The following is a 71,591-nucleotide window of genomic DNA, read 5'->3' as shown; positions in this document are numbered from 1 at the left end:
TCACAAGTACGGCCAGCCTCGTCCGTCAGGTAGCCTAACGCTGCTGTTACTGGAGCGCTGAACAATTGCACGGCTGACCGCACATTCATTTTTTCAATGTTTGAGGGATACAAGTGCTTGCGCGTAAGGAACCGTATCGGCCGTATTGTCGAGTCCTGTTGCATTCTGTACAATGTCTTCAAATACTTGGAAGATATTTCTTGCGAGCCACCAATATCTTTCGCCAGGAATTGCGATCTTATATTTTTCACAATGTGACTTTGGTCGAAGGCAAGGAATAGAGGTTTCGTGGGATTAGAGGGATGAGGAGCAAGTGCTTTCGCCTCCCCTCTGCACAATATATCCATCGCAACGACATTGATCCGGTGGTTGTCGGTGACAAGACGCAAGACATCAAATCCCACATCTTCTACTCTTCGGATGACGTGGCGAATGCAAGTGGCGAGCTGTTCGCCGGTGCATCCTTTTGTAAAAAAGTAAGCAACTGGTATTTTGAATCTCCCATGCAGGCCGCGAAGCAGGAAGCACAAGAGAGAGTTAGCCAGAGTGCAGTTTTCCGATTCAGGAACAAGGTGCTGTAGGTCAGAACTGTAATCAACTTCCCCAACAAAAGCGTCTCTTTGCCTATGATATTCCAGCTTCTGTTGAATTCTCATTTCGGCCACAACAAGTCCACATGTTTTAGCCCCCGGACTATGTAGCGATTCAAGTTCTGCTTGTAGCCGACAGCGCACCAATTCACTAAATCCGATTTCTCCAGATATAGTGCCAATATATTTCTGCAGGGTATTTTGGCACAGAAGCTTCAGCAGCTCCTCGGACCTTAGATGTTCGTAAGCCTTGGCAGACAAGTTCCTTAAAATGATGCAATGTCTCACTGTTTGCTCTGACCACGCTGGCCGTTTCTTCTTGTAGTTTCTTATCTGGTCCAGAAGAAATGTCGCCTTCATATTTCTCTCTCCCGCATCGGATGCAACTTCCAAAAATGCGTTCAAGTAGCTTTGCTCTTTGAGTTTTTGAAGCTCTTTCTTGTAGGAATCTACAGTCCTCTGAGGTATTTCATTCCTTTTTTTGAGTGGGCGCTCTTTTTCCCGCCATCCTTTCCGTTCGACAAAAACGCTAGAAGAGCACGATGTCTTTGACGTTTGCACACCGTAGGAGCGCGCTGCATAAACTTGGGTCTGTGGCAGTTCTATAAGACTTGCAAAATCAGCATCTGCCTCACCTGTGTCCTTGCCGCTGCCTTGAGCGTGCACAGCGTCCGGAGTCGCTGTGCTGGTTGAGGAACACCAAGCTGCACTTTCATCTCCGTTGGCCAAGGCACACTCATATCCAACTTGCCTTCTGTTGAACGGAATACGTCCACTTTCGCTGCTTAGAGAGGCAATGCTTGATGTAGCCGTTCCGCTGATACTCCCGTTGACCGAGCATAGCTTTGACGAACCATCTGTTGAATGCTCTCGCTTACGCTCGGCACAACACCTGGTTTCAGCTGCCGGTTCTTGCAATTATCTTTGAAGTCCGATGCGTTGAAATGCAGGCTGCACACTACCGAATAATTGGAAGTAGAGTTTGGCTCCCAGTCCTTCCTGGAAATCGCTTTGAGCCACCGTGCACGTGCGTTGAGGTCGGCGGGTATCTCGTGAAACGAGACACCTGGCTCCTTTTTACGCTGACTCTGCGCGCACAATGGCACGCAGCAATACCGCATAATTGCAGTATTAAACGTTAGAGAAGCCTCGAAAAGCTTGGAAGAAGCAAGCGCACACAATAAGCACACCGCAGCACCACGAGCGCGGCACACCGCAGCACCACGAGGGGAACGTAGTGTCAGACGTCAGCGCCTCTAGCGGCCGCTTGAGAGGGTGGTAGGAGAGGGTACGGCAGGGCTCTCGCCCCCATTTGACAGGCATATAGTTAGAGGAGGCGTTGACTGGGGCAGGTTTCCTTTTGTGCGGCTGATGTTGTTCGGGGTGATTTGGATGTGCCAGGATTCCAGGAGGAGCCTTTTGTGGCAATCTGTTTCGGTTCCGAGGATGTGGGTTTTTCCGAAGTTGATTCTGTGGTCTGAGTCCTCGGAATGTTCGGCTACTGGATTGCGCTCTCTTGCGAAGTTGCGCTCACCGCAGTGCGACAACGTGACTAACAGCCTCAACCTCCCCTCCGCCACGCCTTTCGCATCACAGCTGTCGTTCCTTTGACCCCCCCCCCCCCCCCCCTCCGTATTTAAAAGACGCTAGCTGCTGCCCTCAGTCACCCCTGATGAAGGAGCCAGTCGGCTTCGAAACGTTTGGTTAAAATTTAAATTTTTGGTTGGAGATGTGCAGTTTATTATAAGTCTTCAAACCCAACCAGACAGGCAAATCTGTCAAAATGTTTTGTTTTCAAACCCCTGCACTACGGCGGCCATTAAAAGTTTTTGGACTCGAGTTCTAGGAAAAACGTTGAATGCAGCTCCATCTCGCTACACAGTCGAGCGCACAATTCTATTTCCCTCTGAACGGAATGACACGATTGGAAGATAATGATGCGATTGGGCCAAATACTCGACAAGGAACAGCATAAGTTTTTTCTTTTTTGGCCTGTACAGGTGCTATCTGAAGACACTCGTGAGATTCGAGTTGCACGACAGACATTTCCACAGAACGAAATCTTTGCGCCTTTTCTACCACGAATTTTTTGTGAGTGACGTTTTGTGTGGTACGTAGGTACACATGCGTTCACCGAGCAATCCGCAGTTTTCAGGTTACCCGTAGGATAACGTGTTCCAGCTGGAAGCGTGCCGGTGTATCTTCACCAAGCTCACTTCTTGAAAAGAACGAAAATGAAGAACGCTGGTCCACTCGGCGAACAAGATGCTTTTTTTTTTCAAAATTCACGCTTGGTGCTAAAATTTTGTCTCCAATCTGCTATGGAAATTTCCTTGTTTATGCCACTACACCTTCGCCAATCTCCCCGTGTGGGTATGTGCCATGCCTTAAGAGGACGAAGAAGAAGAAGATGCCTCCGAAGCGCTCACGCCTCGGACCAGCTGCGAAGCACACCGCCCCGAAACGTGGGCGCGCAGTTAGAAGACGCCTTCATCCGGGACGGTCTTCGCCAGCACCGGGCCTCCGTCTCGAGACTGCAGCGCACTCTTCCGCTGTCCCGCCGCCAGAACCCCATGCGTCCACATCGCGTGAGCATTCGCCACCGAGTGAGGCCTCAGCAGCTACGGCTTGTCCGACGTTTTCCGAGCCAACTACTTCTTCAGCGCCTGGTAGCTGGGGGACAGAAAAGACTGAGACCATGCGGTGCAGTCAATGTGACAGTGGTGACGGATTGGAGGAGAGCATGGGATGCTTCCTGGCCAACCTGCAGGAACCTTGCAGCGAAGCTGCTGTTCCGAAGAGAGACAGCGGTGTGGTTCCGGAGGCCATCGGCCCGTTCAACTCCATTATGGTGGAAGGTGGTGTGCCCATCCGCCGGATGGTTCCTCCGACCGTGGCAACAGCGGGGCCGCCCGAGGAACCTCGGAGTGAGCTTGACGTGGCCGACGTTCCACCGGCGGTGGTGCCCGTCGAGATCCCGCCCTGTCCGCTCGGTATCTACGCGGAAATGCAGTGGGAAGAACTGCGACGCACCGGGGCTCAGCTGTTCTACGGGGCTAAGCGGATCTAACCTTGTGACGATGCGCAGTACGGTCTGGTGCAAGTGTTTAATTTTAAATGTTTTACTTTTTTTGTCGTTTAGGCGTTTAGGAGTGACAGCTTTTATTCCTGTTGTTCCTATACCCTTCCGAGCACCCTGCGAATAAACCTCACTTTTACCGCAGAATCAGCGTCTCTTTTCACTCGAACCTGCATCGATACGATCTCATGAGGTCAGGTGGCTAGCGGGGTGTGATTACCCTAGAGGCAAATTGCGCGGTCATAGGCATGTCGGTATGCCTTAACCATCTTAAGCGATCCCAAATGTAACTGTACTGATGGCGCGTGCGCGCTTCCAGCACACTAAGACTAAGCACAGTGACACGAATAATTCGGGCCTAGAGCGCTCGCTAAAACTCGGATCGTTAGTTTCAAAGAATTGCCTTTTTGAGGCGTCTCTTCGTTATTTGGCGTCGCGTTGCCGTCATGCTCTATAGCATGGTGGTGCCAAGGTAGGCATTACTCATGGGGCAAGCTCAGTTACACCCTCCGGCTTTAACATTCTTCCACGGGAGGCGTAAAGGCTGTGGAGGACGGCTGAATGCCACCCGCCACCGAATATTCTCATGTACCGGCCAAACTATACCGGGTGTTCTTTTTGGAGGGTTCAAAGTTTTTAACAACGAGTAACTTGCTTGAGATTTATTTTAGCCCGGGTGCCCTATTGTAGGCTATACGGTTGGCACTAGGTGAAAGTCAGAACAATTTTATTACTTCGCTAATCAATTGGTTTAGGGGGTTTAACGTCCCAAAGCGACTCAGGCTATGAGTGACGCTGTAGTGAAGGGTTCCGGAAATTTCGACTAACTGGGGTTCTTTAACGTGCATTGACATCGCACAGTACACGGGCTTCTATAACTGCGCCTCCATCGAAATTCGACTGCCGCGGCCGGGATCGAACCCGCGCCTTTCCGGCCAGCAGCCGAGCGGCATAACCACTGAGCTACCGCGGCGGCCTATACAAGAGGTGATAACTGCTACAAACATATTGAAGAAATATTAAAGCTGTTGAGACCACAGCGGTGGTCTAGTGGTTTGAGCATGCGCTTCGCATGCGGGAGGTGCGGGGTTCGATTCCCAGTTCCGCAGGGTACCCACCGGTGACACAATGGGTTCAAACTTTCCCCTGCCTGGTGCTCGGCTTCTTTAGGGTGAAATGCTTGGGAAATGGGTCTTTGACCCCGACTTGTTACATGAAAAGTATCTTGTGCAATGGCGCTCTCTGGCCAAAGCTGCCCTTGCACCATAAAACTTCATCTTAATCTTCATCATCATCGCATTTAGCGCTCACCGAAATACGGCCGCCAAGGCAGGGAGCTTTGAGGAATGGTGCCTTAGTTAGAACAGCCTTGGGCAGAAGGCAGCCATCATGAAACAAATTCTATCGGGGCCAAGTTTTGCTTTAAAATATTAGACGGATCAGCAATAAAGCTTATTGTAGCATATCGAACGGTATATTCAAAATAACGCCAAATATTCCCTGTGGCGAGAAGTTTCTTTGCAAGATATGAAAATAAAAAAGAGAAACGCCGCAACACTTTACAGAATAATAACAATAACAAAATATTTTCCGCCACAAATAAATGACACTTAGGTTTGGTGTGGCTGCGCAAGTGTAGATGTGCGCTACTTGCGGAGAACGGCGACATCACTCAGTGCGTTTCGACAAATAAATGAAAAAAAAAGACCACACACAAGCTCCGCGTAAGGGTATGATGCGATAGGGTTACTTGTTTAATGCCCATTTATGCAGAAATGGCCATGATACACTTTATATTCATAGATCCCTGGGAGCACCCACGCTATAGTTGAACTCAACTCAACTCAGAGCCGCCGCGGTGGCTGAGTGGTTATGGCGCTCGGCTGCTGACCCGAAAGACGCGGGTTCGATCCCGGCCGCGGCGGTCGAATTTCGATGGAGGCGAAATTCTAGAGGCCCCAGTACGGCGCGATGTCAGTGCATGCTAAAGAACCCCACGCGGTGGAAGTTTCCGGAGCCCTTCACTACGGCGTGCCTCACAGCCTTAGTCGCTTTGGGACGTTAAAAGCCCATAAACCTAACATAATTACACTTTCCCAGTTATTCAGACCACACAATGATCCTCAAGCCGACCTGCCAGCCTTTCTCTTTATAATGTCACACGGTAGTCACGGCAGTCCGGAAGTGAGGAAGGGAACACAAGGCTGTCGGAAATAAAGTCTATACTGAGCTGACTTAATTCCCGCTATGAACTGCAAAACTCGGCAGCGGCGGTAGCAACAAACCTACCTGCTCGGCGGTAGTCAATGAACGCAGTTAATTACCGCCGCCCTCGACCGCGCTCAGATTACAGCTGACGAAGAACTTTCAAGATCCATCAACTGGGCAGCCTAGAAGAGACCAGTGTTGACGGTAAAGCGTTACAAGAAACGGCGTTACCGGTAATGCGTTACTTTTTTCGGTAACTTAGTAACGTACTCGTTACCATTTCGAAACTGTAGCGGGTAACGTACTTACGTTAACATTTTTTGGTAACGTGAGGTGTCACGTTACTAGTTACTTTTTATTCCGGTTGCCCCCCCCCCCCCCTTCCCTCCTTCGTCTTCTTTTTTAGAAAAAAACACCTAAAGTGATGTCAAGCTCCTCTCGACGACCCTTGTTGCGGCTCGCATGTATGGCAGAAAATACCTGCGCTTGACGACGAACCCAACTAAAAATATAAAGCACGAACGTTTCTCCGTAAGCTTGTTCTCCAACCAAAAGGTCTCGTTCCAAGACGACACTCTCGCATTCTTTGTTGAAGCGACGCGAGTCAAATTCGCCGTTCTGGGTAAACTCAGGAATGTCGCCAGTTTACTTCAAGATGGCCCTGAGAGAGCTGTCAAAAGAGTACAATGGTACAGCGCAGAAAAGGGGATTGCAGTCCACCGGCTGTAGCATTGCAGTACAGGAAAAAGAAGGAAATGGGCCTTTGTTCCTGTGCGGGTAGTAGTGACTTGTGAGCTACCTCTACTAAACTTTTTTTAAAATTTTCTGCTGAACAGCACTGTCGCTCCAACTTTCTCCATTCACCCCCTCGCCCCCCTCTTCTCATCTATCCAGAACAAGAAACAGCCAACTCCCGACAGCTCTGTGACAAAGTACGGTCTCCCTCCTTTTCCTACCTAGACTCTGGTGCAGGCGGAGTGCGACCATCTGGAGTTTTCATTCGCGGGAATAATATGAGCGTGTCGACTGGGTTCGAGACCTTTTGGTTGGAAAACAAGTCTGGCAGAGAAGACGAGTTACAAGTTTCCGCAAATGATCAATTGACCATTTTCGGAAAAGTTTCTGCGCATGCGTGGTGAAGGTGCAGCTAGCGCCCTCTGTAGGCGATTTGGTTTGGTTGGAAAACATGAGCTGGCCGTGCATTCCAGCGCTGTAGTGCGGCGACTGATGTGAGCTGTAACTGCCATGTAACTGCAACGCGTTTCTAACTAAACTAACCACGTGTTTTGCAACAGCGATACTTGGACGTAATAAAAGCCGCGACGAGATACAACGCGCAAAAGACGAAGCCGTTAATGGAGCCAGCAATTCGCGCATCGAGCACGTTTCGAAACGACTGTTCCTGCTACATTTCGCGCTTGCTCCCAAGTGCGCACAGCTCGGTCGTTCTAGAAGAGTTTTGCCATCGACGCACGTGCGTGTTCGGTGACAGCCAAATTATTTATACTAGTATCAACATTCACCATGAAGGCTACAATGTAGAGCTGTGCTATCTCAACAGCGAAGCACGCGTCAGAGCGCAGCCTCGCCTATATCCGCGCATTCTAACGCTCCAGCGGCCTGTTAGCACGCAAAGCAATGCTCTATCGTATCAGCACGAGCCGTGGTTGAGATGGTACAACGGGTCGTTTACTATAATCAGTTAAGTGTGGGTAAGAGGTGCTGCATGAAGTTCCATATGTATCAGCAGCGCGAACACAAAATGGAAGAAGAAGGTGAAGATAGTACAGAGCGCTGAACTTCCAACTTTTATTTGAACGAAAACTGAACCCGCACTTATATACACAAACCAAGAAATGTATATAAGTGCGGGTTCAGTTTTCGTTCAAATAAAAGTTGGAGGTTCAGCGCTCTGTATTATCTTCTCCTTCTTCTTCCTTTTTGTGTTCGCGCTGCTGATACATATGGATCGCAACCAACTAGCCCGGCAGATGGTGTTATGCAGGAAGTTAGCAGAAAATCCTGCCCTATCAAGGAAGCGCGAACATAAATGGGCATTGGGAAAGTTCATTTCATTATGCTGTTACACTCGCCCGCACATAGGCGCACATTCATGCACACCTTCATTTGGTCATTCGGCGTTCCGGTGAGGTAGTAGACTGCTAGTTTAGCCACACATGGTCGTTTTCCAGGCTACAACTCGGAAACTCTTCGCCACACCCCGTTTCTAAAAACGGAAATGGGGTGATCTCCTCCTCTATCATCCTCTTTCGTTAGCAAACGCACGTGTCCGGCGAAAAAATGCTAAAACAAGAAAACAAGCGCACGTGAACAGCTGAAATCTACCTTTGCACACGCCTGCTCGAGAACCCCTTTCCAACCAAAAGTGCCAGCGGAGCTTCCCTGTTTGCACGGCAGGCGGCGCTCGCTTTTCCGAAAATGGTCCATTCTGGGGAAAATGGCTCAGAATTTCTTGAGAAGCGCTGACACCAGGTGGAGATGGTAGAGCTGTGACCGCTCAAAGCTTGATGAAAGCCGCGGAGTCTACCATGCTGCCCGCACGTTGACATTTTTCTAAGAGCTGGATTGCTGCAAGTGGATTGCTGTCACCTGTGCCTTGTCCGTGTTCCTCACGGAGGAATAACATTAGCCCATTTCCTCGCATCCGGTTTCTGGCGACGGAGAGCTGCAGACATTAAGGACAATACTTTCAGAAGGCCTCGACGCTTGATTCGACCTGTAGTCGGGTTCCCAAAATCAAGAGGGGCTTGAGGGACAACAAGAAACACGTGCGTTTCGAGATGGAAAAGGCCAGGCACATGCGAGGAGGGAAACAGACCGCCGAGGTGTGGAAGAGTGTAAAAAGTAGAGGCGCCTTCGGGCTACGTCGTCTGCCCATCTCGGCCTTCGTGTAACTTGGAAGGATGGCCGCAATAACTCTGCACCCTTCGCCGTGGCCTGCACTGAGTAAATTTTTTGTTTTAGAGAATAGCAAAGATGAAAACTTCACTTTCAAGTGCCTCATTTGTTTGCCAAAACTGAAGCTGTTGAGCTGCGGAAAGTCCTCGAACTCCAACTTGAAGAAAGCATGTGAAGGTATGCTTGACTTTTGAATCCGTCTTTTTAATTTTACTTTGTTTCCGGTGTTGAGTGTCAGTACTGATGCATTTTTGGCGATATTGACAGATTAGCAACACTCCAGCCCCTCTATTGGTATTCCTACCTTTCTAATGACTGCTTATTATTTTTTTAATAGAAACTGCACAGGCAAAGCCTCCCCGAGTTTGAGATGCTGGCACAAAAAAAAGGAGACTGTGCGAAGAACATTTGAGTCCGGAACAAAATTCGCCCAAGCGGATGACTCAAGGGAAACTGAACTTCATTCACTCAGTGACTCAAGAGCGGCTTGACGGGCTTGTTGAAGAGTTTGTAATCAGTGCAGCGCAGCCCTTTTCGGTTGTAGAGGGACCATCATTTGTGAAGTTACTCAAAGAAACAGCCCCAGAAAGAACAGTTCTTACACGTCCAATGCTCATGACTCGTCTTCATGCGCGCCTCGAAACGATGAAAGGAAATTTACGCTCAAAATTTCAAACTATCCTGCATGTGGCTGCCACCGCAGACTGTTGGACTCACTTTCACAGTTGAATATTTTAGCTATGAATAATTGTTTAGAAACAAGTGCGTAGTATAAAGAGTTGTGCTGGTTGGTTGGTGTTCATCTCATGGTGTAAATAATACTCAGCGCGAAGGTTGAAATATAAACAGAAGAAGGAAGACATGTATCGTCTCCCTTTCTAGCCCTTGGCGCTCAGTATCACTTCCATGATGAAGAAATGTATATTTGGCGCATTAGTTTACCCTCCGCGTTAGCCCAAACAAGGCCCATTTTCTAAATCGTGTATATTTGCGACCTTGTTTAGTGTAATGTTTCATTAAAATGTGGTTTCCAGGTGTTACCTTGGAGTGAAAGCTCTATGGCTGGATCCGGAGACTTTAGACCGAAAGGTTGCCGCGTTAGCTTGTCGCCAAATGAAAGGGAGAGTAAACTATGAAAGCCTGGCCGCTATACTTGAAGAGGTGTTCAGTGAATTCGAGCTTCACGGAAAGGACATCAAGGTGATCACGGACAGTGGATCGAACTTCTTGAAATCTTTTAGGTAAGTTAAAGCATGTTTCCCCCCTCTGTGAATTACTGAGTTCTGGTACACATTGCTAAACATTGGCTTCGCGCTGCACAGGCTCTACGGTCAAGATGAAGGAGACGATGAAGGCGAGCAGAACTGCTAGCCCGTACAGTTATGTCCGCTCATCGACAGCGTGGAGGAAGGCAGACACCGGCTTCCACCGCATCATCGATGTTCTGCGCACCCCATGAACCTAATTGCAAGTGTTGACGCATCGAGGGCGGATTTTGTTGACGCGGATTACGCTAGGATAAAACAGAGTGTGTTCAGCAAGTGCCATGCCGCACCCGGCTGTTACAAGGTGGAATTCAACGTTTAGGGCTGTGGACGCTATCAATTCCTTGCTAGAGAAAGGGCAGGGCTTGGAATTTATTTTCTCCAAGCTTGGAATTCCCTGGCTGCAGAAGCCTGACGAGCCCAAGTTCATAGCGGAATATTGCAAGGTACGTAGCTCCCAGGTATAATTCCCGGGGCTTCTAATTCAACATCCGGTTTTTACACTGCAGGTCATGAAGCCCGTGTGCTGTGCCTTGGACGTCCTGCAAGGTAACAACTACAGCGGTTACCTACTTCCGACGCTCGATGTTGTCATCAAACAGATCGAGCACGAGAACATCTCGGGACTGCACTTCTGCGGGCCTCTAGCTCAGTGTGTGTTGGATGGCATCCGCAAGAGCGCAGTTTTTAACACACGTCGTAGGCTTGTTAAGAAAAAATGGACTGCTTATATATTGCCACACTGCTCACACTCTGCGGGCGCCGCCATGCGGCCAAGCGGCATGACTTGGCTGGTGACGGAGCGGGGAAGACGACGCTTCCCTTACAAAAATGGTCTATAGACAATCTAGACTTCTTATAGCCTCTATTGCCTCCCTATAGACATTTATTTTTTTTCCATTCTTAGTCTATAGACTTTCTATAGACATAAGTCTAATAAAAGTGTATGGCCATAAATTTATAGATTGTCTATAGACTGTCTATAGGGTTTCTATTGTCTATAGACTGCTCTCTAGGGTTTGTCTATAGAGAGTCTACAGACTTTATAGACAGATGTCTACGGACAGTCTATAGACTGTCTAAAGAAATTTTTGTAAGGGTTCCGCTCCAGTGCGTGCTGCTAGTCTGCTTGGTCGTGCGATTAGAAGCCCCTTTTCGAGTCGCACTACATTTGTTGGCGACAATATCTAAAAGTTGAAGCCGGTGAGAAGAGTTGCGCGCTCTTGTTGTGGACATCATGCAAACATGATTCGCATATTCAAATATTGTATATGTTCGCATTTCCCCCTATTGCTCTTCTGTTTGTAACAAACGTATTTCGTGCGGTCGAGGATTATCACTTAATTTAACTTCATCTGCTGAAGGTTGAACACGATATCGCAAGATACAGGGGGTGCCATTTACAAATGTTTACAGCTATTCGACAACTTTCCAGTCACCTTGTTGATAAAAGCAACTTTGCTGAAGCGAGTTTTTGCTGGCGCAGATTAAACACTGTTATGAATCAGAAGGATCTGCTGGTTGCGGCTAGCTTGCTGCCGAGGTTCAAGTTGTCCTGGACTGACGATGAATCGAAGCGAAATGCTGTCCTCGAGACCGTCAAAAGCGAGCTGCCGAGATTTTCTCGGCTTGCGGGCATCCAGACAGCGACCAGCCTCAGCTCCAACACGACAGAGGATGACTTCTTCGGGAACTACTTGACATCGTCGTCAAGTGAAGATGAAGAACTGTCTCGGTACCTTTTAGTGCCGCGTAACTTTGCGCTGAGTGGCCTGAAGGAACACTTTCCACGCGTTCACCAGCTCTTCTTGAAAGTGAATACAGGAGTATCATCCAGCCCCGCCGCGGTGGCTCAGTGGTTAGGGCGCTCGACTACTGATCCGGAGTTCCCGGGTTCGAACCCGACCGCGGCGGTTGCGTTTTTATGGAGGAAAAACGCTAAGGCGCCCGTCTGCTGTGCGATGTCAGTGCACGTTAAAGATCCCCAGGTGGTCGAATTTATTCCGGAGCCTTCCACTACGGCACCTCTTCTTCCTTTCTTCTTTCACTCCCTCCTTTATCTCTTCCCTTACGGCGCGGTTCAGGTGTCCAACGATATATGAGACAGATACTGCGCCATTTCCATTCCACCAAAAACCAATTATTATTATTATCATCCAGTGCGTCCGTCGAGCGCCTATTTAGCGTAGGTGCGGATGTATTCACCAAGAAGCGAGGCAAGCTGTCCGATGACAGCTTTGAAATGCAGCTGTTGCTTAAATTCAACAGCAAGTTGGAGTTATTGGAAAGTTGCCGCTGTTTATCAACATTGTTTTCAAAATGAATTTTGCCTCTTTCTATCTGCAACTGCGGCTACGTTTCTGGTTATTGAGTTCCTGAGCGAGTGAGGCTGACCTGGAACACCTTATCATTAACACTAGCATTTTAGCGATAATTATACAGGTTCAAGCGAAAAAAAATGTTTATGTGCGCAAATATATTTTTTCCGGAACTATGCCATGGAAGCATATCTTTATTGCTACACAATTTGCCCGAATATTTTGTTAGCAGAAGTGTAACAGAATTACTGTAAATTTGTTCAGTTCAGTTACGTTCTCTTTTCTGAACTTAGAATTATGTGAAATAGGAGCTTTATAAAATTGTCTTGAGTTCTTGACGCGAAGACGCCTTGATTAAAATTTATGACCATGGAGTAACGGCAAAGTAACGTGCGATACTTTTTTTCGGTAACGGTAACGCGTTACCTTTGATTTTAGGTAACGTAGGGAGGTAACGCGTTCTTTTTTTTAGTGTAACGAGTAACGTATTTAGTTACTTTTTCCGTAACGCCTACAACACTGGAAGAGACCAAACGCTTTTCAGAACCTGTTGCCAGCGAGATCAGTTTAAAAAGTGCGATTCATGGAGGAAGGAAAACTCAGGAGATGCCCTCGCTATCCGAGCTGCTCGCCAGAAAGTGTGCCGGAAGCCGACGTTTTCGCTAGGACTTCTGGGAGTCTTTGGCCGATGGTGCAGGCAATAGAAACAGTGGTAGCAGCGGTGTCGTCTGCTGCATTGTCTGCTGCGCATGCGCACGCGAGCTGAGGCGGCTGCCAAGTAGGAGGGAGCCGGCTTCAAATAATGTGACGCAACTTTCTGTCCTGAATTCCCCCCATCTGCCAAGGTACGATTGGAAGGACCCTAGAATTGGGGCTGCAACTGAAAACTGCTTTATACTTAAAAAAAAGAAACAAAAGTAATATAACCGTGCACATAAATAAAAACGATTCCATTTTCTTGTTAAAAAAGGACGCGTGAAATTAGTAGTAATAATTTGATATCTTTTTTCTAGCGCCCTCTTTCGCTCTTGTTGACCCGCGAGCCCACTTAGCCTGTCGAACAACGCTCACGCGGAAACCATTTTACGCGCGGGGAGGCAGCGACTGTGGTTTATCTTTGCGGATTTGTTGTCGAGTTGTTTTCTTCCAAGTTTTTGCGTACAACTTGAGTTATCAGTGCGAATCCTTTTTACTTTGTTGGCAGTGGCGAAGCTCGTCGTGACAGAAAGGGGAAGGCGGTAAACGCACACGTTCGCGACTGCGGCTTCCCGGATGATTCCATGATGCATCATCAGCGCTTCGTCGTCGGCTCCCGGAGATGTGGCAAGTGGCGGCGTATTCTGTTAATGCACAACTAGAGTCACTAGATTATTCTTCGACTCTGTGCATAACTGCACGACCGGCATCTCGCTTTGTCGTCAGCTTCCTCCCATGCTGTAAGGCCTTCCGCCCGTTACATTTGCTGAGCGTTTTGATTTCTGCGTCGGATTAACGTACCAGCGTTACCTGAATGTGCTGAAGCACCTGTTACTAGCAGATTAGTATCTCTGAAAGGTAATTTAAGTAGGTATATTAAGCGATGAAGTCACTCGAAATTTGTAGCGTTTAATATGGTCGCTTTAAAAGCACCTACTGCTGACAGAGTTGTAGAGATAAGTCTGGTCGACATGCTTCGATGCGCGCTCTCACTGGCGCTGCAATCCGTGATGCAATTAGACACGCATATGCTCAGGGCATGATGATCCTGAGTATTATTTGTACACATTTAGGCTTTAGATCTTAGGCAAGAAGAAATGTTCATTGGCTCTTAAAGGGACACTGAGAAGTTGAAGTTGGCTTGTATCGATAGAATACCAGCTCCTGATCACAAAAACGCCGCTCTTACTGAAAACAAAGCTCTTGTAAGGTAGAAAATAGCAAGAACCAATATACAGGTATCGCCACCACAGGCCAATCTCGCAAGTACAAGCGTGGTGACGCCATAGGAAAAGAGACGCCACCTTGGAGGAATTTTCCATCCTACTTGGGGTCGCGAATCTCTGAGGCTGACAAAGGTAGGTTGCGCAGATCAATATTGAAGTAAGTTTTGTTTTAAAACCAATAGTGCACTTCTTTCACACAAGGAAGGCAGGCAAAAGACAACCTGAATGTTGGAAGCAAATAAAACGGATGCTTGGCGGCGCCACAGGCGGCCAGGAGAGTTCGATTTGTTATGGCGCTTCGCGTCTATGAGCTTTGCGTTCCCCGTGGTTTTGTTTTTGACGCGCCTCGATTTACAAGCGCCGAACAGCAGAGGAACTACAAGTGCCGCTTCAAGTGCTAGTTAACCTTTGAAGGAGCCTGTTAAGGTTCGATGAAAAGCTATGATGGCACGATAGTTGGTGATCGTACAAGGCAGCACTTGTGTATTCGGACGCTCGCCCGGCGAAACATTCCCGGCTGTACCAGTCGATTTCAAACTACTTAACGGAAATCGTTTATTAGGAACGGGAGACAAGGTACAAGGCAGTTCATAAAAATTGCTGATGGCCTAGCTCTGTTAGGCCAGGATATACCTAGCGAAAGCGCGGAGATTTCTGCATCAGAAGAGTGCATTCACTAGATGCGCCGTCCTGGCGGAGCGGTAGCGTTTCCGCCTCAAACGCCGAAGACCCTGGTTCGATTCCGAACCGAACCTCGGCACCGGACTTCTGTTCTTTTATTCAATGAGTGGGCGGGGGTTTCAGTGTCTCGCATAGATTGCACCACCGAATACGTTGGTTAGCGTTTAAGCGCAGGCTCTGTTAAGGCGCGTTTATGCTGCGGCGAGGCGCGCGCGCTGCACGGCGAAGTCACGTCGGTCAAAGCGAAGACCCTCTATACTCCAACTGCGCTTGACCGCCGACGCGTTCGGCGGCTTCGGCGCACTCTGACCGCGTTGGCGGGTAGATTGGACCATGTATCTATTTCGCGACGAGTGCGCCAGCCGCCGCCGGCCAAGCCAGACTGATTTGGCTCCGCGGCGAGGTGCGCGTTATATTCAATAGCTGCGGCACTTCGGTGGAGCTGTTCTTTTCGAGCTCGGCTATTTTAATCCATTCACAGTACATATCTGAAGGTACATGCAAGTTGGCGAGAGAGCCAGATCCAGTGGACCCGTTTGATCTAGCGGAAGCCGTTGAAGCGTCGTGCGCCGGCTTTGGTTTCAAGCCGCCGACTTTAAACGCGACCGCCCTCGAGCACCCATTTGTTTTTGGTAGCAAAAATAAATAAATAACTTGGCCCTTGCAACCGTGGGAGACCTCGACGCCGCCTGCTGCGCCGTGCAACCGCGCCGTTCAAGGAATCACAATCCGTTAGCCCCAAAGCCCCGGCCAGCCTCCGATGGGCGCAAGGCGCCGACCTTGTCCTGGCCCTTTGCGACTCCCCACACTGGGGTTATAATATTTAGTTTGCAACGGCTGCTCTCTGAGGAAGGGGGAAACTACCCGCCGGCGCCTAACCTAACCGTGCTCCCTCAAAAGCATCGCACGCTCTGTGGGGCTGAGGCCGCTGAAATGCAGGCCAGAGTTTTTGCGAGAACTACGTCGTCGGGTTCGGGAACGGGATCCATCGTAACGCTGGCAAGACGCCGGTGCAAACGTAAACGAAGCGACGGTGGCGACCCCCGATAGATGCCTTCAACGTGCGGCGGCGGTAGCCACGGCCGGTCTCGAGATGGGCGCGCGAGAAGAAAAGCGCGCGCTCCTCTTGAGACCGGCCGTGCGGTAGCTTTCATTTCGGCAGCTGCTAAACCACACCGCTAGCTGCCAGAAATCACGGAGTCTCCGTTTACGTCACGTTTCACGTCACTCCGTTCTGCGTCGTCATAAGAGTTCTCCGTGTCGTCATAAGAGTTCTTGAATTTGAACCGGAGCGGCGGGAAAAAAATTTTCAACTTCGAATCCAAATTTCTTTGAAATAAATGCATCTTTCGCTCCCGGACAAGCGCCAACAAAGCCGTGAAATGCCGAACTATAAGATATTGCTCACAAAAAAAATTGATAGGGTTCTCCTCAGTGTCCCTTTAACTTTTCGCATTTTCGCTTACATGGACTTCAGTAAGCGCCAATTGTAACGAAAGCAAAACAATGGAATCGCTCAAAGCATGGAGAGTTCTTAGTTGTAGGAAACGGAACATTATAGCGCAGTTGAGTTTGACTTCATAGTCACTATAGAAGCTCTTTCAGTGCGTTGGGAGTACTAGACGCATTTTATAATCTCGGGCGTACGTATTCGGATTTCGGAGGTTCGTATGTCCCTGAAGCCAGCTTTTCGGCAGGAGGCCCATCGGCCCACCGGGTTGGAGACTACCTGCAAGGTATGCATGCACTTGGGTGAAGTCCTTTAGTGCAAAGGCATTTGCGGTAAAGGATTTTATGTCAAATGCCTTTAAGTCAAAGGTGCGAAGTTCTTCATGGAAAATGCCTTCCGGGTTAATGGCCTTTAGTTATAAACCCTTTAGGCCAACTGCATTTAGCACGTAATTGCCTTAAGTGCCCATCGCAACTGGCACTACTGCACGATATTACGCGCTGAGACATGCTAAACTGTATGAACCGGTTTGGAATGTCGCGTCCAGGGTTTAATGCATCTGCGTTTGAGCGCTCGCGTTTCAGTTATTCTGTTCGCGTTTCTTTTGACGTTGGTGGTACATAAAGTGCTTCACCGTGAATGTGACCCTTTTATAGTCTGACCACGTTTTGTTTGCAGACACTACGCTGAGATCGTTTTACTTAGCTGAACGATGCTTAGACCAGTCGGATAAGAATTAACCCAGTCCAACACCTTGACTTATGAGTTCACTTATTTATCGTGGTAGTTAAAAGTTCTGTCAGGTTAAATCGGCTGAAAAGTTACGGTGTCCACCACTCGCAGACTTGTCCGAGGACCGTTCCGTGTTCGTCGTCGTTGGCCTTGTCTTTCGACATCTGTAAGAATAAAAATATTCAAATTCCGCGCCATATACTCGTGATTATGACGTCACGTTCTCTTTTTATTTCTTACTGGAAAACAGCACCTCTCCCAAGTGACGCCATGAAACTCGCGCCTCACTCTGTCGTCCCGCTTGTGCCCGCTGGGTCTTTCATTTGATCTAACTTGACTCTTTCGAGATAAGGCATGGAAAGCACCAACGATTGTCTTGTATGTAGAGCCAGCTGTGAGTGGCTACAAACATTCCAGATAAATAGGAGCGCGTCTATCGTACGAAACAAAGTGATGCAGCCACTAGCAGGCGGCCTTGAAGACAACCAAAAAGAATTACAAATTTCGGAGTCAGCTTCATCATCATCATCACTATCAACAGCTTGACTATGCCCATTGCAGTACGAAGGCCTCTTCCATGTCCCTCCTATTGATCCTGTCGTGTTCTAGCTGCGGCACCCTATCCCCGCAAACTTCTTGATCTCATCCACCAACATAACTTACTGCCGCCCACTGCTACGCTTCACTTCCCTTGTAATCCAGTCTGTTACTCTTAAGGACCATCGGTTATCTTGCCTTCGCATTGCATGCCCTGCCCAAGCCCATTCCTTCCCTTCATTTCGACTTAGGACATCCCTGTAAAGCCAAACGTAATATTTGCATAATGTTAACGGTGACTGTGCACGGGAATATCATGAAGACTATGGCGGAAGGTGTCAAGTCGCCCACTAAGAGCCCGGAAGGCCTGCAACTGGTCTAGAGTATGCGGATAGAAACAGGGGAGGAAAGCGCCAGCGACTTCCGTCCTGGCTGAATGAAAAAAATGGCAGTGGCTTAGCTCAGCTATGCCAGGATATACTTAGCGAGTCGTGCGTTCCACTCGCTGGGCTTGTTTTTACGGAAATTCGTATGATGTGATCAGTCACACGACGGGCCTTCTCACCCTCTGCTGTTGGTTCTCGTTGACTGACTCCTTCCATAGGCTCCATCTCGGTGGCTATGCGCCGTCTATTACGCTAGGCAGTCTGGCATCTCCGTTTGGCAAGGTGTTCCCCTCTCTGTTCAGACGTCTCCGCTGCTCTATTCGCCTTCTTACGCTCATTCTCTCTTTGTTGAGTAGCCAAGTGCCAGGCGACAGCCTCAGGATCGGAAGAGTTAATCTCCTCTTGTCTATACCGCCGTTTAGCAGGGGCTGGACTTTCCTTCTCTGCATGCATGTCAAACGTTGTGATACAGCCGCCCATTACAACTCCGCCTTTTGTACGAAATGCTGCGCATGCGACGCGCGGTTCGGGTGATAGAGCGGCGTGCGGTGAAGCGGCGATGAAGCGCGCGGCGCAGCTTTGGAGCCTCTGGTTACCACGGTATCGGCGCATGCGCACAAATGCTCATCCGCGTTACGTCACGCTCGGCTCCGACGGTGGAGCGGGCGCGCAGCTGCGCGGCGACGGCGACGGCGAAGCGCACGCCGCACCTTGCTCCTCTCCGGTTGCCATGGTAACGGCACATGCCCACAACTGACGTCTCCCATGCAAATGCTCGACTGGTAGACCAGTGTAGCTCTCGCTACAAAACCTCCGCTGAAACCGTAACTACGTACACCATACGTTGTCAACGTAACTGAAGGAATAATTGGCGCTAGCGTCAGTAGTAAAGAACAATATCTAATCGCAAGAAAGTACAGAAAGGAGAAACGATTTCTCTCTCTCTCTCTATTCCTATTGAATGTCTGACCCGCGCCGCCGTTGCAACCGCCACACATATTTTGTATGTTTCGCGAACTCTGTCATTCGCGCTTTATCACTGGCGCTGTCGCCTGCTTTGCGGCGCCAGTCACAGACACTGTGGCGTCGTGTTCCTTCATGCGTTATGTTGGTGCTGCGACAACTACGATGGTGCTTCGTTTTGTGCTCATGACATTAGAAACTGCTTTGAGTGCAGCGAGACCCGCACGGATATATGACGTGAACCGCTACCTGCCCTCGCTTTCTTGGGAGCCACCGCTCATTTCGGCGTCGTGGATTATGAACAATGATTCGGTCATTACTATGAACGAAGGAGTCATCGGATTTAGTTTGCGAGAGTAGGCGTACCATGGAAATCGATTATGCAACTGAATGTTAACTGAATTTTATTGGTGTCGCATATATCAGCATGGAGAGTAAAGGATATCGCGTGATAGTTGCTTGCTTTCACGCGTTTACGTAAGTACTAAACAATGTTTTACACTTGTCTATGATTGTAAGGTATATCATGCATGTATTAAATTGCGTGCATTCACTGTGCACAGACTGATCGCATATGTATTGCGTGCATGAGGCATGAAATGATGTGCTGAAAAATCAGTGGCGCCGTTCGAGATGAACTTGACCCCTCTTGCGCGTCGGCACGTATTATCTGTATTGTACGGAATGCTGTAATATAGACATGTTGCGTAATTTGAAAACAATATCTCTTGTGTTCTGAAAGCAACACTACATCAGCCAGCCAACCAGCTCGGGTCGTCGCGTGGTCGCACTTCAGCCGTATAACGCGGCCGACGAACGACCTCGAGCCGCCGTCGCCTAGCAATGCAGCAGCCGCGCTCCAACAGATGGCGCCGCCGTCGACTCCACTGCCGTCGGCGCTTGCTCCACCAGATGTGCTCCGCTGGGGTAGAGGGAATATATATATATATATATATATATATATATATATATATATATATATATATATATATATACGTAATTTTCTTTAAGCAATTTATTAATCTAAGTATTATTCTCCCACTGATAAGCATAACACATTAAAAAAAATAATAATAAAATTACCGTTCCCCTATGCACCTTGGTTTCGGTGACTGTTGGCTCCCTTCATAAAAATTTGTCAAACGGGCCCCTCATTTCCTTTAACTTGTCTGCTAATAACTTAACGAGGGTCTCGGTTCTGGCAGTCTTGATGCCATAGGTAGCATAAGAGGGCTCTCGCACAGTTTCCGCCCTCTCCGTTAGATGACGTTCTACGTCACGCTCGCGGTATTACAGGACGTGCTACGTCCGCCGCTATGGTCGAGGGTGGCGCTGGTGAACACTCTCAAGGCTCGCTCACACGCAGTAAACATAAATACCCATGAGAGCAGCAGATTGGACAGCCGCCGCCGTAGCTCAGTTGGTAAGAGCACCGGACGCGATATTCGGAGGTCGTGGGTTCGGATCCCACCGGCGGCATGGTTGTTTTTTCTGCTGCTTTATACGTAATTTTCTTTAAGCAATTTATTAATCTAAGTATTATTCTCCCACTGATAAGCATAACACATTAAAAAAAATAATAATAAAATTACCGTTCCCCTATGCACCTTGGTTTCGGTGACTGTTGGCTCCCTTCATAAAAATTTGTCAAACGGGCCCCTCATTTCCTTTAACTTGTCTGCTAATAACTTAACGAGGGTCTCGGTTCTGGCAGTCTTGATGCCATAGGTAGCATAAGAGGGCTCTCGCACAGTTTCCGCCCTCTCCGTTAGATGACGTTCTACGTCACGCTCGCGGTATTACAGGACGTGCTACGTCCGCCGCTATGGTCGAGGGTGGCGCTGGTGAACACTCTCAAGGCTCGCTCACACGCAGTAAACATAAATACCCATGAGAGCAGCAGATTGGACAGCCGCCGCCGTAGCTCAGTTGGTAAGAGCACCGGACGCGATATTCGGAGCTCGTGGGTTCGGATCCCACCGGCGGCATGGTTGTTTTTTCTGCTGCTTTATACGTAATTTTCTTTAAGCAATTTATTAATCTAAGTATTATTCTCCCACTGATAAGCATAACACATTAAAAAAAATAATAATAAAATTACCGTTCCCCTTGCACCTTGGTTTCGGTGACTGTTGGCTCCCTTCATAAAAATTTGTCAAACGGGCCCCTCATTTCCTTTAACTTGTCTGCTATATATATATATATATATATATATATATATATATATATATATATATATATATATATATATATATATATATATATATATATATATATATATATATATATATATATGTATGTAAAGCCACCGGAAGTTGGATTGCATGTCACAGACGTTCGGCGTCTGCTGTGTATTTCAATGCAAAAAGTCGCGTCTTTCACCCTTTCGTAATGAATTTTTCGCGTTGTTTTCGTGTAACGCCTACTGTAATATCAAAGGAATACGCAAGCTGAACGTGAAAAATGTGAGCATTGTTCGGGGAACACTGTAATTTCAGAGGAACCGAAGTGAACAGGCATGCATATATCACCAAGGCGCGGCGAAGGGGTACGTGCATTAAACACTATTTTCTGACCTGGTTCATCTCTTCCGAGCGTGATTAGGAGAAGTAGTGGAATGACGATGAGCCTAGGTCATCTTGAAAACAAATTTTCGTGTCGCAAAGAAAAGGCAATGGCGCGGAAATCCTGACACATGAAGAGCCACTCGTTATACAGTGCCGCTGTTTCAATTTCGGGTTGGTGGCGGACGATGTCTCTTCTCATCGATGACAGGCGATGTTTATCGCTTTAGTGTGCCATTCACCTTCCATACGTGCTTTCAACCTAACTCTATAGCACAGCCACATGTGATCTACACAGCACGAGAGAAACTACTGACGAGAAAGACGAATGCAGCAGCGCATGTGACAAGCGCTGTTAGAAGTCAACTGCACCAAGCATCAGGAATAAAAACCCCTTGAGGCATAACTTTCGACAGTACGAAACAGTACAATTGATACGATCCGTCGAAAAAGAAGTACCATATATATTTTGGACGCGCTAATGTGAACCAGCAGAACACCGACGGCACCTCACCAGATTGTGGCCTCGTGCTAGCTCTCTCCGGTTCGGTCTAAACATAATTCGGTAAAATGGTCGCTGCAAAGTCGGCTGCCTAATGAAGGTTTCCACCTATTCCTTCTTAAATATATCCCTCATTTATGGTACAACTTGGGCTGAGAGCGCGACAACGTGCATCAAAATAAAGAGCAGAGGTGGCGACGCTATAGCGCAACGGGACGACACAGTTGAGCAGACGAGGCTCCGTACGTACTGTGTGCAGCGACGTTCTGTCGTCTGCTAGTGTCGTCCCGTAGCGATGCAATGGACCCTTATTTTTGAAACGCCTTTCCGGAGGACTTTGCTGCTCTCCTCATGCAGTTGACGGCGCAACAGGTAGACATTGTCACGAAGAAAGACGAGAACGTCGAAGAGACAAAACGCTAAGCGGGAAACGAAAACTAAAACTGAAAATCCGTGCTGAGGTCCGATTTCGTGCACTGCCAAAGGTTGACTTCCGGGACATGCCACCCAACTTACGGTGGCTTCACTTTCGAGCGCCCGATGCGGCATCCAGCCCCCTAGTGGAGATCAGTGGTCGTTATGGAGGGCGCGAAAAAGACGCAACGACAGAACGAAGCGAGGAAGAGACCGCGCGCTCAAGAGACGCCAGAAGAAAGCGTCGCACGACTCGAGAAGCGTCGTAACGAAGATGCGGCTGAAAGAAGTCGTGCCAGGTCCCGGAGTGATTCTTCAACTGCGCAAGAGACCGGTTTGAGTTCTCGATAGCGTCGGAATGAGACGGTGCGTAGACGATGTGCAGAGGAAACGAAGCTTTCGCAATTCAACTAGGGTGAACCAGAGCTAAACTGGAGCCAATTTTTTGAATGACAATAACGTAAAGGATATATATGTCAATAAAAACCGTCAAAAAAAAAGAACCTGTTGGACAATTTAAGGAAAGGACGCCTGTCTCACATATATCGGTGGTCACCCGAACCGGACCGTTAGGGACGGAAAATGAAATGAACATTGGTTTTAAGGAAATGAAATGACGCGTGTCTCACATTTGTCGCTGAACACCCGGACCGCGCCGAAAGGGAAGAAAAAAAATTGGCTGTGATTTAGCTCTAGTTAACCTTAGTTGAATTGAGAAAGCTTTGTTTCCTCGGCACGTCGTCTACGCAGCGTCTCATTCCGACGCTATCGAGAACTCAAACCGGTCTCTTCCTCAGTTGGAGTCACTCCGGGACGTGGCACGACTTCTAGCCGCATCTCCGTTACAACGCTTCTCGAGTCGTGCGGCGCGTTCTTATAGCGTCTCTTGAGCGCGTTCTCTTCCTCGCTTCGTTCTGTCGTTGTTGCGTCTCTCGCGCTCTCCATAACGACTACAATACACTGCTGTTGCTGCCATTGCTGATAGGAAGAAAGGAAAGGAAAGTGCACGGGCCTGCCTACTGGCTCGAGCCGAGCCACGCTCGCTGCCGCGTGCTGAAAGTAGGAGAGTAAAATGATAGGAGAGCAAAGATAGAAAGAAAATGCTCGCGCTAATATTCCCCGGGTCGATCCCGAAGGCAGTGCAATACCGGGTAGGTAGGTAGGTAAACTCTTTTATTGCGCCCAAAAACAGGGGACCAGTCAAAGGACCGGTTGCGCTGACTTAGAGGAGGTCGGCGGGGATCCTTTGGGATGCCGCGGCCTCCACCGCGCGCTGGATAAGCCAGCGTTGGTCTGCTGGCTTGGAAGTACACAGGAGAGACTCCCACGTCTCTGGGGTGTTTGCGTTGTCTGTGTTGTAATGTGTACAAGTCCACACCATGTGTATGAGTGTGGCCGGAGTTGAGCAGTGTTACACATGGGGGCTATCTGTTCCGGAAACATCCTGCTGTATAAGAGGGGGTGTGGGAAGCTGCCAGTTTGTAGTTTGCGCCATTGGACGGCCTCGCGTCTTGTTAGATCGCGGTGTGCGGGAGGATATGTGCACCTTTGGAGTCGGTAGTGCTGGAGTATGTCCGTGTAAGTGGTGAGTAGAGAAGCGCGTGGGATATTAGTGTCAGCGGAAGCAGGGTGGCTGATCATACTCTCGGCTCGGCAGCTGAGATCTCGAGCGAGAGTGTGTGCCTGGGCGTTTCCGCTGAGCGACTCGTGGGCTGGAGCCCAAAGAAGTAAGCGAGATGTGGAATAGGGTGCTGTAGAACGTAGAATGTGTAACGCCTGGCAAGAGATACGGCCAGCATCGTAATTGCGAATAGCCTGTTGAGAGTCACTGATGACGACTTTGGTATTAGGGTCGGCTAGCGCGAGCGCAATGGCAACCTCCTCAGCTGCGGTGACTGTTTCTGCGTTGCGAATGCTGCAGGCTGTGTACCAGCTGCGGTGAGGGGCGAGAGCTACCGCCACCATCGCTGGCCTCGATGGATGGTAAGAGGCGTCCGTATACGTGACGTCCGGACGTCCGCTGAAGCGTTTCTCGAACTGACGAGCCCGGTCGGCCCGTCTCTCGGCGTGGTGTTCCGGGTGCATCCGTTTGGGAATGGGAGGAATGCGGAGATTTAGGCGATATTCCGATGTAAGTTCAGCGTAACTTGGGGCCGATCTCGGCGGGGAGATCCCAACTTGCTGCAGTACCGCTCGGCCAGCGTGTGTGAGTGAGAGCCGCTCATACTGGGCGGTGAGGGTTGCTTCGATCAGTTCGCTCACGGTATTGGAGATTCCGAGAGCCATGAGCTTATGGGTAGCTGTGGACATGGGAAGACCTAGGGCCGTCTTGTATGCTTTTCGAAGTGACGCGTCTAGCCGTTCGCTTTCGGCACGAGTGAGACGTAAGTAGGGTCCAGAGTAGGTGATGCGGGAGCAGACGAAAGCTTGAACGAGGCGCAGGAGGTTGGACTCTCGCATGCCATGATGCTTGTTGGAGATTCGCTTAAGGAGGCGTCCGATCTGCACAACCGACTGGTCGATGCGTTGGATCGTGATGTTGTTGCTGCCGTTGGCCTGTAGATGCAAGCCCAGGATCCTGATGTTGTCTGTTCGAGGAATCGGGTTTCCTTGCACCTGGAGGTTGACGTCCGGAAGTATCTTTGAAGGGCGTCGTCCCGGGGAAGGAATGATGATATACTCGGACTTTGTCGCCGAGCACGTGAGGCCAACTGTACTTAGATAATCTCCGATCCGTTCGATCGCGGTCTGTAAAGTCTCTTCAATCTGGCCGTCACTGCCGCGCGTGATCCAAAGTGTGAGGTCGTCAGCATAAATGCTGTGATGCAGGTGGGGGATGTCGGCCAGTAGCTTCGGCAGGCCTATCAGTGCGACGTTAAAAAGCATCGGCGAAAGTACGGCGCCTTGCGGCGTGCCACGGTTTCCCGGAGAGATGATGGAAGGATCTCCCGTGCCGGCTTTAAGTTGCACTGTGCGGTCGGTGAGAAAGTTTCGGATGTACGCATACATGCGATGTCCGACACCGAGAGCTTGAAGTTGTTGAAGAATCGCTTCATGGAGGACGTTGTCGAATGCCTTGGCAACATCGAGGCCGACGATGACTTTCGTGTCTAGTGTACGTCTCATGACTACCTGATGATGGAGAAGAAGCATAATGTCCGGGGCTGCTAAATGAGGGCGGAAGCCGAACATAGTGTCTGGTAGAAGATGGTTGTCTTCAAGGTATCGTGAGAGTCTGGTCTGGATAACGTGTTCCATCAGCTTCCCAACGCAGGACGTGAGAGAGATGGGACGGAGGTTGGCCAAGGTTGGTGGTTTGCCTGGCTTGGGGATGAGGACTAGATTGGCGCATTTCCACTCTTGAGGGATGGTACCGCTGGCCCAACATTCTTGAAAATAGTCGGTAAGAGCATGAATGGATGCGTCGTCTAGATTCCTAAGCATTTTATTTGAAATGCGGTCAGGACCGGCCGCCGAAGTCGTCTTGAGGCGATTGAGTTCTGCTCGGACCTCCGCTAAAGTGATCGGAGCGTCTAGACAGAGATTTTCCGCGCCCTGATAGAAAGGGAGGTTGGTTGTTGGTTCAGGGCGGATGTAAGTATTTATAAGCTCTTGTTTAAGCTCGTCAGACGTGCCAGGATACTGGTGGAAGATTCGCTCGAGCTGTTGGCGTGTTTGGAGCTTGCCTCCTGCTGGGTCGAGTAAATGTCGAAGGAGGTTCCACGTCTTACGAGCGTTTGGAGTGTTGTTCATCTGGTCACATATGTTGTGCCAGCTCTGTCGAGTGAGTTCTATTGCATATTTCTCGATATTCGTATGTGCGCGCGCCAGTCTACGTCGGATATTGCGGTCCCATTTCCGAGTGGCAAGTAGAGCTTCGAGCGACTTCTTGCGCTCCCACAGATGGGCGTAGTAGCGGTCGCAGTGTTGGATACTGTCCTCTAACTCGACGGTTTGAGTGGCGTCGGCCACTTGTTTGACAATTTCGGTTGTCCACGCCTTGATATCAGTTATAGCGGGAGGTTTGTCCTGCTGTTTCCTGTGCGTCCGGAAGGAGTCCCAGTTAATCACCTGAGCTGGCCGCGTACATTGCCTGGTGGGCTCGTGTATTACGATTTCGAGTACGAAGTGATCACTCCCAAAGTTTTCGTGAGTGTGACACCAAGTCGCTTTAACTCCGGAGGTCGTAAAGGCCAGATCCGGCGTTGTATCACGATGTAGGCCCGTACCGTGTCTAGTGGGGTAGGACACGTCCGTGATAAGAGTCAGCTGGTTCATATGCCAGTCATTCCAAAGGCGTCGACCTTTAGCGGAGTCATAGGGGTAGCCCCAAGCGCGGTGATGCGCATTAAAGTCACCTAGAATGAGGAAAGGTTGCCCCTGCGCCAGCTGCTGGGCTTTGAGGAAAAGCGGACCGAAAATATCCTTATGAGCTCGGGGAGGGCTGTAGACATTAATTATAAACAGACTAGTGCAACGTTTACGCGAGGGTCGGGGTAATATTTCTAAGAAGACGTATTCGGGGAAAGTTGGATCTAAATTGTGTTGGAGGACAGTGAGGATACATTTGACGAAAGTAGCTATTCGAGGTTTTACTCGTTCCGATAGGTATGTACTGTAACCGGCAAGTTTCGTGTTCTTGTCGCATTCCTGGAGAGCTATTAGTTCGGGGCGATCACTCGCGGCGAGGAACTGCTGGAGGACCGGACGCTTACGCGCGAACCCACGACAGTTCCACTGCCAGATGGTGGTGTTACCCGAGCTGCTCGCCATGATTAGGCGGGGATAGTTGTGGGGTTTGAACGGGTGTCGGCGCAGGGGCCGCGGGTACCACGGCAGCAAGGAGTTTGCCCTGTGCTTCTATAGCTTTGTTCAGCATGTCAAATTGTTGCGTGACTTGTGAGCCGATTGTGTGGAGTGAGCGTTCGATGTGTGCTTCTAAAGCCTTGATGCGAGTTTGACTGAGGTTGCAGCTTTCCTCAACTTTGGCAAAACGCGCCTGCCAACCCTCCGCGGGTGAGTCGGTGTCGGACGTTGCTTTGCGTTTTTGTGCGGATCGGTTGGGAGGAGCGATATCCATAGGTACTGATTCATATGATCCCTGCGGATGCGGGTGAGACGAAGGAAGTGTGGCCATTGGCTTTTCGAGAGCCTCTACTCTGAGTATAAGTTGTTGGATGACTGCTGTCAGTTCCATAATCGCTTTGTGTGTGTCTAGAGTAGTGTACAACAGCATAATCTTACCGGTACTCACCTACGGGGCAGAAACGTGGAGGCTAACGAAAAGAGTTCAGCTTAAGTTAAGGACAACGCAGCGAGCCATGGAAAGAAAAATGATAGGTGTAACGTTAAGAGATCGGAAGCGGGCAGAGTGGGTGAGGGAACAAACACGGGTTAATGACATCCTAGTCGAAATCAAGAGAAAGAAATGGGCTTGGGCAGGGCATGTAATGCGAAGGCAGGATAACCGCTGGTCTTTAAGGGTAACGGAGTGGGTTCCAAGAGAAAGTAAGCGTAGCAGGGGGCGGCAGAAGGTTAGGTGGGCGGATGAGATTAAGAAGTTTGCAGGCAAAGGGTGGATGCAGCTGGCAAAGGATAGGGTTAATTGGAGAGACATGGGAGAGGCCTTTGCCCTGCAGTGGGTGTAGTAAGGCTGATGATGAGAGTAGTGGGAGTCCCTTCCTGCGTACTCACCGGTTCTTGACGTTCTCGTAGATCGGGTAGAGATGGTAGTAGCCCAGGTGGCTGCTGCAAAGGATTAGGAGAGTCCCCTGTCTGCTGGACGACTGCAGGTGACCCGGGATTGGTCCGGGAGGTCCCCTGAGAACCCATCCGTGGAGCGGGAGACTTGAGCGGTGGAAAAGAGCTCGAGCGGTCTCGGAGCTGCCGCTGCTGGCTATCGGAGCGTTGCCGGTCCCATCGGCTGGTGCGCTGGAGTGTGATCCGCTTGGCGGTCTCTTGGGTCTTGAGTTTCTCTGCCTCAGCATTTCGAATTTTCTCCCACTTCCTGCGCTTGACTTCGTAAGGAATCCTGAAGATTTCCCTGCAGCGACTATCGCCCGTGAAATGTTCTTTGCCGCACAGGCGGAAGATTGGTTTGCACGTGTGGTCGGCGGTAGGATTGGATAGTCCGCAACCTCTACACTACTTAGTAGTTGTGCTTGCACAAACATCGGCTCGATGACCGAGCTCGCCACAGCGATAGCACACCTCGTACTTCCTCTTGAATAAGTTGCACCTGTGGCGACTATTGCAAAAGTAGACCCAGGTAGGCACTTGGCGCTGAGCGAATGTGATGAGTACTGCGGTGGTGTTCCCGAGCCGCCGAAAGTCCAGAATGGGTGGGTTACGGTTGTCTTGTAACTCTGCTTGGATTGTATTTCGATCCAGTCGGAGGTCGACGCCGCGAATTACACCACGGCTCGAGCTATCATCTGGAGCGCAGTAGACGGATATCTCATACGCCTTGTTGTCAACGGTGATCTCTTTGAGTTGCATCATCCGTTCAGCTCTTTCGACGACTGGGGTGCAGTACGCGAAAGTATTCTGGATCAGGTTAGCTTGTATTAGGTCTTCGTGACGAGCAGCGTCCCTGGTGAAGCGAGCAGCAGTGCAAATTGCTTCCAGTAGTCGGTAGGTTGTAATCTTGGAGAGTAGCAGTCCGCCCCGTGGGCGCACAATTAGCTTGAGAGCGTTGCTGGGTAAGCGAGGCTGGTTCGATGCTACAGATTTTTTGGCTAGTAAGCGTCCTCGTTGCCGAGGCGTGAGTTCAGCTTCCGTCTTCGCACGTAGCCGATTGTCGATTTGGGACGCTTGGTTCGGTCCCGCTTTGTCTCCAGGGAAATCTGGCACGGCAGGCCCTGATGTTGTTCGCGCTTCCCGGAGCTTGTTAACTTTAGTCAACCAATCACTGGCTGCTAATTCTTCTCGAGAAATTGGGATGCCTTCTACGGTGACCCTCATGGCGAACTACGGCGCGCGGGCACGGTCCACGGCGCAGCCCAGCTGGCGAACGTTGCTGCGACGCAGGTGGCGAACGCCACTGCGACGCAGAGCTCCGTATTCTTCGGCGCGGCGCAGTAGGCCTAGCGAGGCATCTGGCTTGGTCACGGGGAAAAGTTGACCTAAAACGGTCAAAACTTGTTGTACGTACTTCTGGTTGGTGTCCCTGGATTCCGCTCGTCTTCAGGAAACCGGTGATATCAACGGAAGTATTGTAGGGTCTCACTGTCTAGGGTAAAAACACGAAATCAGCGGAGCTCACGTGGAGTTCGTCCGTTGTCACTCGCGCTCGCAGCGCCCCCCCCCCCCCCCCCCCCCTGCAATACCGGGCCGACTCGTGCCAGAGTGCTTCAAGCCCAGCACCCCGCCACATTCTGAAAATAAGTTTAAAAATTGGAGGACGCTTCAGCTGCGCCTTTAAGAGTGGAACGTGACAGCGCTTGAATATTCACGCACGTGGCTGTACAAATAGTGAAACCAGAGACAAGTGAGATGTAGTTGAGCTGTGTGCTGTATGCCTGATTTCAAAGGAGATACGCAGTGTGCATTACATTTTTAGCCTTCCGTTTTTTTGTTTACAACAACACGAATACGCAACTGTAGTCTTTATCGGGAAACACACGCGAAAAGGAACGCGCTTTGCATTGTTTGCAGGCGTCGTTATCATACATTGTGCGGTTTGCACTTCACTCGAGGGCTTCGAAAACGTCAACCGCTTTCGAAGCAGCTGCAAACGCAATGTTTGCCGGAACACGTAGCTGTCGGCAATGCGCTTCGGAAATATTCTTTCCCTTACGGCCTGGTCTGGGTGTCCACCGAGATATGTAAGGCAGGCGTCCTTTCCTTTCCTTAAAACAAATTTTCATTTCACTTTCATTCACTTAGGGTGCGGTTTGGGTGTACACCAAGATATGTTTCGTTTCCTTACATTGTCCAACGGGCAAGGCGTCGCGCCGAACGGATGATAGCGTTCCGTGGACCCCTTGGCAGCGCTGCAACACGCCTTCGCGCACCACTCTTAAAGACGAAGCTTAAGCTTCCTCGAATTTTTGATTTTTTACGTTCTTATTATTTTTAGCCACTAATGCCGCCGCCATTATCAAACATTATGCGGTTTGCACTTCAGACGAGGCCTTCGAATCGTGAACCCCTTTCGGAGCAGCTGCAAACCTAATGTTTACTGGAACGGTTCGGACGGTGTTTTCATTGTTCATACGCGAATTATCATTCACCATGCGGTGTTGATGCTTGTTTTGTGGTCTTTCTTTAGCCTGGCCTGTTTTGCTGAGGACGACAAGAAAATTTTCTTGGGCGGTAGAGGCATGCAGTTTCGCTGTAAAAACGAAATTGGCCGCACCTACTGCCGCGTGCAGGAAGAATATAAAGGACAGAGGAAAAATCGGCGAACAGACGCGCGTCGCAATCACCGCGTGCGCCGCTCAGAATCGCATGGCTGTGTGAATCTGAGATACCCCCTAACGTATATGCGTGTAGTTGTACGTAAGACGCTCAGCTAATGAGATCGCAGGACCCGGGTTCAATCCTGGCCGCGGCGGCAGTGGTTCCATGGAGGCGAAACGCAACAGGGGCCTGTGGGCTGTAAATTGTAAGGGTTGCGGAGATGCCGCGTGGTCGAAATTATTCCAGAGCCTTCCACTACTATTACCGTTTCTCTCTTTGTTCTTTCTTTCCTTTCGCCTCTTCCACCACACCGCAGTTGAGGTGTCCACCGAGGTGTGAGACAGTTACTCTTTCCTAAAAATCATCTTTCCGGGTTGGCAGCGTTTCGATGGACACTGAACGCTAGAGCCCCCGTGTGCTATGCGATGTCGGTGCACGTACGTTAAATATCCCCAGGCGGTCGAAATTATTCTGGAGTCTTCCACTACGGCACCTTTTTCTTCCTTTTATCTTTCACTCCCTCCTTTAAGCCTTCCCTTACCACTCGGTTCAGGTGTCAGCCTGTATGTGAGACAGATAGATACTGCGCCATTTCCTTTCCTCAAGTTCTCATTTTGTTGAAACTAAACGCTTTACTGCGGTTTAAAATAACGCGTTTGTCGCCTTGCATGTGTGTCAGGAACACTGACCCAGAGGAAAGGGCAGTGCTTGCATTGGAGGCGTTACCGTGTCCGAGTGTTGGGACGCTATACCCTGCTCGTTTGTACACTTTATGGACGCGTGGTGTGGAACGCGCTTCTTTCCCAAGCTGCACCGCCCTTTTGCAGTGCATGCTGGGATAGCCTGACGAAATGATATAAATAGGGGAGGTGGTGCGGCGTTCTGTCAGTCTGCCACACTGCTGCCCAGCAGAAGCACGCGTCGTCTTTCTCGTAAATAGTTTTGGGATATCGCTAACCACGGACGCCGTGCTGCTAGGTGCTAGTAAACAGGATGTCTGTCGAAAATAAGCCTTCCGAGAGGGACCTGGAAAAGGCTGCGTCATCCCAACAGGCTAGAACGGATACATCGCCTGAGGCACCGTTGAAGCACCCCCTCGAACATCGGTGGAGCCTCTGGTACTACAGGAACGACGGGAACCGCAGTTGGGAAGAAAACCTTGTGGAGATCTCTTCGTTCGACACGGTGGAAGATTTCTGGGCCCTGTACAACCACCTCGAGCTTCCCAGCAAAATAGCTCAGGGATGTGACTACTCCATCTTCAAGTACGGCATCAAGCCCATGTGGGAAGATAGCCGTAACAGGCAAGGTGGTCGTTGGCTCATCTACCTGAGCAAGGACCAGGCGTCGAGTGAAGTCGACACCTACTGGCTTGAACTTCTCCTGTGCTTGATCGGCGAGGGCTTTGACGAACTCGGCGCCGACGTGTGTGGAGCTGTCGTTCAGAACCGAACCACGATTGACAAGGTTTCTCTGTGGACGGCGGACTATCGCAGTGTGGACAGAAACATCCAGATCGGAAGGACCTTGAAGAAGAGGTTAAACATGCATCCAAGGAGCCTTGTTGAGTACCAGGCCCATGTTGACACGCAGGCCAAGGTCCACCCCTCAACGAGGGCCAGATACGTAGTTTGAGAGCATCTCGGCAGAAGCAAAACAAGACAGCAAAGGACTGCAACCATTGGACATAGTTCGCCTTAAAAAAAATCTCGCAGGAAGAGCTTTTGTGACACGTCGGTTCGCTGAGAACGTGATCGCCCTGTCCAAGAACATGTCCAAGAACTGTTTGGTTCAAAAAGTTTCAAAAATAAACTCATTTTTTTCTATTTGCTTCATTAGTTGTCTCATTGCCTAGCTATCTACAACACCCTAACTTGCATCAACTGCCACTCTATTTAAAAGTAGTTGCAAAGTAAAGATGAGATATTTATCGTAATTCTAGGGAATACCCTTCGGAAAGAATGCGCTAGGCTGCATTCAATAACCGTAAGGCGCTCCAAATTTTTAGCAACCTGAAGACGAGTTCTGCGTCTCTGGTAGCGTTCTATCGCTCGGTGCGCGTAGCGTCCGTAGACCGGTTCTTTCCAAAATGTGCGGCAGGCCTATCTAGTACGCAGCGTCTTCCAGTCGGCTATTGTGTGGGTCGAGGCTCTATTTGAGTGCACGGGGGGCAATGCTCTGTAGCACTGCAATAGAAGCAGCGGGCGTGAGCCTCGCCAGCTTCTAGATACTGGTTGCCGGCGTATCCGCGCTTGAGAACAGCACGCTCTTGAGAACCAGCGTCTCGTGGTCTTAAACAGGATGCCTCGATGCGCGCTCTACACCAGCGCCAGAGAACGTTGTCTCCGAGCATAGCGCGACTTAGACTTCCGGGACTGGCGTATTCCAGTTCTGCTGTACGAGCGGGCATTTAGTTTAGCAGATATCAGATGTTCTCGCTTGTTATACGTTTGGGACCATGCGGAAGCGCTCGAGACAAGAGGGACCAAGGTACCACTGATGCGTCGACTGACCAGATAGTTGAAAATGGTTTGGTTTGATGGGTTTTAGTATCTCAAAGCGACTCAGTCTGTGAGCGGCGCCGTAGTGAAGGGCTACGGATAATTCTGACCACCTGCAGTCATTATCGCGCCCTACCATCGCGCAGTACACGGTGCGTCTAGCGTTTCGCCTGCATCGAAATTCGACCTTCGCGGCCGGGATCTAACCCTCGTCTTTCGGGTCAGCGGCCGAGCGCCATAACTACTGAGCCACCGCGGTGGCGTGATAGCGGAAAATGAAAAATTTGGACGCTTAGGCTTGACCATTAAGACCAGGACGCAACAGCATGTTGCAGCATTGTCAAGGGATCCATGGAACACCATCGTCCTTCGGTGTGAGCCCTCGTCCGGACAATTAAGGGAAAGGAATCATCTTGGTGGACACCCGCACCGCTACGTAAGTAAAGGAAAATGAAAATAAAATTTTTTAAGGAAAGGAAAGGACGTCTTTCTCACATATCTCGGTGGACACCCGAACCGGGCCATAAGTGAAGGAAATTGAAATCAAAATCGGTTTTAAGTAAATCACGGCTGTCTTACAATTCACACTGGACATCCGCTCCGCGCCGTAAGGGAAGGAAAATACAGGGCAGGGTATACAAGTCACAGCTTTCCTTCTCAAAAGCTGCTGTTTCTCTGAATAGGGGACTGGAGTCTGTCTCATTTAAATCCGTAGCTCTTGCAATGCGCGACTAAGTCCTCGCAAAGCAGCGAACCCGAAAGGGTTCGCGCAAGTGCCAGGGAGGAGTGCACAGAACGCATAGATATACCTCGAAAAAGTTTTATTTTGAGCGAAACGACGCTTGGCAGCTTGCTCGTGGAAACCAAGGTCTGCCTGCACAGCCACAGCACCTGCACCCACGCCACCCCCAACAAGGGGCAGCCACCCATCTCACGCTGCTGCTACGTGTGTTGTAGGTTTGCAAGCAATGTGTTCTACGGCCAAATCCACCAGTCATTGACACCAAGCGCAAGCCTGGCGATTGAACCAAACTAATGATTAGTGAAGCTGAAAGCTCGTGTGGCGCTAGACTGACTACCGCTACTCCCTGTGTAGGGAAGTGTACGGAGAGGAGCAATCAAATTATTCGTGTTGGGAATCTTGCAGCCATGCGCTCGCTCACGCACGCACACACAAAGCACGCGCGCACACAAGCATCCATTCACATTTGCTCGCCCCGTGTCAAAATCGTGTAAGAACACTAAAAGCCCCACCAATTCACCATTTATTTCATGTTGTACAGGGCAAATACAGAGCAATACAAGAAAATTTCGTACACACAGTTAAGATTAAAACCCTAGCAGTTAACTTACACAAATTAAAAAAAAAAAGCTTTGAACTTCAAAGGGCACTGACCGAATCTTGCCATCGAAGAGGAGTCTTCACTGATGCTTGAACCAATCGCGCGATGCAAAAATTGCGCGCGACGCGAAAACCGAACGAGTGAGAACGCAGGCTAGATGTGACGTGACCAGGCGCCATCAGAAAACCAGGACGCGAACGCAGCTTCTTCAGGGCGGCTTCAGGGTCCAGAAAACCGAAAGCGCATCGCGACAAAGCGCCGATGATTGAACGACACATGACACCCGACAAATGACTGGACATCTTCTGGGCAGCCTCCGCGCCGGAAGCAGCAGGCGGAAATAACTTTACTGCTGTCTGTTTTGTACACGGTATGGCGATACAGGAAAATGGAAAACATTACGTCTTACAGCTCCCTAGCAGAGTTACAAAATAAACGGCGGTCTCGGAACAAAATGAGGACAAAACGTCTCAGAGTGAAATTACAGCCAGGACAGCTTAACCAGAGACCGGCATTCAGTGGGGCCCGATACAATCGTAGCATGTGCACAGCGCCCGGCGTTGCAGGCAAAGCTGAACCCCGAAGCAGCACAGAGGCTAGGATCGCCGTGGGGCAGACGTGACGCAGAAAAAAAAAGGTGGAGGAGGGTTGGGTGGTCAGGGATGGGATACATACCATGAGACGGCTTTGACTGCTGAATACCGAACGGGCCGGCGATAGCAGGAACGCCAGACGCGTCCATGACCGCCATGGCGGTGATCGCGGCGTCCCCGGATAACGCGGCGGCAGGAGAGGCGGCGACCACAGGTGATGTCGTCTGGTCATCGCATGGTGCTAAACTAGATGGCGACGGCTTGATGTCTACTGCAAGTGACAAGTAACGAGGCGGGGTCAGCAACAGGGCCGACAAACTTAAGCAAAACTTTGTTTACCTTGACTCGTGATAGACATCTCTGAAGGCAATGAAGGATGTACAGGAACAAGTGCAGAGTTGTCGGATGTGGACCAGGTGTGATGAGACTGCTGTGACTGGTCCCCTAGTGCTTGTGATGATGAGGCGACGTCCGGGAACTCTGGAACCTGAGAACAAAAAACGGCGCATCGTAAGAACTAAGAACATGTTTGGCAATCGTTACGGGAATAACGGAGTCCACCGCAAAGACTATTAAACGGGGAGCACAGCAGCAAGAGGCCACCTACGTTCTCGGTCGTCGTAGATTGTTCCACAACGTCCAAATGCTCCACATCGTCACCCTCCCCCGCGTCGTCACCAATCGAGTCCTGAGTATGCTAAGAGATGCTGGCCTGAACATTTGAACCATGACGAGCGCCTGGAGGCAGGGCCGTAGACGACGACGCCGCCACATTGGAAGTGCGACTCGAAGGAGACGCGGCGGGAAGGTTGGCCAGGCGATCACTAGACAGACTACCGTCCTCAATAATTTTAGGACTCTCGGGCCCCTTGATACGCGTCGCCAGCGGAGCGTCTTCAGAGTCGCCCTTGTTGGAGTCGCTAGGTGAGCTCCGCCGTGGCCGGCCCCTTTTCCGTTTCCTGAGCGGCGGAGATTCGGCACGCGGCGTATCCACGGGTTCAGCGTCCGCAGCACCGTCCACACTGGTTACGGGCCCACCATTCTTGTTCTCGTTGGTGTCCTCCGCGAGACCCTTGACCTTCAGAGTCTCGGCAGTCTTGAGGAGCGCCGTGAGATCGTCCCGCGACACGTCTACCTCACCGCGGTACATGAACTCGACTATCGCCTTCAAGTCCATGTAGCGCATGTCCTTCAGTATCACAATAGGGTGCTGGCAGGGATTCTCGACAAAAAAGCGCTCGAAAAAAGGGGCTGCAAGCGGAGAGGACCATCTTGTGCGCCTTCAGCGATAGACCTTCGCACGCCAGCGTAACGTCCACCAGCGCCTCTTTAGACAGCAGTTCGTCGAACACGGCTAGCATGTTCGACTGGTGGTTCTTCCATTTCAATCAGAACTGTTGCGACCCCATCTTTTGTCCGAAGTGGTTGCTTCGGCTGCAAAGGAAAAAAAATTGCTACACGCACTCATAGGAGAGCCACGCCGCATTCAAATCTGCGACGCGGAGCAATCTGTAAAACTGGCTGAAAGCACAAAATCCTCAAATTCACGTGAAAATTGCAAAGGAAGCCGACCCAAACGCCAGTGTCGGCGTCAAAAATTATAAACCGAATCGTAAAAAAACGTGGACCTAATACTTTGTCACAAGTCCTTGCGGCGTGCGGATCATTCAAAATGGCGAACGCCAGGTTGACAAGGCGCCACGCCTGTCTTCCGCCATTAGGCTGGCCTCCCCGCCTCCCTCATGCAAATGTACACTCGAATGGCTATATTGGCTTCCGCAGAAAATATTTCCACCCGCCAAGTTAACGTTCAAAAATTTACGTAGCCGCAAAAAACGCGCCTAAAGAGCTGGAACAATGAACCCCACCACTCCGGATATTGCCAAAAATCTTGTAACTGGCCTATAAAAATAGAACTCCGCAAGCCAGACGCGGCGAAGGGCAAGAAACTGATTAAAAAGGTGGAATGTTGCAAATTAACGAGTCGAACGCGACTAGGCCAAATTTCTTTGAATATTCCAAAACTGCCGCTGAGGAAAGCCGAAAACTCAGCATTTACGCCACGGAACAGTTGCGGCGAGGAGCGTCAGTCAGCGGTCGGAACGAACGCAGTTGTCTGGAAAGTGTCGTAGAAGTAAAAAAATACCTCACTGACACGAGAACGGTATTCCACTACGCGAAAATTTGTTGAAAAAATATCGGAACGGCAGTCTAGCTCAAAAAAAAAAAAACGGAGGCGTAAAACTATCAGCGGTCTTCCCGAGGAACAAAGCGCTCGACTGAATGAGTGAGTGAAAAACTTTTATTGAACATTTGCGTAGTTCGGCGGCCGCCGGATCCGCGTTGTCATCATATCAGGCGATCCCGGATCCCGTCTTCGCAAGGTCGGGCCCTCATTCCAGGGCTCCGCTGAGCCGCGCTGCCTCGTAAGCGTGCTCCACCAGGGTCCTTTGGACCGTGAGCTCGCTGCTGACGAGCCGGCTCTCCCATTGCTCCGCCCTTGTGTGTTTGTGTTGGTGGAATTTTATGTTTCGCTCACACTCCCATGTGATGGTACAGCGTTGGTACCGCCCCGCACCACGGGCATGTGGCTCTGTATTGTGTCGGAAACATCTTGTTTAGTATGTGTAAATTTGGAAAAACACCCGTCTGCAGTCTGCGCCACCCGGTAGCCTCTTCCTTTGTTAGTGCCTTGTGTGGCGGAGGATATTTATACCTTAAGCCCCTGTATAGGGCCAGGTGCTCTAACCACTGAGCCACCGCGGCGGGTGCGTTTCCTTGTCGCCGTCACTGAAATGCAACGCTTGTTTTACCTCGTTTTGAGCAATTATCGTAGGGGTTAATTACACAACGTGCTCTCCGCGCTTTGCCACCCTTTTTTCTGGGAAACACTGGTATCGACCGTATCGATTCCCCCCTCCCTCCCCCCCAAGTACCGACTCCAGTGTAGGACTCACCGGCCTGGTCCGCTCCGATTGAGCAGTGGCTTCGGACGCGGGAGGATGGGACACGTAGGCAGGCTCCGGAACAGCGGAGGCAGTGTGCGAGTATTCCACGGGATCCACGCTCTCTACTTGCTGCTTGCGAGGATCTCTTATGGAGGGACGCGCTCCTGGGCCTTGTCTGTTTGTGTGCCCGTCGATGACAACCACCGCAGCTTGAGCAGGGAACAGCTGATCGGGAATGTTGAGGAACAATGTGGACAAAGAAATCTCTGCTGGCAATCCTGGGCAGTGTCCTCGACAGTTAATCATCGTCCATGGCAGCGTGATGTACGCTACTGGTAAGCGCCGCCCTTCATAGCGACCTCTTCGATCACTGATAGGATAAGATATGATGTATAAATGGCAACCGTTCGCGATCGGCCCATAAAGCAGAACGATTTCCACCATAACCAGCGTACGTACCTTGTTGTTGTTATTGCCTTGGCCACATGGCACATACCCACGACCGGGGATTGGCCAGGGTTCAGTTGGGAGACCCCATAGAATAGTGTAAACTGGTGTCAAGCTAATGATTGTGCCTTGGGTGAAATTTCAGAGTAATTTGAAAGAAAAGGAAGAAACAAAATATCAGGAGAGGATATCTAAGAATTAAATAATTAAATACTTGAAAATACCCAAACGCTTTTTTGACTGCGAAAATTTTGGAAACAATTAGCAAGGGAATCTGCCGGTAGCTGTTATATAATTGTGGAGGTATTCGCCCGGAAGAGAGGAGGAGGGGAACCGACAAAGTGAGACCAAACTTCGTAATGGGAATTTCTAAGTGTGCCCACCTCTGATGTGCAAACCTCCGGCAAGAGAGTAGGAAATGCTCCAGTGTTTCGACTTCACCACAAGCCGCACACAGGTTTGAGGGACTGAACCCGCGTCTGCACAAGCAAAGATTTAAACGGGGAATCCTGCACCGCATGAGTGTCATCGCTACCTCACACTGCCGGGTTTTACGCGCACGAGTCTTCCATGGGTACATGAGATGTTGGTAGTCGACAGTAGAGAGTAAGGGATCGTTGCATGCGGCGGTTATAAACTGAAAACGCTGAAATTGAGTCATTCCGAAAAGAACAATATTAGGGACGCTACAGGCAACTGGTGCATTTAGAGCTGATTTTGCCAATAAGCCTGCTGCTTCATTTTGTAAAATACCGCAGTGGCCTGGTATCCAAACGAAGCGCACGTCCTTCACCCATACAGGAATAAAAAAACTTTAGTGAGTGTCTCAATAATAATAATAATAATTAGTTCTGGGGGACAGGAAATGGCGCAGTATCTGTCTCATACATCGATGGACACCTGAACCGCGCCGTAAGAGAAGGGGATAAAGGAGGGAGTGAAAGAAGAAAGGAAGAAAGAGGTGCCGTAGTGGAGGGCTCCGGAATAATTTCGACCACCTGGGGATCTTTAACGTGCATTGACATCGCACAGCACACGGGCGCCTTAGCGTTTTTCCTCCATAAAAACGCAGCCGCCGCGGTCGGGTTTGAACCCGGGAACTCCGGATCAGTAGTCGAGCGCCCTAACCACTGAGCCACCGCGGCGGGTAGTGAGTGTCTCAAAAAAGCGTATCGTGTGGACTTCAGTGCCAGTAAAACAGAAAGACAATCTGAGAGGAATATCACCTGAGAAACAGTTGTGGGAATTTTCAAATTGATGATGATAAACCTTTATTTGCCATCAGAATGGAGGCCCCCTACTCCCTACCTCCGGCTCGCAGGCCGAGGGGCAGGGGCCGGGACCTCCGCGACTAGAGACAGGCAAGGAGTTTCTGACTACTCGCGGCAGCTATCGCCTTTTCAAAGCGGCCAGCCCAAGAGCCATAAACTCTGCTAGAAATATGGTTGTGTAATCCGGGACTCTAACTGAAAAGCTCCACGAGAGAGACTCTGAAATAATACCACCCAATGCCTTCCGGCCGGCCCCAGACGCATCTGTAGCAATTACAGTATGTTGTGGGTACTGGTCAAGGTGATCAAAGAGAATTCCGGTTAATGTCCTTGCAGGCAGATGCTTCGCATTAGATGGGAAAATATAAATAAAAGTAGTATCCACTGGGGACGCTGCCCAAGCAACTCTGCATACAAAATTGAGATCCACACGAATGTTGGATAAAAAGTTCTGACTAAATACAACTTGAGGGAGGCGGAACCTTGGCCAATGAGGAGTGAGAAAAAGTGCTGGGTGCGAGACGAAAATAGGTGTAGCCACACCAGGAGCCGAACCAAATGCCCGCAAAGAAGTCCTGACAGTTAAAAGGTGAAAACAATTCATTCATTCATTCATTCAGAATTTATTTCAGACAACGTAGAGGTTGTCCAGGGTGACGTGGCAAAAGGCATACATTGCCTGACGAGGCCACGCCACCCGGAGTTAAGGTTGAAAATACGAGCCTCCAGGTACAGAACTGCGGTGTAATATGATTGAGAGAGACTAAGCAGAGGCGCAGTGCGCGCCTTTCTAACAGCAATAACTGATCAAGCTTATATTTAGGGGAGCCAGAAAAAAGAATGCAGCCAAATTCCGAAATGGGTCTGACATAGGCTTTGCAGAGAAGTACAAGCGTGTTCTGGTGCATGCCAAATTTCCTACTACTTATGCATAGTAGCCTACCTAGTGCACGCTCTCCTCTCTCAACGTTAGTCTTGATGTGGGGCCGCCAATCCAAATTGGCATCATAAATGACGCCTAGATACCTCAACGATTCTACCTGAGGAATGCTGTCAGAGCGATAGCGTAGCGATATATATAGAGGCAGGTTGGTTTTAAAAACCAGCACGCTGCTTTTGTGCACATTTAATACCAAATTTAATGTATCCAGCCAAACCTCGAGCGCACTGAGGTAATCCTGGAGAGAACGATATAGGGCATGTCTGCTGAAGAAGCAAAGGCGGCTATGACGTCTGCATAAACATATACTGTAACATCAGGGTGCACAGGAATGTCGCACATCAGCAGATTGAATAGAAGTGGCGAAAGTACAGAACCTTGTGGCACGCCTCTGGTTTGGGTGGTTTGGGCATAGGTGTCTGGGGTGAAGGTACCGTCAGAGCAAAAGAACTGCCGTCCTGTTAAAACTTCACGGATCCATGCAAAAATGTAGTACGGCGGGTGTAATATTGCCAATTTAGAGAGAAACATGGAATATTCAACACTGCCGCACGTTTTAGAAATGTCAAGCGTCACTAACAACGACACTAAACTGGCCTTTGTTAAGGAACACAAGTGCTTCGGTGTAACTTGAACTGCATGGGGCGAACACACCAATAAATCACGCCAACTCCACTGCGTCTCCGGCTTGCCCGAGCACATGCAGAACTTTTGGCTCCGAAAATATTCATTCGATGTGTACTCGAATATGGTAGCGGAGTGTGGCTTCCTCTTTCTGTAATTAATATTTCATGACATCGGAGCATACAGCGCAAAGCAATGAGATTCATCACCAACAGCAGGTATAAACACACTCACCTTCTCAACAAGATGTAATCTCCCCACCCAAAACACTATGAACAAGGGCGAAGCGCGCGCAACTAAGATTTTTTCTCCAGCTGATTAATAACTTCAACATCGTTTCATCAAATTGCGTTTAATTCTAACACAATCTAGAATTAAAGAGCAAGCGCGCTTTTACGTTAACCGAACATCGATATCACAGTGAAATCTTGAGACACTTTTGTTCCGCTAGAAACAAGAGAATGCGATGGCGTGGCTGCATCTGTTAGTATGTGATTAATTTTCAAGTTTTTGTTCCAAACTACACGCTCGCGATTTGAACAATAATTATTTTTAAACGCTGTTTGAAAGTTTTTTTCTTATTTCACACACTGGACTGTCTATTATGGTCATGTTTCTTGCGTTTTGAACTTGAAAGTGCGTTTTTCTTTAAATTACTTGCGGAAATCTGCGTACGCATTGTAGAGGTATCAGTTTCTTTGTAGTGTGCGAATTGCCTCGGTTATTGTTGTCTTTTTTTCAGTGCTGCTTGAAGCAATTTTATCGCTATTTGTTTAATCTCAAATTTGCAATGCCCACACCCTATGTCTCGTTTACCGAGCGGCATTATTGCATAAAAAGAATAAAAAATTTCGGCCTGCGAGACTTCATCCAGCCAACTTCCCGCCACAATTCCGACGATAGGCAGCACGCGAATTCGCGATTGTTGCCTTGACAACCGCCTTAAAAAAAAAACAGATAAGCGCGCGCTTTGAAATGTGGGGCGGAAAAAAAAAACAGTCCCTGCTTTAGCTGGCAAAGCGACCGCAAGTCGTGAACGATGCCACCATCATACGGGCAGTACACGCTGGTGGGGTTTTCACCAGAACTAGACTGGAGGACCCTAACTTTCCTGAAGCCTGTACCCCCCAACCGGGTATGCGGTGCTTGCGGTCTGGTTCGGAAGACGACCGCTTTGTTGCCCTGCATGCACATGCTGTGCGAATCTTGCCTCGTTCAATGCTCCCGCGACAGTTCTCACGTGTGTCCGTTGGATGGTAACCGCTTCGAAGATGACGATGTGCATATCACGGACTGCCCTGCAGGCGAGCTACTTGAAAAAGAGGTGAGGATGGAAAATGAGGGATGTGGGGTCTTGTGGTTTTTTTTTTTTGCTTGAGTGCTTGTCGTATAAAACTATCGAGTATGTCTACATTTCTCAACCAGTGGTGTAAAATACGAGCATGTAGGGGAAAGCGCCCAGTAGAAGAGCGTTCTTGCTGAGCCCCATTAAAGGCGCATCGGTATATATAGGCTTGCTAGGAACATTTATGCACTGACAGCGGCGAACGAAACGGGAAAGAGGCAGCCGACTTGGGAGGAGCGAAACGAAAGAATTTTACTTCAGAAAAAAACTGACTATCGCTTAATTTCAGTTTTACTTTGATGGCGCGGTTACCACGGCATGGAATTAAGCGCGTTGTATTTCTTCACCAGTAGCTAATATGTTTAGCTTGCTCGCGTTTTCTGCTGACACTGACAGATCATTAAAGCGACACTGATAGAAAATTGAGGCGACCTGAATCGATAAATTACCGTATTCTAAAGACAAATGCGCCGTTATGGCGGATTACGGAGCTTATTTAAGATAAAGGAGGCGAAAAAAAATGTAGGTGTCTCCATCAGCGGCTGGCTGAGTCCGCGTGGTTTTTCTGGTGCAGATCCTGAAGGGTAGGCTGCACCGCCATTCACTTTAAAACGGTCATCATGCAGTACTTTTCGGTTGAAAGTCGCGCGCTTGAATTGAATAACGGTAGAACATTGTTACTTCAAATTTCACAGCAATTAAGTCGACTTTCGCTGGCGGACGAACATTAATGCACCCACAAAGATAAATAGAAGCGATTTTTGCTGAGAATAAGAATTTAATGGGGTTTTTACCAGAAATTTGTAAGAGCGCCCAGAAAGGGCTGCTTCGCTGAACAACCTATAAAAGGGAGGCGACAGATTTTTTTCAGTTCCTTTTTGAAGCGAGACTCTTTACTACGCTAGGTAAACCAGTCGTCGCGTAGGTCAAAGAATGACCTTGAACGACCTTCAGTCCAACCACGTTAGGCGTGTATGGCCATATGTGGTAGCTATCGTGTCGAGCCCTTGGCCCCTGACCTTGACCTACGAATTTTAGACCTCTGACGTAAGAACCTTTGACCTCTGACCTTGAGTAGACCATTGACATTGGGTGACCTTTGGGTTTACCTGACCTTAAGAACATCCAATGGGCTGATGTGAAGCCACGCGATGACATCCGATGGGGGTGTCGTAAGACCATGTGACACCACGTCATAGCCACGTGGTCGTGTGGGTATAGTATATAGAACGGCTGTCGCGAACGTATAGCGGAGCTGCCATGGGCGAGCCTCAGACGCTTAGCAAGCGTGCTTGCTTTTCGCTCAATTCCAGGGTTAGCCAAGTTAAGCCACTGCCAATGTTTTATGCCACGAGTGATGTTAGAGCTCTAGTTTCTAATGTTCAGTGCCGTGCACCACGTGGTGGCAGGCAATGGAACTAGAAGTGCTTAAGTAGGACACCCTGGCGGTCTTGTTGTCTCATTTGAAGCGATCTAGTAGAACTGCGCAGACAGAACGGGACGACAGGCACACACGACGTCAACTGTCAACACAAAGTTTCCGAAAGTAAATTCGACTTTTAAGAGAATTTGTGCATCGACATAACGTGTTAGCTTTCATGCGCTATTGGAAAATGAACCGCTTATTATCGACTGTCCTTTATACAGAGAGCACAATGTTAATATTCTGGCATTCCGAATAGACATGTGCACCGACGTGAGGCGCTGCACTGCAGAATCCTAATTATGGGCCACAGATAAATAGCGTTCACGTTGCCGAGTGGTGTAATACATGGCGGAGAGCAATGCACGTCTCTACTACGCTGCCGACATCTGCCTTTTCCGGTTGCACCCGACGTAGTACCATCGGGTGCAAATTTGGTTTACGCCACTGATTAACTGCATGCAACACTCCCTCCCTCGCCGTGGTTAATGTCGCGCCAAGGGAAGGGCAGTTTTCATGTGAAGGGGTGTCAGCTTTTTAGTTCCGATCCGTGGCGCTTCAGCTGATCGAAAAGGGCCTACACTTGGCGCTGCGATGCAGTTTTCGTAGAAGATAGCGTGTCATACGTCAGTGTTACACCCGACAGTACCGTGCTGGCCCTTTTCTCTTTTTTCTTCTTGTTCTGTTGCGGAATAGCCCATTATTTTTAACACTTCGCTTGTCATTTTGCGAGGCTATCTAAAGCTGGCACTGTGGTGTCCGTGCTCAGCGTCTGAACTCAGTGTTCGAAATCGCTTAGCGGCAGCGTTGCCACTGTTCTCAGGGTGAGGCCGTTTGCTTCGCTGAGGGAAAGCGCGATCTCCCACTTCTAGTGCGATACAACATTTAAGCGGCTGTCGAGGAAAAACCCCCTGACGTACTATGTCACGAAATTCAGTGACTGGTCGAGGTAGTTGTGACGTCATCAAGGCCGAGTGGCACCAAGTAACAAATCACATGATGACGCAAAATTTCAAAATGCATCACCACCGGAGAAGATGGAAAGTTGCTGAAATAGAGACATTGCTTTCGCAGAAGGCAGTCGTAGCAGGAGGCGTAAGGCTGTAAGGGGACGGGAGGACGTAATAAATAATATAGAACACTGTATTGCCGCGACTGGGTTTCCAACCAGCGGCGGCGCGAACAGCACCTTCGCCGACCACTGCATAAGACCACTGCCCATCGCAGCTTTTTTAAAAACATGTTTGTCACAGTGATGCAATGTTCAATGTAGTACATGAACTATGTGCACACAATGAGGACAACATTGTCAAGTAAACACGATACATGAAAATTGGCAGTGGGTTAGCGTAGTTAGATATGGTATTTAGCGAAAGCTTCACAGCAATTGTTACGTGACGACAACCACCCGACTAATCTTGTGACCCCCTCCCCTTTCTCTAACACGAGACAGAAAGGTCACCCAGAGGTCATTGCAAGGTCAAAGGTCAAGGTCATGACCGTGTGGTGCGACACCAAGTGGACCACGAGGTTAGGTGAAGGGCTTAGCTGTGGTGCGACTTATAGCTATGCATGACTTCTAAATCGGTGAAGGTCAAATTTAGTGCCACGCGAAGGGCGGCTTTACCTAGCGTAGTGAAGCTTGCGCTTCAGTACTACGCACATTAGTAACCAATCATGATAAAAGAGGCATTGCAGAGCACATCATTAATACTAGATCATAATACGACGCACCAAAGCAACCAAGCATTCGGGAAAAAGCAATGCAGAGCACGTAATAAAGATTGAGTGCTGCTTTGTTTAGAACTTGGTCCGGACGAAGATTTCATTGCACTTTAGATGATTAACCGTTCTTCTGAAGTTGCCTTTTGCACAAACAAGATTCACAATGTTGGATTCATCATGCATGTGCTTTTTTTTTTCAGATGCTGCATAGAAAATTAAGAAAGTACATAACTAAGGGTTCATCAGCTAATGGCAGTGCAGTGAGATATCGTACCAAATGCGGGGTGAAATTTGTCTTTTTTATTGTTCACGCCATCGCCGCAGCAGGACATCCCACCTTTTTAACTGATTGTATCTTGTGCTGTGTTGTGGATACAGAACACATCGCTATCGCACTGTTCGCTTAAGGGCACGTTAATCGGCCCCGCAGTATTTTTTCCCGTGAGTATTGACGGTTAGTTTCAAACCGTGCTGCTTGTGGACAAATTTTTCTTTGAGAATGATGAAAGCAAAAACTTACATCTTTCATGTCTTATTTGTTTGTTTTTAATACTGCTATATCACAAACGACAAGATAGAACGAAGTGCGCATTTCCGCCGTAAATTATGAGCAGGGGTATTTCGAAAAAAAAAAAATTAATGTTCAAGCATTACATTTCGCAAAACACATGCTAGGAAGAATAAACCAAAAGTTTTATTTACCTTCGTACGAATAGGTAGCGAGTGCCTCAATACTGGTAGCCTTGATCCATATATGCCGCGAACATTGGCAGTGTTTGTTTATTCTTCAAATCTTCCGCCACACCACTTTATCGCTTTGTTTGCGACGCAAGACGCGACTAGATTTATCTAGATTGATCGCAGTCAGGCAGCGCTGATTCTACGTTGTTCCGGTATGTTCTAGTAACTTTGCACGCTTTATCTCGAAAGTTCGCTATCAGCTTTAAATTGAGCACGGCCGACAGCGGCGGGTGTTCTGTTGGACGACCGCCGTGCACGCTTGTCGCTTCGCCGCCGCCGAGTGATTCAGTCCATTTTGGGTGCAAGTCAGCCCAATACACAGTTTTCTTTTAGAAGACTTTCGTCCGTCTTCATCGCTGCTTCGATCGCTGTCACCACTACGTGACAATATGTAGGATAAGAGGGTTCTCGCAAAGTTTCCGCCCTCACCGTTCGACCACGTTTTTACGTGGCACTCGCGGTAATACAGGACGTACTACGTCCGCCGGTATGGACGAGAGTGGCGCTGGTGAACGCTCTCTAGGTTAGATTACACTGTACATAAATACCCCCGAAAGCAGCAGATTGAACAGCCGTCGCAGTAGTTTAAGTCGGAGGTCGTGGGTTCGGATCCCACCGGCGGCATGTTGTGGTTTTTTCTTCTGCTTTCTGGTCAACTATCTTTAAAACAGTAGCCACCCTATTAATTCGTCGTTGATTAACACCACAAATTTAAAAAAAACACCCTATGCTCGTTGGTTCGATGACTGTTTTCTTCCGTCATGCAATAACTAAGTTATATCAAAAAGTAGTGAATCGCAACACAAAGGGGAGACATTAGTTGTGTCTCTCGCTCCGTACATACATCTTTTGAAGTTGTATGTATTTTTGACATTCAGGTCAAGTGCTGGAACGAAGGCAATGGCTGCCAGTACACGACGGCTGCTTCAGGGATCACCCGGCATTTCCTGCTGGAATGTGAACACCACTCCGTCCGCTGTCCCGGGTGCTCGGCCACCGTTCTTTGCAGAGATGCGTGCGCGCATCTCCGGTCGACCTCTTGCTACACTTCGACGTTTGTGGCATCCGAAAGCCAAGTTCCGGTGTCTCAAGTGCATGAGACAGCGTCGTTGACTTCGTTCAAAGAACCTTTAGAAAGGCAGGCGGGTGAAATCACAGCATATCTGAGGTCAATGGCTGTTGATATGAGCACGCATGGGGACCGGTTAAGCGAAATCATTCACGGCATAACCGCGCTCATGGAAACACTGATTCGGGAACTAAATGTTTCAACAGGAATGAATGGCGACAGCTTGATGAAGAACGTGAACGAATTGACTTCATCAAACGGACAACTTAAAGCATGTTTTGCCTCGACCAGCGATAGAGTTGATAATATTTCGAGGGCTGTAAACGGTTTCCAAACCATTCTAGTTGATAAATACGGCGGAACACTCGACAACATGTCACAAGTTGCAGCTGCAGTAGCACAGATCAGAGCTGAGCTAATTGAAAACAGCCAAAAGCCACTGGACGGCGTCAGCAATGTACCTCGACAAGGTGAAATGCAAGTAACGCATTGCGTGTTTTTTGTCAAAGGTGTCAGATCTCTTCAAGAATCATTGACGGCGCAGCAACGGTGGGCTGACTACAAAAGCCAGAAGGTGTGCCTTCGTGGCTACTGCACGAATCCCGGAGTCTGGCTCGTAGACAGCGGTGAAGCTGTGACGCTGCATCGGATGTACACCCTGCACAAAGGTGACATGGACGACGTTCTTCACTGGCCGTTCGAGAATAAGATAGTGATGAGCGTAGTCCATCCCAGAGTAGGTCACGAATTTGCTCTAGAATGCAAGTCATTTCGGCCCGGGGAAGCTAATCAAAAGCCAACAGTATCAAGTAACCCAAGTGCCTTTTTCCCTGACCAGTCGTTTAACCTCAAAGATCTGATCAGGGATGGATACGTGGATAATGACCAGCTTCAGATAAAATGGGAGCTGCTGCCTTGAACCAAGCTTGAGCACTGGTGACGACCCCTTCTGATGCTTTCGCTTCACTGAACAACTCTGTGCGGTTTATTTTTATTCTCAATTTGCTTGCGCAGTAGCACGAATTTTGGTAAAAGCTTCTCTAAAAAACTGGTGTGAATGTTTTGGTCACAGCAGTTAAGTACTTCATGTGAAAATATCGAATTTTTTCACGTATTTTGAACCCACACTGTCACATATATCATGCAATAAAATCATATTTTTTTTGCAATCCTGAAACGTTGTTTTGAATAAACAATAATAAGCATAATAATAATAATAATAATAATAATAATAATAATAATAATAATAATAATAATAATAATAATAATAATAATAATAATAATAATAATCAAGCAATCAATCTTTATTTTTCAGTGCCCAGGAACAACCCAAAGGTCTTGGTGCTGGTACACCATGTAAATTTATGTAAATTTATTTCACCGCAAAGGAAGGCACTCAGGGGAGGTAATGCAGCAGTCAAGGCGACAGAAAAAAAAGACACATAAACTAGGCGTGACAGCAAGCATGAAGCAAAAAAGCGAAAACAAGAAAACAGCGAGAACAGCGGTAAATGAAAACAGCTAGAACACGCAACAGACATATAAACAACTAATGAAACAATAAACAAAGAGAATGAACACAAGAACGACCGATAGCAGCCAAGTACAGCATATAGCAAAATACAAACAAGAAGAAAGCCAATACTAATATGAACGAATAAGAAACCTCTGAAATACAAGCTAGAAATACAATCATACACAATAAGAAACGTAATTAGTGAACGCGTTACACACAATCAGGCGTGAGTACTTAGTATTAAAGAAATAATATCAATGAAAACAAGTAGACGTGATGAACGATTAAGGAGAAAAAAAACAATATAATACCGGTACAAATGCACAAGTGTAGTAAAGACAAAATGCATGAAAGAGGGAGTTTTGTATGAGAAAAAGAGTGCTCAAAGTGGAACGTCACGGACATCCAATATAAAGGAAGGGAAAGAATTTTCGAATATATCAAGGTGAGGACAAAGAGAATTAAACAACTTTTGCATTCTGTCCAGAGGGGAGAGGGAGTGCAGGAGCGCAGAAACTTGGAAGGGTCTGAATTCCCTTATGCTCTTTCGCGGTACACGCAAAAGGATACGCGCTAGGAGCTGAGGGCATAGAATGTGACCATGAAGAAGTTTATACAAGAAAATTATATCTGCCCTCACGCGACGGTAGCTAAGAGAAGGAAGCTGCAGTGAGTTACTCCGTCTGGGACGAGAGCTGGAAGTTTTGCAAGAAAACCGATGTTGAAATATGCGTAAAAACTTTAGCTGAACTCTGTCGATTTTTTCACAGTTCGACTGGCATGTGCCGTTCCAAACAACAGACGCATATTCCAAAAGCGGCAAGCATATGAAGAGGTAGAGCTTTAAGAAAGGAAGTGGGGATCGAAACTCTCTCGAAAGCCTGCAGATGAAGCCGAGTGTACGCATAGCCCGTAGAGCAATGCCTTTTGTATGAGAGGAGAAGCTGAGGCTACGGTCGAAAAGTACGCCGAGGTCATTTTTTCATCAACCCTGGGCAGCGGCCTACCATTCACAGAATAAGAGTAGAGAAGACTGTGCGTTTTACGCGTAAATGAAACAACCTTGGTTTTAGATGAATTGAGAGTGAGCCTATTCTTCAAGCACCAATCAGAGAAGGCGGATATGTCAATTGCAATGACAAGCAATCGTGAAGAGTATGTATTGCCTTGAACATTTTTATATCGTCCGCATAAAGTAGAAATGAGGAGTTTTTGACCACGGAGGACACGTCATTGATAAAAACAGAGAACAGAAGCGGGCCTAATACCGAGCCCTGAGGAACTCCGCTGGCTGGAGTGTAAACAAATGAGGTCTGTCCATTTACACTGACAAAGCAGGACCGATCAAGAAGATAGTTGCGTAGGAGGGCTACAATTGAAACGTCGATCTCAAACAGCAGAATCTTTTGAAGAAGTAATGAGTGAGTAACAACGTCGAAAGCTTTGCTCAAATCACAGTACACAGCGTCTACCTGACTCCTCTGAAGGACTTCAGCTGATGTATACGTCATAAAAGTCACAAGGTTAGTTGTAGTAGAACGACCTTTTATGAAACCATTCTGATTATGAATGATTACATTTTTGAGGCGGAAGGAAAGTACTTTGTGCAAAGCTAATTCAAAAAGCTTAGAGGTTGCACAAAGAAGAGAAATGGGGCGGTAGTTCGAAACATCAGATTTGTTTCCTGATTTGAAGACAGGGAAAACACGCGCCGTTTTCCACACGCGGGGAAAGGCAGAATTTTTCAAACAGTTATTAAATATCGTGGTTAAAACAGGAACGAAGGTACTATTGAAGGCTTTTATTATGGCGGCTGGAATGCCATCAGGTCCAGGGGATAAAGATGGTTTCAAACACTTAAGACTCTCACTTACTAACTTCTCGTCGAGAAGAACGGAATTATGTGCGCCAGCTGGAAGGCACACGGAGTCGAAAAGTGGAGATTTGTACACGGAGGAAAAGTGTTGAGCAAAGCCGTCAGCGACATTCCGAATTTCATTCCCATGAGAGTCAACTAAGTGAATATGACTATCAGATTTATTCGAACGCTTGCGAACGTATCGCCAGAATTCAGTAGGACGATTAGAGGCACTATTCTCTAAATAATCAAGATAGGACTCATGATCCCGCTTGTACAGGCGTTTGCAAAGGGAACGCAAGCGGCGAAATTCATCTGCCCATGTATCCAGCCCAGGGCGTTTCGCTTTATGGTGGGCCCGCTCCTTAAGTTTCAGCGCTGTTCTAAGTTCCTTGGAAAACCAGAACGGAAACTTGCTGCGAGTAGGAGTGTGCATAGGTATGTACTGGCGCATACCATTGAGAACTATTTCAGTGAAGCGACTGACTTGTTCGTCAACATCGCTGATTTCGCTTAATAATAATAATAATAATAATAATAATAATAATAATAATAATAATAATAATAATAATAATAATAATAATAATAATAATAATAATAATAATAATAATAGGTTTTTGAGGAAAGGAAATGGCGCGGTATGTCTCATATATCGTTGGTCACCTATTCTCCACATATTATTTATCAGATTGACTTTGATTGAGTATTTGTGGGAGGTTGTGCTGTAATTACTGAAATTTGTAGCTTGTGCAGAAATTCGAAGTATGCCATACCTCAGTACTACAAGTAGGTATAAGGTTTTTTTTTTTTTAATGTAAGACACGGTTTGTACTAAGAAATTCTGCTCAGTGGTCGAGAAGAAGAAAGGACGCAAAATACGGAAATCTTATGTGCTACTGGCTCTGACGATTCGCATCCTGGCCCTGCCACTCCGGAATTATTATTTGCCTTGTGTGTTTTCGCACCACCCTTTAGAGCGATACAAGTGCAGAGCTTTAGGGCAAGCGAAAACTGTTCACTCAATATCTTCAACCCAAGCGTGTCTGCAGCGATTGTGACGTTCTCAGAGGAAATAACATCAAACGAATGGTTGTGACCCATAGAGGACGATGTGAGGATGATGAGCAAAAAATTTGATGTCAATAGAATGATTAGTTAGTTAATTAGAACCAACATTGCAAAAAACGTCGAAATAGAGTGGACGCCAATATAGTGAGTGTGCGGGAAAACAGCTGTGGATGGCAAAATAGTGGAAAAATAGGCAAAGTGAAAATAAAGTTTGAAATGGATTTAAATGTGTTCGATGAGTGATAATTATTCGAGCAGGAAGGTTGATTGGAATAGATTAATTAGTAATTAAGTAGAAACAGAACTCAATGGACGGTTGAATAGGCTGGACAGGTATATAGTAAGTGGTCGGGAAAGCAAACGTGGCGCTAAATTTGAAAGCCCACAATGAGTGATCGAAATGAAAAGAGGGTATAATGAGAATAAAACTGGTTAATTAGGGCGAGCAATTGGGGAAATTGGAAAAAAAGTGAAGAATTAAGTGGACGGGAAAGCGACCATGGCGCCAAATTTGAAAGGCGACGAGTGTCGTGGAGGCGTCAACTCTCTCGCATTCCTCCAATGCGGGTAACCGCAGTGATCTCTAATTTTCTTGCGGACGGTACGTCACCTTATTGTCACGTAGTGGTGACGGTAGTCGGGCAGTCAGGAAGACAAAGGCTTCGTAAAGAATCTAGTTATTCGGCTTTCCTGCGCCCGTAAAGAAAATCAATCGACGGCGATAGCAACAAGCGTGCTCGGCGGTCGTCGAACAGAATTCCTGCCGCTCTTCGACGCGCGATATTTAAACCTGGCGAGGAACCTTCTAAATAAGAAACCAAAAGCAACTAAAACAATCTGGATCAGTGTGGAAGCAGCCGCGCAAGGCCGCAATATCGAGATAAGCCCAGTCGTATCTCGCGGCACAAACAAAATGATAAAGCTGCGTTCTGGTTGCTTTGAACGTGAACGAACAAACAGTACAAAGATTCGCGGAAGTATATGTGAACTACTGGTTTCTGTAAACTACTTAAATTTCGGGTTTTTTGAGGACATCGTCAAGCTCTCGAAATCAGGTCAAGCGAAATTTTTCACAGAAATATGCGCCTATTGTGCTACAAAAGAATGGACTTGAGGAGAACACGTTAGTCCTATTTGTTGCTAATAAAGAAAGCTCGGCGGTATCTCCCAGATGAGAATGTGGTGCCTTTTCCGTTAATGGCCCCTGCTGTTGTACCGGCTTTGCGCAAAAAAATGAAGCTTTTTGATGGAAATCTTCCTGACCGATCGCCCGAGATTATGCTCTTTAGTTGTGTTTTTTTTTTAAATCTGGGTTTAAGTGTTGAGCCGTTTTCCTCGCGTCGAAATCTCTGGAACCAAGTGGCGAGCGCATACAGTCAGCGCTTTTGAAGGCTTAATTCCGCGTGAATAGGACACTGTATTCAACATGTAAGTGAAATGACATGAAGGAAAGAAATATTGAAGTTCTGCATAAAGCTGCAGAATCCGTCATGTCATCCACATATTTTCACAAATGCCATCCTCAAGGAACAACAGCAAACGGTGCGCCTGCCTTTCGTGCATTGTGCCGTTTCCCCCAGAGTGTTTTTTCAAGACAGGGCGCTCGACTACTGATCCGGAGTTCCCGGGTTCGAACCCGACCGCGGCGGCTGAGTTTTTATGGAGGAAAAACGCAAAGGCGCCCGTGTGCTGTGCGATGTCAGTGCACGTTAAAGATCCCCAGGTGGTCGAAATTATTCCGGAGCCCTCCACTACGGCACCTATTCTTCCTTTCTTCTTTCACTCCCTCCTTTGCCCTTCCCTTACGGCGCGGTTCAGGTGTCCAACGATATATGAGACAGATACTGCGCCATTTCCTTTCCCCCCAAAACCAATTATTATTATTATTATTATTACTCTCCTTTATCCCTTCCCTTACGGCGCGGTTTACGTGTCCAACGATATATGAGACAGATACTGCGCTATTTCCTTTCCCCCAAAACCAATTAAATAAAGACAGTGTGCCATTACGCAACATGAGCCACGTATCCACCTATGCACTGTCATAAGGTCAGAAAGCTTGTTCACTTCGAAGACGGAATCACTAAGGGACCCGCCACTTTTGCTTCGCTAAGTTAGGTGCTCGTGAAATATTCTAAAACTGCACCTTTAGCCGTGTCCGCGATATCTTTACCGCGCGAAAAGTAATCCGTTCACATACTTCGATGGAAGAGGATTTTCCTCTGCCAGCCGTTCTCCCCACGACGGAAGAAAGGCAGCGGATCCGGGCGCGATTATCGCCTTGACGGCATGCAGTAAAGATGTCAAATGGTTCTTCCTTTTTTGCACCTCGTTTACGTCGAGGTGCTCGCTTATTTGGCGCTGGACTCGTACCCGGCAGGCAGACGACGGACGATCGAGACACACGCACGAACAAGGAAAGTGTAGTTTTATAACAATTTAAAAACACTACACAAACAACTAGACACACAAACAACATGGGCTGCACACTTAGCTACCAAAGCTGACAGAAATTAACGCTCGAGCTCCAAGCTTCACGGCTTGCCGAAAGACGGGGTCTGCCTACTCCGCTCGGCGAAGCCTGACCAAAATCCGCGTAACATGCCGGTGCTGTTGCTGTTAAGAAGAATGAAATGGAAATTGCATGAGCCTGCCCACTGGCTCAAGCTGAGCCACAACCGCCGCTCACGTGCTGAAAGTAGGAGAGTCGAAAGATAAGATAGGAAAGATAAGCAAAGACGCACGCGCTCTTATATGTCCGAGTCGATCTAGGAGGCTGAGCAATACCGGGCCAACCCGTGCCGGAGTGCTTCACGCACTCCGCCATATTTTCAAAAATAAATTTAATAATGCCGCGAATATTTGCAGTATTTGCTCGTTTTTCAAATCTGCCGCCACACCACTTTAACCCTTTGTTTGCGACGCAAGACGCGACTAGATTTATCTCGATTGATCGCAGCCAGGCAGAGCTGATTCTACGTTGTTCCGGAATGTTCTAGTAACTTTGCACGCTTTATCTCGAAAGTTCGCTATCAGATTTTATTTGAGCACGGCCGACAGCGGCGGGCATTCTGTTCGACGACCGCCGAGCACGCTTGTCGCTTCGCCGCCGCCGAGTGATTCAGTCCATTTTGGGTGCAAGTCAGCCCAATAAACAGTTTTCTTTTCGAAGACCTTTTGTCCGGCTTCATCGCTGCTTCGACTGCTGTCACCACTACGTGACAATATCTTCGGTCCGCATGGGACCCGTAGCAGATATTAAATCACAACCAACCAACTAACCAACCACCATGATGCAAAGCGCTCTAAATAGCCTGGTTCTAAATTTCCAGAAGCGGGCGAGGGCGTTGGGGGAGAGAGAAGGCGTCGCAGCACACGTTAAACTACCTCTTCCTCCCCCCGCCTTCTGGAGGGCTCTAGAAGCATCTAGAACACATGTCCGCGCGCGCCCTGCTTCGCCAAGGTCCGGGGGGGGGGGGGGGGGGGGGAGAGGAAGTCCTGGCCCCTGCGCTGGGATACGCTTGCAGCCGCGCGCGCCTGCAGGAATGCCCAGTAGATTTGTTTTTCTTTTCTTTTTCCGGCGCGCGCGCTGGCATCGACTCGCGCTCGCTACAGCCGCCTTTCAACGACCTTTGTTGATAAGAGCTCGCCTCTTACGGCGCGGGAGCAGACCACGTAGTTCGTGAATCAGCCGGCGGAGCGAGCAGACGGGACGAAGTATGCCTCCAGCAAGCCGCCTGTACACGCTGGTCGGGTTCTCCCCAGAGTTGGACTGGAGGCCCCTGACTTTTCTCAAGCCTATTCCAGCCAACCGGATATGCAGCGCCTGCGGACTGGTTCGCAAGAGGACCGCTCTCCTGCCCTGCATGCACGTGCTGTGCGAGTCTTGCAACGCACAGTGCTGCCAGGAGGGTTCGAATCTGTGTCCGGTCGACGGTAACAGCTTCGAGGTCGAGGACGTCGACCTCAAGGACTTCCCTGGAGACGAGCTGCTGAGGAGAGAGGTAAGCAAAAAATAAAACTTAGAGGTGCACTAAAGACGATTCTGGGGGGGGGGGGGGGGGGCTACGGAATGATTTCGACCACCTGGGGATTTTTAACGTGCACTGACATCGCACAGCACACGGGCGCCTTTTGCATTTCGCCTCCATCGAAACGCGGTCTGTCTGTCTGTTGCTGCCAGACAGAAAGAAAGGAAAGTGCACAGGCCGGCCCACTGGCTCAAGCCGAGCCACAATCGCTACCACGTGCAGATAGAAGGAGAGTTGAAAGATGGGATAGAAAGACAGGATAGTAAAGACGCGCTAAAGACAAGGCCGATCCCGGAGGTAGTGCAATACCGGGCCAACCGGTGGCGGGAGTGAAGCATCCTTCAAACTCTCCGCCACATTTCCAAAAATAAGTCCAACTTGAACACGTAACAGATACTCCACGGGGTCCGGACAATCCGGATGTGTCCATCGAAACGCGGCCGCCGCGGTCGGGTTTCGATGGAGGCGAAACGCAAAAGCGCCCGTGTGCTGTGCGATGTCAGTGCACGTTGAAGATAGCCAGGTGGCCGAAATTATTCCGGAGACCTCCACTACGACACCTCTTTCTTATTTCCCTCCCGCCTTTATCCCTTCCCTTCCGGCGTGGTTCGGGTGTCCAACGAGATGTGAGACAGATACTGTGCCATTTCCTTTCGCCAACAACCAAAGTTCAAATGTTTGAGTTGTTTTACCGCGGGAACTCGATATCCACGTTCCGAGCACGTTTAGAAACTTTGAATTGTGGTCCTGTGTGACCGATTTTCTTCATTTAAATCGATGAAACGTCCCGGCTTCCGCCTTTTTTTTCGAAGTGAACTCCGAGAATACGAGTCAACGAATGCGTGAGGTGCTTTTCGGCCAATCGAGTGGCTGCTCCGCTTTCGTTTTTATTCTGATTTTTAGGTTTTCGTCAATGAATAGTTTCAGTCGCAGACAACATATCCGCAAATTGGGCCCACGGAAATAAAAGTGCGCGTGGACTCTTTGCTTTCACACATCACTCTGTATTACTACGTATTACTCCAGTGATGAAAGAGCGGCGAGCCGCCACGCGAAAATAGTTGGTTGGCCTCAAATAAAGATAGCACATACCCACTACGGGGGAGTGGCTGAAAGGGGTTGGTTGATTAATGCTCTTCTTGGAAGTAAGTTAATAAAAAAGGCGGGAGCCGGGACGTGTAATTAATCCGGTTTAATAAGAAAATCGGTCGTACAGGACAATAATTAGAAGCTTTTTATGAATGCTTGGAGCGTGTAGATCGAGTTCCCGCGGTAGAAAAGCTAGTTCGAGATCCTCTTTAATGCACCTTTAAGGTGGTGATGCTATCTGTCTGCGCTATTTTCATTCCTACTTCGATGCTTGCCGCAGAAATAGTCATAGGGTGTCTATATTTCCTCTCCAGTGGACAAAAGTACGAATGCACAAGTGTTCAGTGAAAGAAATTTGTCCTGAAACCTGTTTAATGGCGTCTTGCGCGGCATTATTTCGAAGTATTTGTGCAATGAAGCGGGCATCATGTTAAAGGATGAAACTAGAGAAAATGTTGCGAAGTCATAAACTTTCCAGAAATAGATGCGAAAAATCCATTCGTTGCTTTTTCATTTTGAATGCGTAAAGGCTGCATCCGAGCTATTTATGCACTTCAAATACCGGCTGAGCTTCCGGAGAGATCTTATGCGAGCAGCGCTGCAAGGTCTTGAATCTAAATTATGGGCCTGGGAATTTTGCAAGGGGACCAAGTTTTTGACGCTCAAAAAAGCACGGTGTTTTCCTTTCTTCCTGAGCCAGTGATCAGAGCTCTCGTCTGAGAGTTGCTGCCAATGTTTCCATAACTGTTGTAAATTGTTAATAAAGACGTATGAAAGTTAGCTCTAGGGTTATAAAGATCTTATATATAGGCAAAAAATATATTTTTCTCGATCATATAAAGGGCAGTGTAAAAGCGATCTTGATTTTCATAGAGGGAAAACAAGAAGTTCACAGCAGCTTCTGCATTCCTTTATCATATTTTCACCCTAATCAAGCGGCTCACTTTCTAACCCATTATAATTGGCTCGCGGAACTGGTGGCGTTCTGTGTTTCCTATGTTGTGGTATGACTGAATGTTTAGCGGAAAGCTTTACGTGTCAGTAGCGCACGGCCAACATATCCCGATTTTTTTTTTCATTTCTCCAATGTCTATAGCCGCGTCTTTTGTTCTTGCTATGCTAAAGATAGGCACGTCCTCCCGGTCCGTGTGCCATTCTATCAGGCCTGCCTAAAGAAAGGGCGACAGAGTTGGTGCGGAGCGCCTCGATAACGCTCCGAAGCTGGACCATTTCCAGCGCCATAAGCGGCAGTGCGCTATCTTGTTCGACGACCAACAGCATGCGATCTGCCATCTGTGGCTGGGAATGTCGGTGCTAATAGAAGGGGTTCTTTTCATGGCTTCTCAGGCCACAGTTTCAGAGTCTACCTTTCGAAATCGAGCTTGGCTTTGAAGTATGAAAACTTAAAAAATCTTTCATTGGTAAAACGTCCAAAAATGTTTCTGCATGTTCTATCAGTACAATACTGGGCAAGCTGCACGGAGCAACTTCAATACACGCCGTAACATACCCAGAAATTGTGGACGTAAGCATTTTTGAAAGGGAAAAGTTAATGAGCGCAGTGTCTTTATATATTGTAAGATTTCAGCTATAACAATCAATATATCTGCAGATCTCCCGTTAGCAGGGTCGCATTTTTTTTGCTATTAATTCTGCTGTAGGCCAAAGCGTTCCCCATTGGTTTTCTGTGGCAGTCTTAAATGCTCTATGCGAGTGGTGGAAACGCTATGAAATAAAGATTTTGCAACATATCGAAAGAATGGACCGTTACTTTCAATATTTCTATACCACTAGCTTACATTCTTCCAGTATTCAAACTTTTTGTCCAAGAAGGTTGGAGATGTATGACGCTGGCTTATTTTGAAAAAGTGAGATACCATGTTCAAGCATTTTATTTCTCAAGAGAAATCAGGAAACAAGAGAGCCCAACATGTGTTTGTCATTGTTGGTGGTAATAGAGAAAGGTTTTCAGATCGAAGCGCTAATTGCTGTACTGAGACATGATCATAACTGTCTCTCTGGGAGGGGATAATGACTTATCTCCAAGCGGCGCCTCTTTTCTCGTCTCGTTTCAGGTCAAGTGCTGGAACGAAGGAAATGGCTGCCAGTATTCGACCGCTGCTTCAGGGATCAGCGAGCATTTTCTGCTGGAATGTGAACACCACTCTGTCCATTGTCCCAAGTGCTCGGCCATCGTTCTTTGCAGAGACGTGCGCACGCATCTCCGGTCGGCCTCATGCAACCCTTCGATGCTTCTCCAATCTGCAAGTGACGGTCCACCGGGTCACGTCGATGAAACGGAATTCCTCTCTTCTTTCAAAGGATCCTTTGAAAGGCAGGCGGATGAAATCGCTTCATATCTGAGGCCAATGGCTTCCGGTATTAGCACGTATGGAGACAGATTAGACGAGATTTCTCACGGCATAAACACGTTGAGACAAGAACTGGCAGTTTCAACAAAACAAAGTAATGAAATTTTAGAGAAAAGCCTTCTTGAAATGGCTACGTCAAATGAACAACTCAAGGACTGTTTTGCCACAAGCAGCGATACTGTTAACGCTTCTTCGAGAAGTGTAATCACTTTGGAGAGAACAGTGAGAGATGAATTGAGAAAAACTCAAGACAACCTGGCGCAGATCGTTGCTGCCATAGAAGAAATCAAAGCTGAAGTGAAGAGAAATGGTGAAAAGACCTCGGAAAACGTCTACAATGTGTCCCGCAGCACGAAGCTACAAGCGGCACAGTGCTTGTTTTTTGTAAAGGCCGTGAAATCGCTTCAGGACACTGCAGCAAAGGAAGGCTGGGCTGCGTATGACAGCGAGAAAGTGTACCTCCGCGGCTACTGCATGTCTCCTGGAGTACTGGCCATAAAAAATGAGGGACCTGTGGCACTACACGCGAGGTATATCCTGCACGTTGGTGACATGGACGATGCCGTGCAGTGGCCATTCCAGCACAAGATCCGCATGAGCATCGTTCATCCGAAAGGAGGTACAGCGCGCGTGCTGGAGTATGAACCACCTTGGGGTGTCGCAGAGAAAAGGCCTAAAGTGACGAGTAACAGACCACGTTGTTCTGATGATTTTTTCATCCTCGAAGCTCTCCTCAGTGAAGGATACGCGGAAGACGACCAGCTTCGAATAATGTGGGAACTCGTGCCGTGAATCACACTTGAATGCTGACCAGGATCGACGCCGACAACTGCTAGACTCTGAAAACTTAGCACAACTGCTGTTTTAGTGCTTTAGAACTCAACACCGCATTCAGGGGCTTCGCCTTCGCTATTCTGGTCTTTCTGGCTGGCCCAAAGGTCCAAGGTGGGCACGTGGCAACCTGCACACCTGGGCAACTTGCCCATGAATCTATATATATATCTGAAATGAAAAGACGCCGGTTTCTGGGGTATGTAGCTGTAAGAGGGTACCGGAGAAAAGCACTTCATTACTACCGTTTCGACTGAAGTCCGGCCTTCGTCAGAGGTACGTGCGGAACACAAAGCTTTCATAAGTACATGTACGTGGTGAGGGAAACATTCCGGTTGGCGGATCGCAGCTGCGAAAACTTAAGTGTGAGTCGGCAGTGAAAGAAAAAGCGTTAGTAAGCACAGTCAGAAATGATTAAGGCATCGTGAAGGATCACTGCAATTATATCATTGCGAAATGATTGGTCGTGTGCTCAAACGCACCAGAGTAGGCGAACAACAACAGAAAAAATCAGATACATGAGAACGCAGATGAATACCATTTATTTATTTATTTGTGATACCCTCAAGGTACAAAGTACATTTCAGAGGGGAAGGGCAGTTGTTAACAAGAAAAATAAACAAAGCACAATTCATACAAAACTATAGAACAACGGAGGCAGGATAAAAAGAAGTGAGCAAAATGAACACGGAACAGATTAATAAAATAGTTTAAGAACAATACTAATACGTGGAGAACACAACACTTCAATAAAATATAAAAGCGATCATTATGTAATCAGAGTGGTAAGTATTCTTCTAAACTGAGTTGAATCAGTGATGCTAGTTAGTGATGCGGGTAGGGAATTCCATTCTTTAGAAGTTAGCGGAAAATATGATTGCGCACATGTCACTGTGTTACAATAAGGCACTGTGACCTTGTGTTGATGATCACGACGGTGAGAAATGAACGGTGCTGGTTGAATCCATCGAGAGCGAAGTTGAAAATTGGAGTAGAAAATCTTATGGAATAGGCAGATGCGGAAGTGCTTACGGCGGGTAGCTAGGGGCAGGAGGTTTAAAGACTTTTTCATTTGGGTGACGCTAGATGTACGATGGTAATTGCCTAAAATGAATCTAGTTGCACGATTCTGGACAGTTTCCAGAACCTGTGTCAGTGAGACCTGTCCAGGGTCCCATATAGATGAAGCGTATTCCATTTGCGGTCGTACGTAGGTCATGTATAATAATGATTTTAATGAAGATGGAGCAAGTGTAAAATTTCTTCGAAGATAACCAAGCGTTTTGTTTGCTTTAGATGCTATATGTTCTATATGAAGTTTCCAGGACAGGGTGTTAGTTATATGTATGCCAAGATACCGGTACGATCTTACGCTTTCAAGGGGATGACTGTGAAGAAAATAAGGAGGACAAGTAGTATTTGAACGTGAAACTCTCATAGATTTGCATTTTTTAATATTTAGTTCCATTTTCCAATTATGACACCAGTCTAGTATGTTATTAAGATCGACCTGGAGAGAGCGAATATCGGAATCGTTAGTTATTTTACGGTAAATCACGCAGTCGTCGGCAAACAAACAAATCCTAGAGTTAACAGTAGCAGGCAGATCATTAATATAAGTCAGGAACAGTAAAGGGCCAAGGACAGATCCTTGAGGAACCCCAGAACCAACTGGCACGGTAGAAGAATTAGTGTCATTAGCATGCACAAACTGAAGGCGAGAAAAAAGAAACGCGCGAATCCAGTTCAGAACAGAAGGGTCAATATTTAGAATGCTGAGTTTATATAGAAGTAATGAATGGTTAACTTTATCGAATGCCTTAGCGAAGTCGAGAAATATGCAGTCTGTGGAAAACGCGGAGTCTGTGGAACAACGCCTCATGTGAAAGGCTATGGGGTATGGTGCTGAGATGTCATTTCAGCGATAGGCATTGTACTAAAGAAGCAAAGATAGCGCAAAACAATGGAAAAAGGGGACAAAAATGATCAGCGTAAATGAAACACGGCAGGGTACTATAAAGTAATGAGGTTGTGACGGAAGGCAAGTCACCTTCTCAATATTTTCATCCAGACCGCAAGAGACATTACTGAACTTTTGTATAAAGAATTATTCACGAACTTCGCGTTCATGGTTGGTCTTGAAGCCTGATTATAGTACAGTTACTTGGATTTTTTTCAAACTGGTTCTTAGTATCGTTGACGTGTTTAGAGATATGAAGGTTAGGCACTGTCTTTCAATGAGCTTTATGATTATTAAAACGATATTTGAACGGTGTTTATGTTTGGCCAATATATTGAATTCCACAGATTGAACATTCAAGCATGTAGATTACGTTGCTGGTATCGCATGAAATGTTGCCTCGAATTTCCACAATAAAGTTTGATGCTGTGCTGGAAGTCATTACTGATGACGTCATCTGCACGCATACTTTACAACGCGATTTTTTTGCATAGGTGACAGCCGATTGGCACACTTGTGCTTGTTTTAGAAGAAGTGAGAATGTCACGGAGGTTTTTCGCGCGGCGGAAGACAACACGGGACGCTTGCTACAAAATGTGCTAGAGTCGTTCACTCTGCATGTGGATGATATGGTGCTTTTACGAAATGTCCGGCCATGTTGAGTGAGTTAGTACCAGGTTAATTTGTGATTGACTAGATGGTTGGTTTTCCGCTTTGAGGAGTGCCTCGCGGTCAAGAAGGTCTGCGTTTATTAGTCGCGCTGGAGATTTCCGCTTAATTAGAGCGTCTCGGAGGTTGGTACAGTTTCTATTGAAATCGCGCTCCTCAGAACATATTCATTTAATGCGGACGGCTTGTTCATATGAGATGCTAGTCTTCTAGTGTTTAAGATAGCTGCTTTCGAAGTGTAAGTATTGAGGTCTGTCACTAGGTTTCTGGTATAATCCGTGATAAGTTTCCTATTTTTTATTGATTTTGTCACATCTAGAAAGCTAATTGTGGTTGGCGAGTAGAAATGAGAGAAAATAATGACCTCATGCGCGTTACTAAAAGTAGAGATCAATGATGGAAGTTCTGCTTCACCATGTTGCCTAATGAGAAAAGTGTCGTCAATGAATCTCTTGTAGTAGAAGGGTTTTAATGGTTGTGTACAAGAAACGGGTCTTCTAATAAACCCATAAATATATTGGCATAGTATGGACCGGTCCGTGTACCCATCGATGTCCCGTTTATCTGAACATAGTGTCTGCTATCAAATTCGGAGTGGTTAAGTGCGAGTTTTAATCTCAAAAGTATGGCTAGCGTAGAACCATAAACATTAAAACTTAAGTTTTGCTTCTTAAAAAGTTGCACAACTGACCGGATGCCATCGGAGTGAGGAATGTTGGTATAAAGCGACGCAAAATCAAGGGATACAAGCAAGGCACCATGGGGAATGTCGAGTTCGGCTATGTCAGATAGGATATGTGTTGTGTCTTTTGAAGGACTGAACTATAGTAGGAGTTTTATTGATTAGGGTGTCAACGTAGCTTGACAGCATTTCAGTTACGCTTTCTATTCCCGAAATGATTGGTCGGCCAGGTTGTTAGGTTTGTGAATTTTGGGCAGTTGGTAATATCTGCCTGGTACAGGGCTTAGTGGAATTATTGAATTGAGTACTTTTATCTAGTTTATTACCCAGAATAAAATTGGATAGCGTCTCTTCCAAAACAATTTTAAGCTTGGCAGTTGGATTGCTGTCTAGCAGACGGTAGAATGCGGTATCTCTAAGCTGCCTTTCCTCTTCAGCGACATAATCAGTTCTGTTCATCACCACGATGGCACCACCATTGTCTGCGGGCTTTATACCAATGCCAGTTTGAGAAGCTAGTTTTTTTTTGTTGCTGCAGACTATTTTCCGAAAAGTGTACGGCGAAAGTTCGTTTTTGTATTGCATGCTTCGGGTACATCTTTTTGGACCGCGTTAATGTTGATGTCGAGGCAGTTTTCTCTCTGAGTTGGCGGGGTCCAGAGATTTTGCGACGGCAAATTTTCATCACGTTTGGGATATTGTGGTCGGTCATGGAAGTACTCCTTAAGTCTCATATTACGGGCAAAATTTTCTAAGTCATTAAACAACTGAAACTGATTGAACCCCCCGGACGCGGGCAGAAATTTAGGCCATGTGACAGGGCACTCTCGTCGTCATGAGTCAAGGTGAAGTTGTAAAGATTGATAATTGAGTTTTGCAGCTGGGATGGCAGTGACAGCGGGGGCTGGCATTCCGCGGACAGAAAGATCTTGTCGCGCGACAGCTTTTTGGACTTGACGGCGTTTATCTCGGCCCAATTTTTGTCTTTGTATACATCAAGAGTGGCGACTTCTTCGGAAGACAGATTAGAGCGGCTGAGCAACTGCTTTTCTGTATTTGTTAATGACTTTAGGGTTGGTTGGTGGTGATCCAGAACGCACGTAAATTCCAAACCCGCCGTTGCTGAAATGCTTCCCCACTTTGCAGTGTTGCTGCTAGACAGTTTGGACGTTGCTGGTTTGACATTAACAAGTATAATAGAGAGAGACGGGCTAGTTGGTGACTATTCGTAGAATGCATCTTGAAACCGCGCAAAAAAGGCAAGGGACGAGGAAGAAACCAACAGGACAGAGCGCGGAACTTACACTGGTTTATTACAACAGTGCGTCACATTTTTACAAAAGAAAGACAGTGCTGGAAAGCAATACGATTTTAGAGCAAAACAAATCTACAGAAATGGCTTTGCGTAATGCTACAGAAAAAAGTTATGGCTCCAATTCACGCTGTGAAGGTGGTCGTACAGCGAAGCTGTAAAACAACACCAAATTACCCATTGCGACGTCACTCGAAAATTCACACACGTGGATATACTGTTTGCATTCAATTTTAAGCCTGGCGTTTTTTGCTGATGACAACGACACGAAAACGCAACCGTATTATTTACCATGAAACACACGCAGGGAGAAGGAACCCGCTTCTCATTGTTTCCCGGCGCCGTTATCATACATTATGCGGTTTGCACTTCACACGAGGGCTTCGGATGACGTCAATCCCTTTCGAAGCAGCTGCAAACCTGATGTTTACGGGAACGCGTAGTTGTAAATGTCGGCACCGCGAGTTGGAAATATTCCTTCCCTTAAATATACCGATATATGTGAGACAGGCGTCATTTCCTTTTCCTAAAACCAATCCGACTTGCAAATAATGCGGCGAGATAGCCGGATACGACCACATTCTATGGAGCTGTAAAAAGGCGCCGCCATTGGCGGACCTACTACCAGTCAATTTTCTAGAGCGGTTGGAGGCTATACTGGGCAGTTCAGACCCGTTGACGCAAGTCCAGGCTACTGAGTGGTTCACAAGGTCGCCGAGAGCCATGGGCTCGTAGCAATCTAGTAGAGTGCCCACCAGGGCTCAGTGCTGACAATAAACGCTTTCCAATCTTATCCAGTTGCCTCACGGCGCGGTTCGTGTGTCCGTCAAGATGTTTTCTTTCCTTAAATTGTCCCACGGGCAAGGCGTCGCGATGAACGGACCATCGCGTACTATGGAATCCTTGGCAATGGTGCAACAGGGTGTCGCGTACGGCTGTTAAAGACGAAGCTTAAGCGTACTCCAATTCTTTAGATCTTTTTTTCACTTCTTTATTATATTTAGCCAGTTATGCCACCACCATTATCATACATTATGCGGTTTGCACTTCACATAACGGCTTCGAATGAAGTCAACCCCTTTCGAAGCAGCTGCAAATCTAATGTTTACCGGAACGCGTCGGATGGCGTTCCTATTGTTCACACGCGCCTTATCATCGATCATGTTGTTTTGATGCTTGTTTCGTGGTATTTCTTTAGCCTGGCGCTTTTTCACTGACGACGACACAAAAATTTCCTTCGAGGGTAGAGGTATACGCTTCGCTGTAAAACTGTCTAGTAATTTTGACAATAAACTATTCACACTTTGATTTCTTTATAAACTCAGAAACGCTTTCTACTCAATAAAGAATGTTTTTTTCCAGAAACTTCAGTTCTGTGGGATTCGTAGCGAGCCGCCACGGTGGATCAGTGGTTGTCGTGCTCTGCTACCGACCCGAGAAACGCAAGTTGGATTCCGGCCACGGCGTTTGCTTTTCGATGGAGGCGAAATGCTGGAGGTCCGAGTACTGTGCCTAAGATCCACCGCTGAACGCTGTTAATTCAGTTTGATATCTGTTGCTCTGTGATGTGCACACGAAATCGTCGGGTTATTCTCGAACGCGGTGCGTCCACAGTTGTGCGTCGATAGCTGAGCGCTGCGCGTGCCAGTCCAGCGTTGCGCGTTCGAATGGTGTGTGTGAGGCAACGGCGACAGAGAGCGTGGCGAGCGCGAGGAGCGGAGAGCTGACGTGTCGGGAAACCAGGGTGCAAAGGAAGACAGCGCGGCGGAGATCTGATCATTCGAGCGTGGAGGTGGCAGTCGCCGGACGTTGGGCCCGTGCTGCCGTGGACCTCCCTCGGATCACCGACGCAAGCCTCTTGCGTTCCCTGCAAGCGTGGAGGTGGCAGCCGATGGACTGAGGGTCCGGGCTGCCGAAAGGCACCCTTGAATAGCCTGCATTAAGCCTCCGACGTTTCGGGACACCGTCGATGGGTCTCGGCTAAGTTTTTTTTCCTGCTGCTGCCAAGTTTCTGGGGCTGCTGACGGGAATCCGCCGGCGTCTTCCTGTGTTCCTCTCCGCTCCTACTACCACCTGGCTCCCTTCCGCCGCTTCCTTCGACGCAGCGCCAGCGACGCATCGCACTACCACCACCCGCGTCCCACCTGTCTGCAAGGTACCTCGCTTCGCCTGGGACGCTCAGTACATGAACTCTTTCCTTCGTTCTGTAGCGTTGTTTTCGTTTCGTGTCGGCTCCTTTCTTTAAATTATAAATACAGCTTCGATTTGTTTTGTCTGATCTCTTTGTTGTTTCGTTCGAACTTGCACGCGATAGCGTTCCCCTTCGGCAGTCTAAGACGCTTTACCAATTCGAGACATGCTCACAACCACAGACGCAGCCTGCGAAATGTCATCTTCGGAACCCTCAACATGACGCAAGCAGCGCTCACGTGCCGGTGTAAGTTTCGTTACTGGCTCGCTTTATTGTGCTGCACGGGTGTGCTGGTGTCTTAAGCTTTTGGTCGTGCTTGCGTCATTTAAAGTCGCTTCTTTCACGAATTTACTTTCAACGTGAGCGCACAATTCTATTTCCACGATTGGAAGATAATGATGCAATTGGGCCAAATACTCGACAAGGAACAACATAAGTTTTTTTCTTTTTTTGGCCTGTACATGTGCTATCTGAAGACACTCGTGAGATTCGAGTTGCATGACAGACATTTTCACTGTACAAAATCTTTCCAATTTTTCTACCACGAATTCTCTGTGAGTGAAGTTTTGTGTGGTAGGTACACATGCGTTCACCGAGCAATCCGCAGTTTTCAGGTTACCCGTAGGATAACGCGTTCCAGCTGGAAGCGTGCCGGTATATCTTCACCAAGCTCACTTCTTCAAAAGAACGAAAATGAAGAACGCTGGTCCACTCGGCGATCAAGATGCTTTTTTTTCAAAATTCACGCTTGGTGCTAAAATTTTGTCTCCAATCTCGTATGGAAATTTCCTTGTTTATGCCACTACAACTTGGCCAATCCCCCCGTGTGGGTATGTGCCATGCCTTAAGAGGACGAAGAAGAAGATGCCTCCGAAGCGCACACGCCTCGGACCAGCTGCGAAGTACACCGCCCCGAAACGTGGGCGCGCAGCTAGACGACGCCTTTATCCGGGACGGTCTTCGCCAGCACCGGGCCTTCGTCTCGAGACTGCAGCGCACTCTTCCGCTGTCCCGCCGCCAGAACCCCATGCGTCCACATCGCGTGAGCATTCGCCACCAAGTGAGGTCTCAGCAGCTACGGCTTGTGCGACGTTTTCCGAGCCAACTACTTCTTCAGCGCCTGGGAGCTCGGAGACAGAAGAAACTGAGACCATGCGATACAGTCAATGTGACAGTGATGACGAATTGGAGGGGAGCATGGGATGCTTCCTGGCCAGCCTGCAGGAACCTTGCAGCGAAGCTACTGTTCCGAAGAGAGACAGCGGTGTGGTTCCGGAGGCCATCGGCCCGTTCAACTCCACCATGGTGGAAGGTGGTGTGCCCATCCGCCGGATGGTTCCTCCGACCGTGGCAACATCGGGGCTGCCCGAGGAATTTCGGAGTGAGCTTGACGGGGCCGACGTTCCACCGGCGGTGGTGCCCGTCGAGATCCCGCCCTGTCCGCTCGGTATCTACTGGGAAATGCAGCGGGAAGAACTGCGACGCACCGGAGCTAAGCTGATCTAACCTTGTGACGATGCGCAGTGCGGTCTGGTGCAAGTGTTTAATTTTATATGCTTTACTTTTTTGATCGTTTAGGCTTTCAGGAGTGACAGCTTTTATTCCTTGTGTTCCTATACACTTCCGAGCACCGTGCGAATAAACCTCACTTTTACCGCAGAATCAGCGTCTCTTTTCACTCGAACCTGCATCGATACGATCTCATGACGTCAGGTGGCTAGTGGGGTGTGATTACTCTAGAGGCGAATAGCGCGGTCATAGACATGTCGGTATGCCTTAACCATCTTAAGCGATCCCAAATGCAACAGTACTGATGGCGCGTGCGTGCTTTCAGCACACTAAGTAAGACTAAGCACAGTGAGACGAATAATTCGGGCCGAGAGCGCTCGATAAAACTCAGATCATTAGTTTCAAAGAATTGCCTTTTTGAGGCGTCTTTTCGTTATTTGGCGTCGCGTTGCCGTCATGCTCTATAGCATGGTGGTGCCAAGGTAGGCATTACTCATGGGGCAAGCTCAGTAACACGCTCCGGCTTTAACATTATTCCACGGGAAGCGTAAAGGCTGTGGAGGACGGCTGAATGCCACCCACCACCGAATATGCTCATGTACCGGCCAAACTATACCGGGTGTTCTTTTTAGAGGGTTCAAAGTTTTTACAACGAGTAACTTGATTGAGATTTATTTTAGCCCAGGCGTCCTATTGTAGGCTATATACGGCTGGCACTAGGTGAAAGTCAGAATAATTTTATTACTTCGCTAATAAATTGGTTTAGGGGCTTTAACGTCCCAAAGCGACTCAGGCTATGAGTGACGCTGTAGTGAAGGGTTCCGGAAATTTCGACTAACTGGGGTTCTTTAACGTGCATTGACATCGCACAGTACACGGGCTTCTATAACTGCGCCTCCATCAAAATTCGACAGCCGCGGCCGGGATCGAACCCGCGCCTTTCAGGCCAGCAGCCGAGCGGCATAACCACTGAGCTACCGCGGCGGCCTATACAAGAGGTGATAACTGCTACAAACATATTGAATAAATATTAAAGCTATTGAGACCACAGCGGTGGTCTAGTGGTTAGAGCATGCGCCTCGCATGCGGGAGGTGCGGGGTTCGATCCCCAGTGCCGCCGGGCACCCAGCGGTGACACAATGGGTACAAACTTTCGCCTGCCTGGTGCTCGGCTTCTTTAGAGTGAAATGCTTGGGAAATGGGTCTTTGACCCCAACTTGTTACATGAAAAGTTACAAAGCTGCCCTTGCACCATAAAACTTCATCTTAATCTTCATCATCATCACATTTAGCGCTCACCGGAATACGGCCGCCAAGGCATGGAGTTTTGAGGAATGGTGCCTTAGAACAGCCTAGGGCAGAAGGCAGCCATCATGAAACAAATTTTATTGGGGCCAAGTTTTGCTTTAAAATATTAGACGGATCAGTAATAAAGCTTATTGTAGCATATCGAACGGTATATTCAAAATAATGCCAAATAGTCCCTGTGGCGAAAAGTGTTTTTGCAAAATATGAAAATAATAAAGAGAAACGCCGCAACACTTTACAGAATAATAACAATAACGAAATATTTTCCGCCACAAATAAACGACAATTAGGTTTGGTGTGGCTGCGCAAGTGTAGATGTGCGCTACTTGCGGAGAACGGCGACATCACTCAGTGCGTTTGTACACATAAATAAATAAAAAAAGACCACACACAAGCTCCGCGTAAGGGTATGATGCGATAGGGTTTCTTGTTTAATGCCCATTTATGCAGAATTGGTCATGATACACTTTATATTCATAGATCCCTGGGAGCACTCACGCTATAGTTGAACTCAACCCAACTCAGAGCCGCCACGGTGGCTGAGTGGTTACGGCGCTCGGCTGCTGACCCGAAAGACGCGGGTTCGATCCCGGCCGCGGCGGTCGAATTTCGATGGAGGCGAAATTCTAGAGGCCCGAGTACGGCGCGATGTCAGTGCATGCTAAAGAACCCCACGTGGTGGAAGTTTCCGGATCCCTTCACTACGGCGTGCCTCATAGCCTTAGTCGCTTTGAAACGTTAAAAGCCCATAAACCTAACATAATTACACTTTCCCAGTTATTCAGACCACACAATGATCCTCAAGCCGACCTGCCAGCCTTTCTCTTTATAATGTCACACGGTAGTCACGGCAGTCCGGCAGTGAGGAAGGCAACGCAAGGCTTTCGGAAATAAAGTCTATACTGAGCTGACTTGCGTCCGCTATGAACAGCAGAACTCGGCAGCGGCGGTAGAAACAAACCTGTTCGGCGGTCGTCAAAGAACACAGTCACCACCGCCGTCGACTGCGCTCAGATTACAACTGACGAAGAACTTTCAAGATCCACCAACTGGGCAGCCTAGAAGAGACCAATCGCGTTCCAGAACCTATTGCCAGCGAGATCAGTTTAAAAAGTGCGATTCATGGAGGAAGGAAAACTCAGGAGATGCCCTCTCTATCCGAGCAGCACGCCAGAAAGTGTGCCGGAAGTCGACGTTTTCGCAACTACTGCTGGGAGTCTTTGGCCGATGACGCAGACAGTAGAAACAGTGGGCGCAGTGGTGTCGTCTGTTGCATTGTCTGCTGCGCATGC

The 71,591-nt window shown here is 48.2% G+C and overlaps 1 protein-coding gene, 1 non-coding gene and 4 pseudogenes across 2 annotated transcripts; 4 read left to right on the top strand and 2 right to left on the bottom strand.

The window, feature by feature from the left end:
• The first annotated feature begins 9,909 nt into the window (after positions 1–9,909).
• LOC144103601 (uncharacterized) lies at positions 9,910–12,384 on the top strand (annotated as a pseudogene).
• An 8,071-nt stretch (positions 12,385–20,455) lies between these two features.
• TRNAS-CGA (transfer RNA serine (anticodon CGA)) lies at positions 20,456–20,529 on the top strand. The gene has a single exon. It is a non-coding gene; the product is annotated as a tRNA-Ser (tRNA).
• Positions 20,530–31,889: 11,360 nt separating this feature from the next.
• On the top strand, positions 31,890–32,633 carry LOC144105366 (eukaryotic translation initiation factor 4E-1A pseudogene; annotated as a pseudogene).
• A 451-nt stretch (positions 32,634–33,084) lies between these two features.
• On the bottom strand, positions 33,085–36,779 carry LOC144103600 (uncharacterized; annotated as a pseudogene).
• A 19,255-nt stretch (positions 36,780–56,034) lies between these two features.
• Positions 56,035–61,199, top strand: LOC144105365 (TNF receptor-associated factor 6-like). Its single transcript, XM_077638503.1, has 2 exons — positions 56,035–56,349; positions 59,541–61,199. Exons 1-2 carry the CDS (start codon positions 56,065–56,067, stop codon positions 60,627–60,629), a joined length of 1,374 nt encoding a protein of 457 aa, XP_077494629.1. The 5' UTR covers positions 56,035–56,064; the 3' UTR covers positions 60,630–61,199.
• Positions 56,652–56,800, bottom strand: LOC144105805 (U2 spliceosomal RNA; annotated as a pseudogene).
• Positions 61,200–71,591: the final 10,392 nt, after the last annotated feature.

Source organism: Amblyomma americanum, chromosome 9 (genome assembly GCF_052857255.1).
Source record: "Amblyomma americanum isolate KBUSLIRL-KWMA chromosome 9, ASM5285725v1, whole genome shotgun sequence".
Lineage (NCBI taxonomy): Eukaryota > Metazoa > Arthropoda > Arachnida > Ixodida > Ixodidae > Amblyomma > Amblyomma americanum.
The sequence above is the reverse complement of the archived record's forward strand: the minus strand, read 5'-3'. Positions and strand labels throughout refer to the sequence as shown.

What these genes read in the sequence shown, in the direction of transcription:
- LOC144105365 (XM_077638503.1), top strand. Translation starts at nt 56,065, where the DNA reads ATGCCTCCAGCAAGCCGCCTGTACACGCTGGTCGGGTTCTCCCCAGAG. An exon ending in ACGAGCTGCTGAGGAGAGAG is followed by an intron (nt 56,350 to 59,540) that starts GTAAGCAAAAAA and finishes GTCTCGTTTCAG; the next exon opens with GTCAAGTGCTGGAACGAAGG.